Consider the following 72089-nt stretch of genomic DNA (forward strand, 5'->3'; position numbering starts at 1 on the left):
TCCGATTAACCAGGAGATCACCGTTGGAAAGAACCTTGATGGCAGAGAGGCTCTGTTTGCTATGGAAAACTGTGTCTACACGGCGAGCCCTAGGAGTTCGGGAGCAAACTCCCCTGATTGTCAACGATATATAGCCTGCAGCCAAAAGAAGGTGAGAATGACAAAGGCATCCAGATTAACTTTGATCCTTGGATGTCTCAATTACGACAGGCAGTGATGTGGTTCAAGCCTTCAGGTTGATAGGTAATTGGGCTGTTGCGTTGAAAGGGTGGAGTACTGGTGCCTCCGGATCATAGGTCGCTGAAGCGGGGCTACAAATTATGATGGTGTTGGATCATCTCTTCGAATGACTTTGTTGTCTTGCTGCTTGTTCTGGATGGGTAGTTCTTTCTTTTGTTATGCATATTCCTTGTCATTTGGTCATCCTTGTCTATGTCACTCTTACTATGTAATAGTTGGCTCTATTTAGAATGTCATTCTCGTCTGGATCACGAGAGTCTGAGCGCTGCAGATGGGTGCGTTTTGGTGGTGTAGCAAGACTTCTTATGAACTATCATGTCTTGTTGTTTATGTCAGTAGTAGTCACTAGTCAGTGTTTGAATGTTGTATATACCGTTGTTTCGAACTATTTATTGTCTCGAACTACTGGTGGGCTAAATGAGGGCATCACCATTCTCCAGTGTTCAGAGTGTATCTCCTTTTTTCAAGTTATATAATTTGAGCTCATTGTCTTTTCGATGATGTACACTTGTTTGGGCCAGTGAGGTGTCATGGAATATGGGCCGAGTAGTAACGCAATGCCAAACAAGTCAATTATGACTCTCAAGCTGGGCTCTCAAAAGATCCTCAAAAAAAGGTCGGGCTCTCCAAAAAAGAAAGAATAAGGGACTCTTAGGCCGACATGTGGGCGCCACCGGTGTTTTCATGCACTTGCGCGCCGAGAGCATATTGGCGCGTGTTCAAAATTCAAGCTACCTTTTCATCCCCAATCTCCCGCCCCTCCCCCACCTCTGGAATCTCGATTCCTACTCCAGTTCCCCCAAATCCCCCTCCTGTACTCCCTGTACTCAAGCTCACTATCATGTCGCCAGTCAACGCGGATCTCCGAGCCGGAGATCCTGAGTTCCGTCCTGCCTTCGGTCGCTGCATGCTGTCGCTCAACAGTGGCATGGCGGCGCTTGACGACCAGTTTGCCGGCAAAGTGCTGATGGTAACCATCAACGGTGACCGGCCTCCGTCTCGCCAGACGACCTTGTCAAAGCTCTTGGCATTGCGCACAGCATCCAAATAAATGACTTGCTCATCGAAGTCTGTCCGCCACCGGCTGATTTCTTCGTCAGGTTCCGGACAACTTTCGACTGCAGTCGTGTGTTCAAATCTTCCTGGCGTTTGTTCTGCGATGGCGCGCTGGTGAGCTTTGATTGGTGGCACCCAGGATGGGGCTCGGTGCCCTCTGAGCTTGAGTTTTTCAGAAAGCTTACCTTCCACGGCATGCCTCGACGTGCTTGGAACAGCGAGTCCATGAATGAGCTTATCAACGACCTTGGAGGTGAGCTCGTAAGTATGTTTGTTCCTCCAGACAGCTGGGCTCTGACGGTTATGGCATGGATGAAGAAGCCGTCCACCATACCGAAGGTGATTGGTGTTGAGATACCGGTGCAGGAACCGGGGTTGTACTATTCATCGCCACCAAGGCCGCCGCGGACCACGTTAGGGATGTACCTGTATCGAGTGTTCGTACGTGCATGTCAAAGAAGTGGTCAATCCATCAATCGAAGTCCTGCCGCCGCTGCTGGTGCCAGGGTCCGCCAACGACGTCCATTGCAGGAGTCAACGTCAGACTTTCCCCGTGTTGCTTGGAATGATGGATGGCATAGGGCCTACTCCATCGCGCGGCGAAGGCCACTGCTTCTTTGGGAGAAGAGGCAGGGCTGGCTGCCTAGATGTGGTCTAATTTGAGGTAACAACTGAATCTTGTCAGATACTAGTTAAATCCGAGCTATGGGTGTGAAGCACTGATGTGCCAGTACATTTGATTGTGACCTGTTCTAATTTTGTACCTGAACTTTTTTAGAAAGGGTTGTACGTCAACTTAATGTGCTAGCAGAACTTATTGTGGTGTCTGTCTGTTTTCTTTGCACAGCATTCAAGATATTTCCCTGTCATTGATAAAGACGATGAACCGTTATGTACGAGTTCGTTGGTTTCAACAGAGCCCTACCCGTAGCGATCCACTGCTTTGTGCCGCCTGCGTGAAATTTTTGTATGCAAGTTCAGTGTGCTATGAACTATGATGTTCTATATGATTGTGTCAACTATATATATAAGTTTTTACTGAGCATCAGCAATGCATATGTCCGAAAGATGTATTTACGAGCATCGACCGATGGGTCTATCTCTCTCTCACACACACACACGCACACACGCACAAGTGGGACCCGTTGAATTATTTCTTTGCTCGTGACAGCTTTTAATTAGGTTCCACTGTAATTTAACTTTTTTCTTAAGTTATTAATTGAGCTCAGTGACTTCAAAAAGTTGTACAGAAGCCTTGTTTGGGCCTTTCCGGCGTCGCCAAATGTGGGCTGAGTAGCCATGTTAGGTTGTACTGTACTACACAGGTCTTTTTTTTCAACATCCGCAATGCAACTGGGCCGACAGTTGTACACAATATCCGGGTCAACTTGTTATTCTCCGCCCCGCTGGGCTGCAAACTTTCCTAGGAGGTATGCATTAGGCTTAACAAGAAAATGGACTTTAAGAAATAATAAATGGGATCTAAATATAATAACTCGGCAGTAACTATAAAAAAATGCACCAAACGCGTAATTAGTTTAAAAAATATATTATTTTCGGAATTTGAAAATTTTAATTTCATTACTTCTTGCGCGCGCAATATTTCGTTGGATTTTAACGTAATACAACTTTATTTTGAAATTATATTTAATCTGACTAGAAATTTCAGATAAAATATTTCGGATCCCATAAAAATGTGGGAATTTTTTTGAATTCTGTTTTAAGCGGTTGGTTGAAATTATTAATCGTTGTCCTAGCTAGAAAATGGGTTGTACTTTTAACAAACTGTAAATGGGCTGTAGTGAATTCCATTAGAATTAAAAAATGGTATGTACATTCTTAAAAATCGCAAATGGGCTATATGTTCTCTGCCACACACTTGTGGGCCTTCTAAGTTGACGCGTCCCCTAAAAAAACTAAGTTGACGCGTATGCAAGGCTTTGTCAACAACACACTGTTCTGGCAGCTGTGGCCGTTGGATGTCCATCCAACGGATGTCGTGCTTCTTCTTCAATCTCGGATATTCTTGCTTCAGCCGCCCAAAAAATGATTCCTCCCCCTGACATCTGGGGCGCACCATTTCGGAGGCTGACCTGTGGGCCTACTAAGTTGACGTGTACAAAGGGCTTTGTCAACTTAGTCAATATAAACGATTCTAGCTGCAGTGACCGTACGATGTCCATCCAACAGCCGTAGTGCTTCTTCAACCTTTGGTCTTCTTGCCGCCCAAAGCAGCGCCGGTCGTGCCGCGTGCTCCTGCCTCCCGTGGTCGGCTGTGATGCCGCGGAGGCCTCACCGCCCCCTACTACTCCCACCGCTGGCCAGGCCATCCCTCTACTCACCCACACCCCCTGTTATTCCGCGGCGATGGCAGCCTCACACCGCAGCCGAACCAGTGAACCCTCGTACTCCTCTCCGCGCGGGCTTCCACTGCCGCGTATTCCCCGGCTCCGTGTCGTCCCCTTCCTAGGCATCACCGTCGTCCACCGCTCTGGTGCTCTCGGCGCGGCGTGGTCAAAGTGATCAAGGAACGGCTTCTATCGGATGTGGACTGTACGTGGAGAGGCTGACAGCTGGGTCCACGACGGCAGCAAGGAAGTGCCTCCTTATTACTCGGAAAATAATGATTCCTCCACCTGATAGCAGGGACCCACCGAACGAGCCACCGTATTTCGCGAAAAAACGTTTCCCCTGACTACTGGGACCCACCAGACGGGCCACCGTATTGCGCGAAAAAAACGTTCCCCCCGCTGTCAGCTCGGACCCACCGGAAGTGCCTCCTTATTACGCACAAAAAAAATGAATACTCCCCCTGTTGGTTGAGACCCACCTTGGTGGGAGGCTGACTTGTGGGCCTACTAAGTTGACGGGGACGGAGTGCTTTGTCAACTTAGTCAATATGAACGATTCTAGCTCCAGTGACCGTACGATGTCCATCCAACGGCCGTAGTGCTTCTTCAACCTCTGGTCTTGTTGCTCCAGTCGCCCAAAGCAGCGCCGGTCGTGCCGCATGCTCCTGCCTCTCGTGGCCGGCTGTGCTGCCGCGGAGGCCTCACCGCCCCCTACTATTCCCACCGCTGGCCAGGCCATCCCTCTACTCACCCACACCCCCTGTTATTCTGCGGCGACGGCAGCCTCACACCGCAGCGAACCAGTGAACCCTCGTACTCCTCTACGCGTGGGCATCCACTGCCGCGTCTTCCCCGGCTCCGCGTCATCCCCTTCCTAGGCCTCGCCGTCGTCCACCGCCCTGGTGCTCTCAGCGCGGCGTGGTCAACGTGGTCAAGGAACGGCTTCCATCGGACGTGGACTGTACGTGGAGAGGCTGACAGCTGAGTCCACGGCCGCGGCAAGGAAGTGCCTCCTTATTACGCGCAAAATAATTATTCCTCCACCTGACAGCGGGGACCCACCCGACGGGCCACCGTATTTCACGAAAAAAACGTTTCCCCCTGACTGCTGGGACCCACTAGCTACATCTTCGCACGCAAGGAAGTGCCTGGCAGTTGGGACCCACCTGGTCGAAGCATACGTAGCATTGTCATTCTGGTCGCGAACGTGTACGTACATACTAGTCGATGTAGAGGCGCGCACGTGTCATAGTAGAGGCGCGCACGTAGCACGTACGTACAGCGGCCAGGGTGCAAGAAAGTAAATACGGCCACGTACGTACATACGGGTGGGGTCTCGAACGCCTACTCGCGCGTACGTACGGCCAGGGCTCGTGTACATGGCTGGGTCGGAATGGAGAAACAGCGTCATCGTCGTGTTCATGGGGAGCCAACCGGCTGGGTCGGAACGGAATGCGGCATCGTGTTCATCGGGAGGGCTTGGACGGAACAGCCGATGGAAACGAGGCCTGGCGTACCGCAGAACGGAGGAAACGGCCTTGTGTTCGACCGGCCATGGTCGAAACGGGATCCTGTTCATCGGGAGGGGTCTGGCGTACCGCAAAACGGAGGAAACGGACCTCCTACGGTCGAAACGGGGGTCCTGTTGATCGGGAGGGGCGTGGCGTACCGCAAAACGGAGAAAACGGACTTGTGTTGGAGCGCTACGGTCGAAACGGGGGTCCTGTTCATCAGGAGGGATGTGGCGTACCGCAAAACGGGACTCCACGGGATACTGTTCATCTCCACCGTCGACCCCCTCCAGCCTCCACGGGCTACTGTTCATCCATCGTCGACCTCCTCCAGCCTCCACCTCCGACTGTTCATCCATGGGCTCCTGTTCATCCAGCCTCCACCGCGCGCTACTCCACCAGCTACTGTTCAACCAGCGCTCTCCACGGGCTCCTGTTCAACCACCCCTCCACGGGCTACTGTTCATCCAGCCCTCCACCGTCTACTGTTCATCCTGCCCCCCACGGGTGGTCCTGTTCATCCAGCCCTCCACGGGGTCCTGTTCATCCAGCCCCAACCGGCTCGATCGATCGGGGTCCTGTTCATCCAGAGGCAACACCACGGGGTCCTGTTCATCCACCCCCACCGGGAACTGTTCATCCAACCCCCCCTCCCCCAGCAACGCTCACTGTTCATCCAGAGGCAACACTACAGGGTCCTGTTCATCCACCCCCACCGGGAACTGTTCATCCAAACCCCCCAGCAACGCTCACTGTTCATCCAGAGGCAGCATCAATCGGCTTCAGTTAGCAGCAGTAGCGAAGGAATCGCTCGATCGGATTCAGTTAACAGCCATCGACCGATCGCTCGGGTTTAGTAACGCGTAGCCTGCAGTGCAATCGCCTCGAGTTCAGTTAGAGCCCAACGCCTCGCTCGGGTTCAGTTAGAGCCCAACGCCTCACACCCACGCGCGTGCGTGTACGAGAGAAACGCACATCGCTCGGCCCCGACCATCCACCGTAACCGGGAACACCCCGATATTTTCCTCGCCCCAGCTTCTACCACGGTTTTTTCCGTCATGGACGGCCCAAAGAATGTCATGCAGCTGCGAAGCCCATTTTCTGTCATGATTTTTTGTCATAGAACTAGGACCCCACCACATCTATGATGATACCGGGTTTTGTCACAATTATCGTCATAGAAGTGTCATAAGTATGACAGGAAAAAAATTCGTTCGGCCCAAAATGTCACGGATGTGTCTTTTTTTTGTAGTGTCATTGATCTTCACTTATATCTTTCGGAGTAGTTTGTCATTTGCTCTAGTGCTTCACTTATATCTTTTTAGAGCACGGCGGTGGTTTTATTTTGAAGAAATAGATGAACTCTCATGCTTCACTTATATTATTTTGAGAGTCTCTAAACAGCATGGTAATTTGCTTTGGTTATAAATTTAGTCCTAATATGATGGGCATCCAAGAGGGATATAATAAAAACTTTCATATAAAGTGCATTGAATACTATGTGAAGTTTGATTCCTTATGATTGTTTTGAGATATGAGGACGGTAATATTAGAGTCATGCTAGTGAGTAATTGTGAATTTGAGAGATACTTGTGTTAAAGTTTGTGATTCCCGTAGCATGCACGTATGGTGAACCGTTATGTGATGAAGTTGGAGCATGATTTATTTATTGATTGTCTTCCTTATGAGTGGAGGTCGGGATCGCGTGATAGTTAACTCCTACCAACCCTTCCCTAGGAGCATGCGTGTAGTACTTTGTTTTGATGACTTGTAGATTTTTGCAATAAGTATGTGAGTTCTTTATGACTAATATTGAGTATCGATTATATGCACTCTCACCCTTCTACCATTGCTAGCCTCTCTAGTACCGCGCAACTTTCGCCGGTACCATACACCCACCATATATCTTCCTCAAAACAGCCACCACACCTACCTATTATGGCATTTCCATAGCCATTCCGAGATATATTGCCATGCAACTTTCCACCGTTCCGTTTATTATGACACGCTTCATTATTGTCATATTGCTTTGCATGATCATGTAGTTGACATTGCATTCGTGGCAAGGCCACCTTTCATAATTCTTTCATACATGTCACTCTTGATTCATTGCACATCCCGGTACACCGCTGGAGGCATTCATATAGAGTCATATTTTGTTATAAGCATCGAGTTGTAATTCTTGAGTTGTAAGTAAATAAAAGTGTGATGATCTTCATTTTTAGAGCATTGTCCCAGTGAGGAAAGGATGATGGAGACTATGATTCCCCCACAAGTCGGGATGAGACTCCGGACGAAAAAAGAAAAAAAAAGAAAAAAAGAGAGGCCATAAAAAAAGAGAAAGGGCCCAAATAAAAAAATAAAAAATAAAAAAAGAGAGAAAAAGAGAGAAGGGGCAATGCTACTATCCTTTTACCACACTTGTGCTTCAAAGTAGCACGATGATCTTTATGATAGAGAGTCTCTTATTTTGTCACTTTCATATACTAGTGGAAATTTTTCATTATAGAACTTGGCTTGTATATTCCAATGATGGGATTCCTCAAAGTGCCCTAGGTCTTCGTGAGCAAGCAAGTTGGATGCACACCCACTTAGTTTCCTTTTGAGCTTTCATACACTTATAGCTCTAGTGCATCTGTTGCATGGCAATCCCTACTCACTCACATTGATATCTAATGATGGGCATCTCCATAGCCCGTTGATACGCCTAGTTGATGTGAGACTATCTTCCTCCTTTTTGTTTTCTCCACAACCACCATATTCTATTCCACCTATAGTGCTATGTCCATGGCTCATGCTCATGTATTGCGTGGAAGTTGAAAAAGTTTGAGAATACTAAAGTATGAAAAAATTGCTTGGCTGAAACCGGGGTTGTGCATGATTTAAATATTTTGTGTGATGAAGATAGAGCATAGCCAGACTATATGATTTTGTAGGGATAGCTTTCTTTGGCCATGTCATTTTGAGAAGACATAATTGCTTTGTTAGTATGCTTGAAGTATTATTATTTTTATGTCGATATTAAACTTTTGTTTTGAATCTTATGGATCTGAATATTCTTGCCACAATAAAGAAGATTACATTGATAATTATGTTAGGTAGCATTCTACATCAAAAATTCTGTTTTTATCATTTACCTACTCGAGGACGAGCAGGAATTAAGCTTGGGGATGCTTGATACGTCTCCAATGTATCTATAATTTTTTATTGTTCCATGCTATTATATTATCCATCTAGGATGTTTTATATGCATTTATATGCTATTTTATATGATTTTTGGGACTAACCTATTAACCCAGAGCCCAGTACCAGTTTTTGTTTTTCCTTGTTTTTGAGTATTGCAAAAAAGGAAAACCAAACGGAGTCCAATTGACCTAAAATTTCACGAAGATTATTTTTGGACCAGAAGAAGCCCACGGAGCATCGGAGATGGACCAGAAGAGTCCCGAGGCACCCACGAGGGTGGGGGCACGCCCTACCCCCCTAGGCACGCCCCCTACCTCGTTGCCGCCTCGGAGACCCCCCTGACTTGTTCCCGACGCTAACACCTCTTATATATACCCAAACTTCCAGAACATAACCTAGATCGGGAGTTCCACCGCTGAAAACCTCCAGAGCCACGAAAAACCAATCGGGACCCTGTTCCGGCACCCTGTCAGAGGGGGGGTCCATCACCGGTGGCCATCTTCATCATCCCGACTCTCTCCATGACGAGGATGGAGTAGTTCACCCTCGGGGTTGAGGGTATGTACCAGTAGCTATGTGTTTGATCTCTCTCTCTCTCTCGTGTTCTTGATTTGGCACGATCTTGATGTATCACGAGCTTTGCTATTATAGTTGGATCTTATGATGTTTCTCCCCCTCTACTCTCTTGTAATGGATTGAGTTTTCCCATTGAAGTTATCTTATCGGATTGAGTCTTTAAGGATTTGAGAACACTTGATGTATGTCTTGCGTGGGATGCCCGTGGTGACAATGGGGTATTCTATTTATTCACTTGATGTATGTTTTGGTGATCAACTTGCGGGTTCCGTGACCTTGGGAATCTATGCATAGGGGTTGGCACACGTTTTCGTCTTGACTCTCTGGTAGAAACTTTGGGGCACTCTTTGAAGTTCTTTGTGTTGGTTGAATAGATGAATATGAGATTGTGTGATCCATATCGTATAATCATACCCACTGATACTTGAGGTAACATTGGAGTATCTAGGTGACATTAGGGTTTTGGTTGATTTGTGTCTTAAGGTGTTATTCTAGTACGAACTCTAGGATAGATCAAATGGAAAGAATAACTTCGTGTTATTTTACTACGGACTCTTGAATAGATCGATCAGAAAGGATAACTTTGAGGTGGTTTCGTACCCTACAATAATCTCTTCGTTTGTTCTCCGCTATTAGTGACTTTGGAGTGACTCTTTGTTGCATGTTGAGGGATAGTTATATGATCCAGTTATGTTATTATTGTTGAGAGAACTTGCACTAGTGAAAGTATGAACCCTAGGCTTTGTTTCGAAGCATTGCAATACCGTTTACGCTCACTTTTACCGCTTGTTACCTTGCTGTTTTTATAATTTCAGATTACAAAAACCTATATCTACCATCCATATTGCACTTGTATCACCATCTCTTCACCGAACTAGTGCACCTATACAATTTACCATTGTATTGGGTGTGTTGGGGACACAAGAGACTCTTTGTTATTTGGTTGCAGGGTTGTTTGAGAGAGACCATCTTCATCCTACGCCTCCCACGGATTGATAAACCTTAGGTCATCCACTTGAGGGAAATTTGCTACTGTCCTACAAACCTCTGCACTTGGAGGCCCAACAACGTCTACAAGAAGAAGGTTGTGTAGTAGACATCAATGATCCATGCAGGGCTTCGCCGAAGCACTACGAGAATATGACCGAGGTGTAAACTGTGGAGGGGGCGCCGCACACGACTAACAATTGATGTTGTGTGTTCTAGCGGTGCCCCCCCACACATATATATATAGGTTGGAGGGGAGGAGAGGCAGCCAAGGGGGCACCCCAAGTAGGAGGAATCCTACTTGGGCTCCTCCCCAATTCGGCCTCCCCCCTTTCCATGTATGCATGAAGGGGAAGGAAAGAGGGGGGTGAGGGAAGGAAGTGGGAATCCTAATTCACACTTCCTTTTCCCTTCTCCCCTTTCCTTCTCCTCCTCCTATAGCCTTATAGGGCGCACTAGCCCCTTGTGGGCTGGTGTGTTCCATCACAAGGTCCATATGGCCCATAGGATTGCCGGGGGTAGCTGAAACACATTCCGGTGACCCGATAAGTACCCGATACCCTCCGGAACACTGCCGGTGTCCGAATACCATCGTCCTATATATCAATCTTTACCTCTCGACCATTTCAAGGCTCCTCGTCATGTTCGTGATCTCATCCGGGACTCTGAACAACATTCGGTCACCAAACCACATAACTCATATAATACTATATGGTCATCGAACGTTACGCGTGCGGACCCTACGGGTTCGAGAACTATGTAGACATGACCGAGACACCTCTTTGGTCAATAACCAATAGCAGAACCTGGATCCTCATATTGGCTCCTACATATTCTACGAAGATCTTTATCGGTCGAACCGTTTATGACAACATACGTTATTCCCTTTATCATCGGTATGTTACTTGCCTAAGATTCGATCGTCGGTATCTTCATACCTAGTTCAGTATCATTACCGGCAAGTCTCTTTACTCGTTCCGTAATACATCATCCTGCAACTACCTCATTAGTCACTTTGCTTGCAAGTCTTCTTATGATGTGTATTACCGAGAGGGCCCAGAGATACCTCTCCGAAACTCGGAGCAACAAATCCTAATCTCAATCTATGCCAACCCAACAAACACCTTTGGAGATACCTGTAGAGCATCTTTATAATCACCTAGTTACGTTGTGACGTTTGATAGCACACAAGGTATTCCTCCGGTATCCGGGAGTTGCATAATCTCATAGTCGAAGGAATATGTATTTGACATGAAGAAAGCAATAGCAATAAAACTGAACGATCATAATGCTAAGCTAACGGATGGGTCTTATCCACCACATAATTATCCTAATGATGTGATCCCGTTCATCAAATGACAACACATGTATATGGTTAGGAAACTTAACCATCTTTGATTAACGAGCTAGTCTAGTAGAGGCTTACTAGGGACACGGTGTTTTGTCTATGTATCCACACATGTATCAAGTTTCCGGTTAATACAATTCTAGCATGAATAATAAACATTTATCATGATTTAAGAAAATATAAAATAACAAATTTATTATTGCCTCTAGGGCATATTGCTACCTCTTGAGCACTGCGTTGGTTTTCCCTTGAAGAGGAAAGGGTGATGCAGCAAAGTAGCATAAGTATTTCCCTCAGTTTTTGAGAACCAAGGTATCAATCCAGTAGGAGGCTACACGCAAGTCCCTCGCACCTACACAAACAAATAAATCCTCGCAACCAACACGATAAGGGGTTGTCAATCCCTACACGGTCACTTACGAGATTGAGATCTGATAGATATGATAAGATAATATTTTTGGTATTTTTGTAATAAAGACGCAAAGTAAAGAAAGTAAAAATAAAAACGGCGCCAGAAATAGCTAACTGTTGGAAGATTAATATGATGGAAAATAGACCCGGGGGACATAGGTTTCACTAGTGGCTTCTCTCAGGAGCATAAGTATTTTACGGTGGGTGAACAAATTACTGTTGAGCAATTGACAGAATTGAGCATAGTTATGAGAATATCTAGGTATGATCATGTATATAGGCATCACGTCTGAGACAAGTAGACCGAATCCTGCCTGCATCTACTACTATTACTCCATACATCGACCGCTATCCAGCATGCATCTAGAGTATTAAGTTCATAAGAACAGAGTAACGCTTTAAGCAAGATGACATGATGTAGAGGGATAAATTCATGCAATATGATAAAAAAAACCCGTCTTGTTATCCTCGATGGCAACAATACTATACATGCCTTGCTACCCTACTGTCACTGGGAAAGGACACCGCAAGATTGAACCCAAAGCTAAGCACTTCTCCCATTGCAAGAAAGATCAATCTAGTAGGCCAAACCAAACTGATAATTCGAAGAGACTTGCAAAGATAACCAATCATACATAAAAGAATTCAGAAGATTCAAATATTGTTCATAGATAAACTTGATCATAAACCCACAATTCATCGGTCTCAACAAACACACCGCAAAAGAAGATTACATCGAATAGATCTCCACAAGACAGGGGGAGAACATTGTATTGAGATCCAAAAAGAGAGAAGAAGTCATCTAGCTAATAATTATGGACCCGAAGGTCTGAGGTAAACTACTCACACTTCATCGGAGAGGCTATGGTGTTGATGTAGAAGCCCTCCGTGATCGATGCCCCCTCCGGCGGAGCTCCGGAACAGGCCCCAAGATGGGATCTCGTAGGTACATAAGGTTGCGGTGGTGGAATTAGGTTTTTGGCTCCGTATCTGATTGTTTGGGGGTACGTAGGTATATATAGGAGGAAGGAGTACGTCGGTGGAGCAACGTGGGGCCCACGAGGGTGGAGGGCGCGCCCAGGGGGGTAGGCGCGCCCCTACCTCATGGCTTCCTGCTTGATTTCTTGACGTAGGTTCCAAGTCCTCTAGATCATGTTCGTTCCGAAAATCACATTCCCGAAGGTTTCATTCCGTTTGGACTCCGTTTGATATTCTTTTTCTGCGAAACTCTGAAATAGGCAAAAAACAACAATTCTGGGTTGGGCCTCCGATTAATAGGTTAGTCCCAAAAATAATATAAAAGTGAATAATAAAGCCCAATAATGTCCAAAACAGAAGATAATATAGCATGGAGCAATCAAAAATTATAGATACGTTGGAGACGTATCAAGCATCCCCCAGCTTAATTCATGCTCGTCCTCGAGTAGGTAAATGATAAAACAGAAATTTTGATGCGGAATGCTACTTGGCATAATTTCAATGTAATTTTTCTTAATTGTGGTATGAATATTCAGATCCGAAAGATTCAAGACAAAAGTTCAATATTGACATAAAAATAATAATACTTCGAGCATACTAACTAAGCAATTATGTCTTCTCAAAATAACATGGCCAAAGAAAGTTATCCCTACAAAATCATATAGTCTGGCTATGCTCTATCTTCACCACACAAAATATTTAAATCATGCACAACCCCGATGACAAGCCAAGCAATTGTTTCATACTCTTGACATTCTCAAACTTTTTCAATCTTCACGCAATACATGAGCGTGAGCCATGGACATAGCACTATATGTGGAATAGAATGGTGGTTCTGGAGAAGACAAAAAGGAGAAGATAGTCTCACATCAACTAGGCGTATCAACGGGCTATGGAGATGCCCATTAATAGATATCAATGTGAGTGAGTAGGGATTGCCATGCAACGGATGCACTAGAGCTATAAGTATATGAAAGCTCAACAAAAGAAACTAAGTGGGTGCACATCCAACTTGCTTGCTCATGAAGACCTAGGGCATTTTGAGGAAGCCCATCATTGGAATATACAAGCCAAGTTCTATAATGAAAAATTCCCACTAGTATATGAAAGTGTTATCATAGGAGACTCTCTATCATGAAGATCATGGTGCTACTTTGAAGCACAAGTGTGGTAAAAGGATAGTAACATTTTCCCTTCTTTCTTTTTCTCTCATTTTTTTGTTTGGGCCTTCTTTCTTTTTTTTATGGCCTCTTTTTTTTCGTCCAGAGTCTCATCCCGACTTGTGGGAGAATCATAGTCTCCATCATCCTTTCCTCACTTGGGACAATGCTCTAAAAATGATGTTCATCACACTTTTATTTTCTTACAACTCAACAATTACAACTCAATACTTAGAACAAAATATGACTCTATATGAATGCCTCCGGCGGTGTACCGGGATATGCAATGAATCAAGAGTGACATGTATGAAAGAATTATGGACGGTGGCTTTGCCACAAATACAATGTCAACTACATGATCATGCAAAGCAATATGACAATGATGGAGCGTGTCATAGTAAACGGAACGGTGGTATGTTGCATGGCAATATATCTCGGAATGGCTATGGAAATGCCATGATAGGTAGGTATGGTGGCTGTTTTGAGGAAGGTATATGGTGGGTGTATGATACCGGCGAAAAGTGCGCGGTATTAGAGAGGCTAGCAATGGTGGAAGGAAGAAGGGTGCGTATAATCCATGGACTCAACATTAGTCATAAAGAACTCATATACTTATTGCAAAAATCTACAAGTTATCAAAGCAAAGTATTACGCGCATGCTCCTAGGGGGATAGATTGGTAGGAAAAGACCATCGCTCGTCCCCGACCGCCACTCATAAGGAAGACAATCAATAAATAAATCATGCTCCGACTTCATCACATAACGGTTCACCATACGTGCATGCTACGGGAATCACAAACTTTAACACAAGTATTTCTCAAATTAAAAACTACTCAACTAGCATGACTCTAATATCACCATCTTCATATCTCAAAACAATTATCAAGCATCAAACTTCTCATAGTATTCAACACACTCATAAGAATTTTTCTTTTACTAATCTTGTATGCCTATTATTGTTAAAGAAAACTACCATGCTGTTTTGTAGGACTCTCAAAATAATCTAAGTGAAGCATGAGAGAACAATAGTTTCTATAAAACAAAATCACTACCGTGCTCTAAAAGATATAAGTGAAGCACTAAGAGCAAAAACTATATAACTCAAAAGATATAAGTGAAGCACATAGAGTATTCTAATAATTTTCGAATCATGTGTGTCTCTCTCAAAAGGTGTGTACAGCAAGGATGATTGTGGTAAACTAAAAAGCAAAGACTCAAATCATACAAGACGCTCCAAGCAAAACACATATCATGTGGTGAATAAAAATATAGCTCCAAGTAAAGTTACCGATGAGAGTAGACGAAAGAGGGGATGCCTTCCGGGGCATCCCCAAGCTTTGGCTTTTTGGTGTCCTTAGATTATCTTGGGGTGCAATGGGCATCCCCAATCTTAGGCTCTTGCCACTCCTTGTTCCAAAATCCATCAAATCTTTCACCCAAAACTTGAATACTTAACAACACAAAACTTAGCAGAAAATCTCGTGAGCTCCGTTAGCGGAAGAAAACAAAACACCACTTCAAGGTACTGTAATGAACTCATCCTTTATTTATATTTTTGTTAAACCTACTTTATTCCAACTTCTCTATGGTTTATAAACTCTTTTACAAGCCATAGATTCATCAAAATAAGCAAACAACACACGAAAAACAGAATCTGTCAAAAACAGAACAGTCTGTAGTAATCTGTAACTAACGCAAACTTCTGGAACTCCAAAAACTCAGACAAAATAGGACGACCTAGAAAATTTGTTTATTGATCAGCAGAAATTGGAATCAATATTTTATCACATTCTGGTGATTTTTAACAGTTATTTTCGTGAACAGAAAGTTTCTGGAATTTTCTGCAAGATCAAATAACTATCATCCAAGAAGATCCTATAGGTTTAACTTGGCACAGGCACTAATTAAAACATAAAAACACATCTAACCAGAGGCTAGAACAAATATTTATTCCTAAACAGAAGCAAAAAGCAAAAAAAAAACTAAAAAAAAAATTGGGTTGCCTCCCAACAAGCGCTATCGTTTAACGCCCCTAGTTAGGCATAAAGCAAGGATAGATCTAGGTATTGCCATCTTTGGTGGGCAATTCTTCAATAAGACATCTATCATCCTTTAGAGTTTATTTCTTTTTATTAATTATCAAGCTTTTAGGAACAAGATCGGAAAATTCATTTGTAGCAAATGGTTCCTTAATGATAGCAAAAAGATTGGGATGAATACTTATAGATTTAAGATCCGCAGTTTCCTTACTAGAGGATTCACCCTTATTTTTAGGAACATACATAAGCTTGGCAATTTTAGTTGGAGGACTTGGAGTATTCTTTACGGAAGAAAAAGCGGTTCCCAAGTTGGTAATGATACCCTCAAGTTTATCGATTCTAGTGGAATCTTGATTTATTCTTTCATTAACTATGGGTTCCTTCTCCTTAATATTTTTCAAAGTGACTCCTACCTTAGATCCATATTGGGTAATTTGGTTGTGGATCTTTTTATCCAGATTTTAAATTAACTCTACGGTAGAAACTTTATTTTCAATAATTTCAAGTCTTTGCATTACATGCTCCAAAGTTAACATAGTTCCATTAACCAAGAGAGGTGGTGAGCCAAATAAATCTATCATAGCATTATAAGAGTCAAAAGTATGGCTACCCAAGAAATTCCCTCCGGTAATGCTATCAAGAATATATCTATACCAAGGATTAGCGCCTACATAAAAATTGCGGAGAAGAACGGAAGTAGATTGCTTCCTGGTAGATCTATTTGGAGCATTGCAAATTCTATACCAAGCGTCTTTTAGATTTTCTCCCTCCCTTTGTTTAAAATTGAGAACTTCATTTTTCGGGAGACAACGGAGAGGATAAAGGACTAGCCATGACAACAAGGCAAGAAAAAGAAAAAGAGGCGAACGAAAAAGAGAGGGCGAATAAAACGGCAAGGGTGAAGTGGGGGAGAGGAAAACGAGAGGCAAATGGCAAATAATGTAATGCGGGAGATAAGGGTTTGTGATGGGTACTTGGTATGTTGACTTTTGCGTAGACCTCCCCGGCAACGGCGCCAGAAATCCTTCTTGCTACCTCTTGAGCACTGCGTTGGTTTCCCCTTGAAGAGGAAAGGGTGATGCGGCAAAGTAGTCTAAGTATTTCCCTCAGTTTTTGAGAACTAAGGTATCAATCCAGTAGAAGGCTACACGCAAGTCCCTCGCACCTACACAAACAAATAAATCCTCGCAACCAACGCGATAAGGGGTTGTCAATCCCTACACGGTCACTTACGAGATTGAGATCTGATAGATATGATAAGATAATATTTTTGGTATTTTTGTGATAAAGATGCAAAGTAAAGAAAGTAAAAATAAAAACGGCGCCAGAAATAGCTAACTGTTGGAAGATTAATATGATGGAAAATAGACCCGGGGGCCATAGGTTTCACTAGTGGCTTCTCTCAAGAGCATAAGTATTTTACGGTGGGTGAACACATTACTGTTGAGCAATTGACATAATTGAGCATAGTTATGAGAATATCTAGGTATGATCATGTATATAGGCATCACGTCCGAGACAAGTAGACCGACTCATGCCTGCATCTACTACTATTACTCCATACATCGACCGCTATCCAGCATGCATCTAGAGTGTTAAGTTCATAAGAACGGAGTAACGCTTTAAGCAAGATGACATGATGTAGAGGGATAAATTCATGCAATATGATAAAAAAAACGTCTTGTTATCCTCGATGGCAACAATACTATACATGCCTTGTTGCCCCTACTATCACTGGGAAAGGACACCGCAAGATTGAACCCAAAGCTAAGCACTTCTCCCATTTCAAGAAAGATCAATCTAGTAGGCCAAACCAAACTGATAATTCGAAGAGACTTGCAAAGATAACCAATCATACATAAAAGAATTCAGAAGATTCAAATATTGTTCATAGATAAACTTGATCATAAACCCACAATTCATCGGTCTCAACAAACACACCGCAAAAGAAGATTACATCGAATAGATCTCCACAAGACAGGGGGAGAAGATCGTATTGATATCCAAAAAGAGAGAAGAAGCCATCTAGCTAATAACTATGGACCCGAAGGTCTGAGGTAAACTACTCACACTTCATCGGAGAGGCTATGGTGTTGATGTAGAAGCCCTCCGTGATCGATGGCTCCGGAACAGGCCCCAAGATGGGATCTCGTAGGTACAGAAGGTTGCGGCGGTGGAATTAGGTTTTTGGCTCCGTATCTGATCGTTTGGGGGTACGTAGGTATATATAGGAGGAAGGAGTACGTCGGTGGAGCAACGTGGGGCCCACGAGGGTGGAGGGCGCGCCCAGGGGGGTAGGCGCGCCCCCTACCTCGTGGCTTCCTGCTTGATTTCTTGACGTAGGGTCCAAGTCCTCTAGATCATGTTCGTTCCGAAAATCACATTCCCGAAGGTTTCATTCCGTTTGGACTCCGTTTGATATTCTTTTTCTGCGAAACTCTGAAATAGGCAAAAAAACAACAATTCTGGGTTGGGCCTCCGGTTAATAGGTTAGTCCCAAAAATAATATAAAAGTGAATAATAAAGCCCAATAATGTCCAAAATAGAAGATACTATAGCATGGAGCAATCAAAAATTATAGATACGTTGGAGACGTATCACATATTTCCTTCACGCTTATGTATTTAGCTAGTGCTACGAGGCCTGACATTTCGTTTGCTGTGAGTAAACTAAGCCGGTTTGTTTCAAACCCGGGAGATGTTCATTGGCATGCACTTGAGAGAATAATGCGCTATCTGAAAGGTACTGCGAGTTATGGACTTGACTATACCGGGTATCCAAGAGTACTTCAAGGTTATAGTGATGCAAATTGGATATCTGATGCTGATGAGCTTAAAGTGACAAGTGGTTATGTGTTTACACTTGGTGGTGCTACTGTTTCCTGGAAGTCTTGCAAGCAGACCATCTTAACAAGCTCAACAATGGAAGCAGAACTCACAGCATTAGACACGGCAACAGTTGAAGAAAAATGGCTTCGAGAACTTTTGATGGACTTGACGGTGGTTGAAAAACCAATACCAGCTATTCTAATGAACTATGATAGTCAAACAATGATCATCAAGGTAAACAGTTCTAAGGATAATAAGAAGTCATCAAGACATGTGAGAAAAAGACTGAAATCTGCCAGGTTCATGAGAAACTCCGGAGTTATAGCATTGGACTATATAAACACATCAAAGAACCTGGCAGACCCCTTCACAAAGGGTTTATCACGAAATGTGATAGACAAAGCATCGAAGGAGATGGGATTGAGACCCACTACATAAGTTGTTCATGGTGGTAACCCATTCTTTGTGATCGGAGATCCCTTGAATTAGAATTGGCAAGACAAGCTATTGGATAACTAAGAGGAGAATATTTATTTGATAAAAATCCACTCTGTTATGATGCATTTCTCTCCTAATCTGTATGGTAGGCTGATACTTATCTTAATGTGTTTTGAATGGCTTGGGTAGGCAAAGATGTTGTCCTACAGAACATCTAGAAAGAACACACCTATATGAGTTAGACTGTTAAACGCCGCGGTCTGTGAGAGTTGGGTGTTCTCTAATAAACTCATGAAGAGGCCCCGGAGTACTTATATGCTCCTACCCGCGGGAAAGTTTTCAGTGGTCTAGTATCGGTCAAGGCTTTTACGTAAAACTTGTTTGCACAAAACTTGCAGTTCAAGGTGTAGTCCACTGTTCAAGTTGTGAACGAGTGTACCATGGAGTTCTAGGTGGAAGTTCAACTTAACAGTCTCCACCGAAACACCGGTATATAAACAATGTTTTGGAACTGTAGGCAAATTTTATGTGCCTCTGGGATCTGGTGGGGGATTGTTGGAATTGTTGGGCATAGCCCATATAATAATTCATATTTTCTGCCAATAATTCAAAGTAAATCCCAGAGGCTCATGTGGCCCATCCATGCATGACAAGGTTGTGTGGAAAATTGACCCATGCCACGTGTATGCACAGTTTTATCACGCGAGAAGAAAGTTGAAACAATTGACGCATAAATGGAAGAAGAAACTGAACACTTCGTGTGAGTTTTAGTGCGCTCGTTTCTTCTCTCCTTAATGGTTTTTAGTGCGTCTATTTAATGGTGTTTATTGCACCAGTTTCTCTTCTACTAATGAAGGCACAGTTTCAACTCTTCTCATGTATATAAGAGGTCGCTCCTTTGTTGTTCCAAAAGCACAAGAACTTTTCGTCTCATTCCAAAGCATTGAGCCGCCTATCTCTTTCCCATCTCTCTTCCCGGCATGCACCGAGAAGTGAGACAGCAGGCCTCCGAACCCCCGCCTCTTGTGATCCAGTACAGGAGAGGGGCGATCAGGTTTTTGGGAGCGTCCTTGCGCGACTGCTGGAGTCTTCACTAGTAGAAAAAGGGCCATTTGTCCTGGTTCGTAAGGCCCATTTGTCCCGGTTTTTGAACCGGGACTAAAGTGTCATTACTAATGCCCTAGGCCTTTAGTCCCGGTTCTTACATGAACCGGGACAGATGGGCCTCCACGTGGCCGGTGCTGCGAGCCCAGGCAGGAGGGCCTTTAGTCCCGGTTGATGGCACCAACCGGGACCAATAGGCATCCATGCGTCAGCAGCTGACAGGAGCTGAGGTTTTTGTTTTTTTTCTGAAAGGGGGTGGTTTAGGGGGTAATTTAGGGTGTGTTAGCTAGCTAACAAAGAGAAGTGTCCTCTCTTATTTCCGTGCTTGGTTTACCAACGCTACTGCTATGCCTAAGCATGGCTTAGATTAAAGTGAGGCAACATGTGGTGCATGTCGAAAGTAATACTAATCCTAACTTGATCAAGTTTGGATTAGTACTACTTTCGACATGCACCACATGCATGTTGCCTTCACTTCAATCCAATCCATGTTCATTTTACCCACTGATATATAATAAGTCTTCATGCCCGCATCATGCATCATCATAATAATAAGTCGTACTAATCATCATCATACAACTTCTACTCGTTATTAATCACAAGTCATACAATCATCATCCTCATAGTCATCGAACCAACACTACTTAATTGTTCTAGGAACATGATCATCAGTATTAGGTAGGACCTAAATACCCTCTTTAAGGTAAAATAGCATAAAACAATATAGACCCTGACTCTCCATTATGGAGAATGGAGATCATCCTGTCTCCAATTCTTGCGCTTCGCTTCCTTTTGCTTCCAAGAACCTCCTTACGACTGTCCATACATTTTTTCCATTCCTTGATTTTCATGTCTCCACTTCTTTTAGAAATCCGGTATGGACAGTTGAGATTCGTAGGATGACCTGGACGTATGTTCAAAACATCAAGGCGACCACTCTGATACATCAGATGAGGCACACAATCATTCGGGATTTCCTATTGAAAAACATATAGTAATAACTTCGTAGTTAGCAATGTAGTTAAGTTTTAAAAGAATTTATGCAAAAGATGCACGAATGTCGTAATACTAAAAAAACTTACCATGGCATCTCCGTGGATGTTACCGTAGTTCAACACATGCACTAGTGGCACGTATTGACCATAATGTGGAGGATTTTTACAATAGATATTGTAATTCTCAAGATCAGTACAAAATGCGACCAGATGATTTTTCTCCTTATAATTAACTCAGATCCATCGGTGTAGTAGGTTCTGTCTACCATGTTCCGCACATTGTTTGAACAATCAAAATAAGCTGTCAATGGAAATAAGCTGTCAACTATTTTGAAATGACAATATAAATTAGTTAATAACTATGTTTGAGAAACTCACATAGCGGTAGAATTGGAGGCGTATCAACAAGGACCCAAATGTCCATATTGTCTTGGTCGATGTCAGGATCACCAAGATCCATGGTGACAAGCATACCCTCATCAAAATCATACATCTTGCAAAATGCTTCCCATTTTTTGCAACCAAAATGGGTTACGCTTTCAGAATTATACAGATTTACTTCAAAATCCATATCATGATGGGTCCTTAGGTGAATTTTCTTTGTTTCCATACTTTCATGGTCTTCAAAACCCATCCTCTCCAAGACATAGCGTCTTGCATGGCATGGGATAAGCTAGTCGAATTGTAAAAGATGAAAATTACACGTTGAAATAGTTGAAGTCATGATTAATTACAAAAAAATAACACTTGTCGTCGTTGCGTACCGTTTCAACATCAAAGGTCTCCTCCAGCTTAATGCTGAAGCGCCGACCTTCGTCCAAGTGAGGCCTGTCGCACAGACCTCGGTCGTCGTGGCACCAGTCGCTCTCCCTCGGGAGACTTTCGTCGTCCGAGTATGATATTTCCTATGTTCATAATTCAAATATTAAACTTGTACAATTAAATATATGTACTAAAAACCTAAATTAGATCATTATTATTCAACACGGGTTGACTATCGGTCTGTCGAGTCTTTTCTTGAAAACACTCAGCTCACGTGGTGTACATATTCGACCATCGGTGATGGTAGCTCCTCCTTTCATCCCCGAGTGCATTACACCAAGCTGTCTAGCACACGGGAATGAAGGAGAAGCTACCCCCACGACAACAGCCGGGATTCTTCGTCCTCTCATATATATATATATATATATATATATATATATATGATGGAGACTCTCCCTCACTGATTCCTCTCTGACATTGCGACCGTCGGTGATGGTAGCTCCTCCTTTCGTTCCCGAGTGCATTACACCAAATTGTCTAGCACACGGGAACGAAGGAGAAGCTACCCCCACGACAACAGTAGGGATTCTTCGTCCTCTCATATATGGTGGAGACTCGACAGACTTAAAGTCAACCCAAAACATCGTTTAATTATCATTCTAAAAAAGGACATATCGTCCTCTCATATATAGGACTCATATTGACATGGAGATTTGGCTAGTCTCACCTTGAGGTCGGAGGGGGGTCGGTGACGGGGACGACGGCGGGGATGATGGAGGGGCTCCTAGACTTCTGCAAAAACATAAACCCTATAAGCTATCAACTAATCAAATGCATACGCCTTGCATAGTGCTCTGCAATTTTAGCATTCAAAGTAGGAGTACTTTTCCAATTTGAGCATTCAATAAGAAAAACCAAATCGTAAAATAAAGTAGTATTCAAATTAGCATGCATTCAATTATAAGCAAAACTACATCATCTCTTGCGTCCGTACATCGTCTAATATTATCACTAATACACCTCGAATACTATCATACATATAGCATCGCTAATACAGTTAGAACCGTAGCGCCCAACGGGTATCAGCGCGGGCGGTGGACACCTGAAGAACCTGCCAGGTATTGTCGGACCTGCCCTCCAACGCAACCATGAAGCGACGGACGTGCTCGTCCTCCTCGCTGACATGATGACGTACCACCTCCACGGTGTCCGGAAGCCTCGGCACCGTCACTGGCCCACGCGACCGCCACCAAACAAGGATCGGGTCAACGACGGGCTGGCTCCTCACCAACCTACGCCCCCCGGAAGGTAGCACCTCCCAATACTAGCCCGGCGGAGCCCAGCCCCGGACATGGCCCCTCTGATCAAGCCGGCCTCCTCCGCCGAGTCGACGACGAGGATGCGGGATAGGCATCGTCGACGTTGATGCGGGAATAATTGCTTGAACTAAAAAAATAAACTAGTTCTATTAATTTTCTTGCTAAAAATAAACTACTTATATATATAGTAAAATAAAGTAGTTTTCTTAAATCAACTAGTTCAACTACTACTAAGCACTTAATTACTATAAATAAAATAAAGTAGTACTTACTAAAAATAAACTACTTCTATATAGTAAAATAAAGTAGTTTTCTTAAATCAACTAGTTCAACTACTACTAAGCACTTAATTACTATAAATAAAATAAAGTAGTACTTACTAAAATAAACTACTTCTATATATAGTAAAATAAAGTAGTTTTATTAAGTCAACTAGTTCAACTACTAAGCACTTACTATAAATAAAATAAAGTAGTACTTACTAAAAATAAACTACTTCTATATATAGTAAAATAAAGTAGTTTTATTAAATCAACTAGTTCAACTACTAATTAAGCACTTACTATAAATAAAGTAGTTCTATTAAATCAACTAGTTCAACTACTAATTAAGCACTTACTATAAATAAACTAGTTTAACTAGTTCTATTATTTATCGACCCCCCCCCTCATGTCAAAGTTATCGGGGGGGTATATCGAGAACGACATACCCGATAAAAAATAAGAAGAGGAAGAAGAACAAAAAAAGAGGAGAAGAAGAAAGGAATAGAGGAGAAGATCGAAGAAAAAAAAAGAAAAAAAAGCGGAGAAGAAGAAAGGAATAGAGGAGAAGAAGAAAAAATAGAATATTTTCTATTTTTTCTTCTTCTCCTCTATTCCTTTCTTCTTCTCCTCTTTCTTCTTCTTCTTCTTTTTTCCTCTTCTTATTTATTTATTCTACTTTTTCTTTTTCTCCTCTATTCCTTTCTTCTTCTCCTCTTTTTTTTCTTCTTCTTTTTTCCTCTTCTTATTTATTTCTCCTCTTTTTTCCACTTCTTCCTCTCCTCTTCTTCTCCTTCTTCTTCTCCTTCTTCCTCTTCTTCTTTTTCTTCTTCTTCTTCCTTCTTTCCTTCTTCATCTTTTCTTCCTTTTCCTTATTTTACTTTTTCCTCTACACTAACCTAAAATGCACTAACCTAAAATCGATATCTACTAACAACCTAAAGAAAAAATTAATACATATATGAAAAAAACATATATAAACAAAAAAATGCTATGAACATTATATTCATACATACATAGCCACATCCATTCATCATATAGCTACCACATACATATATACATTATATATATGAAAAAATGCAATGAACAAAAAAATAATACACATTATATGAAAAAAAAACACTGAACAGAGCCGTGGCGGCGGCGGCTCACATCGGGGGCGGCCGGCGAGGGCGACGGCGGGGGCGGCGGAGGGCGACGACGACGGCGACGGGCGACGGCTCGGGGGCGGCGGAGGGCGACGGCGGCGGGGGGCGGGGGCGGAGGGCGACGGCGACGGGCGACGGCGTGGGCAGCGGACGGTGTCGGCGTGGGCTCGGGGGCACGGGCGACGGCGGCGGGGCAGCCTGGCGGCGTCGATGAGCTCGGCGTCGTCGGGCGGGGGGGCAACTGGCGATGGAGATCTGAAATTTTCCTAAGTGTTGCTTATATAGCAAAGGCTTTCGTCCCGGTTCGTGGCACCAACCGGGACCAATGCCCCCCTGAGGCCTTTGATCCCGGTTGGTGGCACCAACCGGTACTAAAGGGGGGGAATTGGTTCCGGTTGGTGCCACAAACCGGGACCAATGTGTGCATTGGTCCCGGTTCGTGGCACCAACCGGGACCAATGTCCTGCGCCTGCCAAAGCCGCGGTGCGGTGGGATGTTTAGTCCCACCTCGCTAGCCGAGGAGCGGCAGGACCGGTTTATAAGCCCTACCCCGCCACCTCCATTGAACTCCTCTGAACTGCAGGCCTCTGGGCCTAATCTCGCACTGCTATGCCTGTGGGCCTGCTGGGCCTTCTGCGGGCCTGAATCCTGGCCCATGGATGGGTTTCTAGTCGTATTCAGGCCGTGGCGGCCCAGTAGGTGGCATTTTTTATTTTTTCCCAGTTTTTTCTTTTCTCTTTTGCTTTATTTATTTTATTTTGTTTCTACTTACAACAAAATACTTACTGTTGCTATTTTAGTTATTTCAGGAAAATTCTTTTTGCTTATAATGTTTTGAATAGAAAATACTTTGGTAATTTTAGGTCCATAAATTTTATTTATGTTATGAAAGTTTATTTTATTTTATTTTGTTTTGTTTCTACTTATATATTTTATTAAATTTTATTTTATTTTATTTAGTTTCTACTTACATCATCAATTTTCAACCTTTCTGACTTCATTTTTTATTTTTCATGCATTTACTGATTATTTTGAGCTATAAGACCATGAAATTGAAAAGCATTTCACATGAACTTTGAAAAGCTTGAAAGTTGGCATGGTATCATCATTTCATCCACATAGCATGTGCAAGAAAGTTGAGAGGGTTACGGCAAAAACTAGATGCACTTCGTGTACAAAACGGACAATCTCTTTCGAAGTATCAGGATTTCATACGGAAACTCGTCTGTTACAAAGGGATTTCATTTTTTTTAAACTTATTTGAACTCCTGACTTTTTGTGTATTCAAAATGCACCATTCAAAGCCACATCATCAATTTTCAACCATTTTCGACTTCATTTGTTATTTTTCATGCATTTACTGATTATTTTTAGCTATAAGACCCTGAAATTGAAAAGCATTTCAAATGAACTCTGAAAAGGTTGAAAGTTGGCATGGTATCATCATTTCATCCACATAGCATGTGCAAGAAAGTTGAGAGGGTTACGGCAAAAACTGGATGCACTTCATGTACAAAACGGACAATCTCTTTCGAAGTATCAGGATTTCATACGGAAACTCGTCTGTTACAAAGGGATTTCATTCTTTTAGAACTTATTTGAACTCCTGACTTTTTGTGTGTTCAAATGCACCATTCAAAGCCACATCATCAATTTTCATCCCTTTCTGACTTCATTTGTTATTTTTCATGCATTTACTGATTATTTTGAGCTATAAGACCCTGAAATTGAAAAGCGTTTCAAATGAACTCTGAAAAAAAGTTGGCATGGTTTCATCATTTCACCCACATAGCAGGGTATCATCATTTCAAATGAACTCTGAAAAACGGACAATCTCTTTCGAAGTATCAGGATTTCATACGGAAACTCGTCTGTTACAACAGGCATTTCAAATGAACTACGAAAAGGTTGAAAGTTGGCATGGTATCATCATAATAGATGTGGAGAGAAAGTCTTCACTTTTTCTTCGCTTGTGTCCTTTGCTTATTGCACCATAACCATGGATAATCTTCATCGTTTATCAGGATGCTTGGGTCAGCCTTGACATTGAAGGGAGGAATTTCATGAAACTTTTCATAATCTTGAGACATGTCTGTCTTGCCCTCCACTCCCAGGATGTCCCTTTTTCCTGAAAGAATATGTGGCGCTTTGGCTCATTGTATGATGTATTCGCTTCCTTATCTTTTCTTTTTCTTGGTTTGGTAGACATGTCCTTCACATAGATAACCTGTGCCACATCATTGGCTAGGACGAACGGTTCGTCAGTGTACCCAAGATTGTTCAGATCCACTATTGGCATTCCGTACTGTGGGTCTACCTGTACCCCGCCTCCTGACAGATTGACCCATTTGCACTTAAACAAAGGGACCTTAAAATCATGTCTGTAGTCAAGTTTTCCCATATGTCCACTATGTAACCATAATATGTGTCATTTCCCCTCTTGGTCGTTGCTGCATCAAAGCGGACACCGCTGTTTTGGTTAGTGCTCTTTTAATCTTGGGCGATCGTGTAAAATGTATCCCCATTTATCTCGTATCCTTTGTAAGTCAATACAGTCGAAGATGGTCCCCTGGACAACGAGTACAGCTCATCACAAACAGTGTTGTCACCTCTGAGACGTGTTTCCAACCAACTGCTGAAAGTCCTGATGTGTTCACATGTAATCCAGTCATCGCACTGCTCCGGGTGTTTGGAGCGCAGACTGTTCTTGTGTTCATCGACATACGGGGTCACCAAGGTAGAGTTCTGTAGAACTGTGTATGTGCTTGAGACCAAGAATGCGCGTCCCTGCATATTATTGAGTCCCCTCCAAGCGTGCCTTTTCCAGTCAGCCTCCCCTCATACCGCGATTTAGGGAGACCTATCTTCTTAAGGCCAGGAATGAAGTCAACACAAAACCCAATGACATCCTCTGTTTGATGGCCCATGGAGATGCTTCCTTCTGGCCTAGCGCGGTTACGGACATATTTCTTTAGGACTCCCATGAACCTCTCAAAGGGGTACATATTGTGTAGAAATACGGGGCCCAGAATGACAATCTCGTCAACTAGATGAACTAGGACGTGCGTCATGATATTGAAGAAGGATGGTGGGAACACCAGCTCGAAACTGACAAGACATTGCGCCACATCACTCCTTAGCCTTGGTATGATTTCTGGATCGACCGCCTTCTGAGAGATTGCATTGAGGAATGCACATAGCTTCACAATGGCTAATCGGACGTTTTCCGGTAGAAGCCCCCTCAATGCAACCGGAAGCAGTTGCATCATAATCACGTGGCAGTCATGAGACTTTAGGTTCTGGAACTTTTTCTCTGGCATATTTATTATTCCCTTTATATTCGACGAGAAGCTAGTCGGGACCTTCATACTAAGCACGCATTCAAAGAAGATTTCCTTCTCTTCTTTGGTAAGAGCATAGCTGGCAGGACCTTCATACTGCTTTGGAGGCATGCCGTCTTTTTCGTGCAAACATTGCAGGTCCTCCCGTGCCTCAGCTGTATCTTTTGTCTTCCCATACACGCCCAAGAAGCCTAGCAGGTTCACGCAAAGGTTCTTCGTCACGTGCATCACGTCGATCGAAGAGCGGACCTCTAGGTCTTTCCAATAGGGTAGGTCCCAAAATATAGATTTCTTCTTCCACATGGGTGCGCGTCCCTCAGCGTCATTCGGAACAGCTAGTCCGCCGGGACCCTTTCCAAAGATTACGTGTAAATCATTGACCATAGCAAGTACGTGATCACCGGTACGCATGGCGGTCTTCTTCCGGTGATCTGCCTCGCCTTTGAAATGCTTGCCATTCTTTCGACATTGATGGTTGGTTGGAAGAAATCGACGATGGCCCAGGTACACATTCTTCCTGCATTTGTCCAGGTATATACTTTCTGTGTCAGCTAAACAGTGTGTGCATGCGTGGTATCCCTTATTTGTCTGTCCTAAAAGGTTACTGAGAGCGGGCCAATCGTTGATGGTTACAAACAGCAACACGTGCAGGTTAAATTCCTCCTGTCTGTGCTCATCCCACGCACGTACACCGTTTCCATTCCACGACTGTAAAAGTTCTTCAACTAATGGCCTTAGGTACACATCAATATCATTGCCGGGTTGCTTAGGGCCATGGATGAGAACTGGCATCATAATGAACATCCGCTTCATGCACATCCAAGGAGGAAGGTTATACATACATAGAGTCACGGGCCATGTGCTGTGATTGGTGCTCTGCTCCCCGAAAGGATTAATGCCATCCGCGCTTAAAGCAAACCATACGTTCCTTGGGTCACCTGCAAACTCAGCCCAGTACTTTCTCTCAATTTTTCTCCACTGCGACCCGTCAGCGGGTGCTCTCAACTTCCCGTCTTTCTTACGGTCCTCACTGTGCCATCGCATCAACTTGGCATGCTCTTTGTTTCTGAACAGTCGTTTCAACCGTGGTATTATAGGAGCATACCACATCACCTTTGCAGGAACCCTCTTCCTGCGGGGCTCGCCGTCAACATCACCAGGGTCATCTCATCTAATCTTATACCGCAATACACCGCATACCGGGCATGCGTTCAAATCCTTGTACGCACCGCGGTAGAGGATGCAGTCATTAGGGCATGCATGTATCTTCTGCACCTCCAATCCTAGAGGGCATACGACCTTCTTTGCTGCGTACGTACTGTCGGACAATTCGTTATCCTTTGGAAGCTTCTTCTTCAATATTTTCAGTAGCTTCTCAAATCCTTTGTCAGGCACAGCATTCTCTGCCTTCCACTGCAGCAATTCCAGTACAGTACCGAGCTTTGTGTTGCCATCTTCGCAATTGGGGTACAACCCTTTTTTGTGATCCTCTAACATGCGATCGAACTTCAGCTTCTCCTTTTGACTTTCGCATTGCGTCCTTGCATCGACAATGACCCGGCGGAGATCATCATCATCGGGCACATCGTCTGGTTCCTCTTGATCTTCAGCAGCTTCCCCCGTTGCAGCATCGCCGTATTCAGAGGGCACATAGTTGTCATCGTCCTCTTCTTCTTCGCCGTCTTCCATCATAACCCCTATTTCTCCGTGCCTCGTCCAAACATTATAGTGTGGCATGAAACCCTTGTAAAGCAGGTGGGTGTGAAGGATTTTCCGGTCAGAGTAAGACTTCGTATTCCCACATTTAGGGCATGGACAACACATAAAACCATTCTGCTTGTTTGCCTCAGCCACTTCGAGAAAATCATGCACGCCCTTAATGTACTCGAAGGTGTGTCTGTCACCGTACATCCATTGTCGGTTCATCTGCGTGCATTATATATAATTATGTGTGTCAAAAGTAAGAAAATTAGACAAGTATCTATGTAAAGTAAGAATTTTTTCTTTCAGAAAGAAGATAAGAACAAGAGGCTCACCACGGTGGTGTCGGCGACGAGATCGGCGCGGGCGATCGACGGCGGTGAAGACGGGGACGGGGCGTGACGGACCGCTAATATAAACCTAGACAAATCTCGGGGAAAATGGAGCTCGGAGGTCGAGCTTCGAGAGGAGAAAGCTTAACTAGTGTGGCTCGGGCATTTCATCGAACACCTCATGTGCATAGGAGGTGAGCTAGAGCACCCAATGCCCTCCCCCTCGCCGGCCAGCAAAAAACAGAGCACTGTGGAGTGCTCTGCTGCGGCGATGGGGTATATATAGGCAACTCATTTGTCCCGGTTCGAGCCACGAACCGGGACCAATGGCTGTGGGCCAGGAGTGAGGCCCATTGGTCCCGGTTCGTGCCTAGAACCGGGACAAATGGGTCCACACGAACCAGGACCAATGCCCACGAGATCCCAGCCGGCCCCCGGGCTCACGAACCGGGACTAATGCCCCCCATGGGTCCCGGTTCGTGCAGAACCGGGACTAATGGGCTGGCTAGGCTCGAACGAAAGCCCTGTTTTCTACTAGTGCTTGTTCATCGTGGTTGCGAACGGCGACATCACCGACGACGAGTTCCCCAACGACGAGTTCCCCGACGACGACTTCTTCCCCGACATCAACGACCTCTTCAGCGACATGACGATCGGGACATCCGCACCTTCTACTACTGCGTCGTATGCCATCTTATCCTCACTGTTAGGGCTAGCATTTGGTTTGTTGCTAGTAGCGATTGACATGGATATGATGCATTTTGCTTATGATTTTGATTGCATGACTAGTCTCAACGAATTGTTGCTAGTTTCTAGTTTCACCAATATATTTGTTTTATCCACTATTTTTCTGGATTAAACTAAACGGGAAAATGCCTAATTATTCAACATAATAAGCAAAGACCTGCCGGTCCCTTGCTTCTTTCGTTTCCTGCTATAGATGAGCCTTTGGACGAAATTGATATTACAGAGGCGATCTTCTCCCTTGCATCCATTAATGCCTCAAGGTTGGATGGCTCTAATGGTGCTTTTCTAAAGGCGTGATTGGTAACAATCAAAGTGGACGTAGTCACAACCTTTTTTCAATTGGTAACAGAAAAGCGGGAGTACGCAAACCGGACAAACTGCAATGAAGTGGCGTACATGTGGTAACCGACATACACCAACAAGGAGCTAGTGATTTTTGGAAGTAATAATCCACATGCCGCGGCGGGGTTTCTTCTCTTCTTCGGATAGAAAAGCCAACGTTTTAGACAGTTTTCTTAAAAAATGTGGTTGCTATTATTGGTTGCTCTTGGTAGCTTGTCTCTTCTTTAGTCATGGAACACTGAACATTGCCCGCTGGGTGCACGTAACTGGTTGAAGGCTTCACGCTAGGTTTTGTATCGTGTGTGAGAGCATCTCTCCCATCCCCAGAAAAAACTGCCCATATAAGGAGAGTTGGACTTGGACCCAATGAAACGTGCTCCAGCATATCCCTTTCCCATCCCCTCTTATCGATGATCACCACAAAACACCCTAACTCCCACATATAGAGGGGTAGTTGCAAGTTGCAATTCTCATACTATGTTCCCAAGCTGCGGCGGGAAGCAACCGTGCCTTCTCGCATGCTCCCCGACGCCACCTCCCGCCCATTCAACCGTCATCTCGGGAGTGCCTGATCGAGGATGAGGATCATCATGGGCACTCGTTCATCACCTCGGTCCTCGGGGCAGCACCTCCAGCGAGAAAAGCTCCGATGGCGCGTAGGGATCTCACCCCGCTCGCCATCCCTCCCGCACCTTCTCCTCCGACGCGACCTGCCGCTCTCGCTCTAACCTGCCTCGCGCCTCGCGACCTCCTTCTCGCCAGGAACAACTAACATCAGTGGCGCCATGAGCATTACCAGCAAAGATGAGTGCCGACCTCGATCACGCTCCATGCAGATTGTCCCTTATAAATTTTCAAATTTCCCTGATTATCTTTATTTTTTATTATACTGGAAAAACGGACGACAGGTAATTTGCTTTAGAGACCATGCCCAAGTAGCTTTAGTGATATAAACAGCGAAAATGTTAGTACATTATACGACTGCTAGGAATAGAATGTGTTCCTGGGAGACTTCTTGCATGCGAACAAAATGTCTGGAGGTGTGGATGCTTAATTCAGTAGGTTTTTTACTTGGTCCGTGATGGCCCGTTATGACTGTTTTGGATTGTAGAAAGTCTCTGGTCTTTTTCCCAAGGAGTGACCCTGGTATTGAACCTATGAGAGGATGTGTTCTATGAAAAAGATTCAAACAAGTTATTGTGCTCGACAGTTGTTCCAGTTCCCTGGACCTTTTAAACAACCTTTTAGGTGTAAACAATAATATGGAAATAGGCATGAATATGAGGACTTACAGTCACAACCGTATACTTATGCGTGTGATCTCGTCTTGATCTACAACATTGTTCTGATAACCACCCGTTACGATGTGCTCACAACGCGATGAAGTGCAGGATGTGTCCAAAGTATGTCATGGCCGACCACGGCTTGCATCGAGAGTCAGTTGTCCAACCGCTAGTCCTTACCGTCGCATTGGGTTACCTCAGTTATTAAGGATTTCTTCAGACAAGAGCCTGATGCGTTTAATGACTACACCTCATTTATCCCCGAGGAAGGAATTGCTTTGCCGTACTAATCACTTATGTCATTGGTTTTCAGAATAGTGTTCCATGTGTCCTCACTTGTTACCTACTAATCGATATACGGGATCCCAGATACCTGCGGGGCCTTAGAACGAGAAGAAGACAAATGAAAACTAAGTTGTGAACCACACATACAAATAACGTCAATCAAGCAAAGTCGTCCAACGATCCCATGCACAAATACATAGGATTGCAAAGCCTTGCCCTCAATACACCGCGTTAGTGAATTACACACACATCACGGTCGGATCGCAAGAAGAAATCGTTGAAGACGGCATAAAGATGAATGATTGATTGATGAATAGTCTTACAATATTTTCCAATTGCGATGCAGCGATTACAAGTATACAAGTATGTCCAACTCGAGAGAGGGTGACTACAGTGGTAATGGAGGTGATGACTATGGTGATGAGATGGGAAATGGCGGCAGCTAGGGTTTGTGAATGGCTTTTGGGGGTGTTCTCGCTCTTTGCGATGTTTTCCGGCACCTCCTTCGTGAATTAGGCCTGCCCCCTTTATAAAGTGTGTTCCGTTGGACGTCTTGGATCTCCTGGCATGCGGTACGAGAAGGCGTGCTCTTACCGAGCGCTCTCTTTTGCTTTGTTGCCTATGTGGCGCCTCCATTTGAATTGGCTTGGTTCCCACACTTGGTGTTTCCTTGTATATGATGGTTTTCTTCCATCTTTGGGTCCATTTCCCATGGAAACACACTAAACAAAGAATTTCGCAGTTTCTCGCATTCATTATTCATTAGTGACAATATCAAAGTGATTCTCTCAGATATTTTGGGATTATCCGGTTTAAACAATGATGGAATGAGTGCAAAAATATCACTCATCAGTCTGACAAAGCATCATTTATTGGTATGCCCCAGACATGAAGTTTGTGACAATATTGATGTTAATCTACGAAGTCAAGATTAGTACATTCAACTCAAGTGAACACGGTGACTAATTTATGTACAGAAGACATCATCCAGTAGTCACAAAAGATTCCAAAATGCACTATTACTTGTTTAGGAGACTGAAAATGTCCAGGACATCCCATCTAAAATCTATAGGAGAAACTAACTTCGAATTTAGAATGGAAAATATAATACCGAGGCATCTCTAGGAGACTAAATATGCCGCAAAAGATTTGTTATGTGCCCTACGAAAGTCTTTAGCACAGTCTATTACTTTGGTTCCATCCGACTATCATGCAGACACTTTCAGATGACTAATTGTTTTTCAGGGTGAACATCATCATAGATCTTTGAGCAAAGGATAGTGATTCTCTAGCGGCAATGATGGTACTCATTATCACATGGTATGTCATTATTTCCTACCTACTTGAATTTCCCTCTTCCTAGTTAATGACGTTTTGATTTTTTGAAATCATGAACAATTTTTGAAATCATGTACTTTTTTTAAAACTCGTGCACATATTTCAAATCGTGAGCATTTTTCAAATTCACGAACACTTTTACAAATTTTCGAATGTTTTCTAAAATCACGAACATTTTTTGTATTCATGAACATTTTATACTATTTAAAAAAATAAAAAATTGAACATTTTTATAAACAATTTTCTTGAATCGGCGAACATTTCTAGAATGGACGAACCTTTTGTTGGAAATTGGTGGAACAATTTTTGAAACTCACAAACATTGTCTTGATTTAAAAAAATTATTTAATGAGCATTTTTTGAAATGCATGTTCATTTTTTGAATCGGTGAACATTTTATGAATGAATAAACTATTTTATAAGTCATGAACAGTTTTTGAATTTTTATGATATTTTTCCCTTCGTGAACATTTTTTGAATTGAAGAAATATTGATCAATTTCATTAATATTTTTTAGTACACAAACATTTTAAAAATCATGAATATTTTTTTCCAAAATTTCGAACATTTTAATTAAGCAAAAAAAATAATCCACAAACATTTTATGATTTATTAAACATTTTAATTTAATAAACAGGCCGACCGGACATGGGCGGACCCAAACGGGCGCACTGCATCTTCTCCCAATGCGCAGAGAGCAGTATAGGAGGTCCGAACAACATGGGCCGGGCGGGGATTCCCCTGTGTGAAACGTCTTATTATTATTTATATGTGGCATCGGTGGGTAATATTTTGTAAATTTTGGGGCAATTTTCATGACGTACCGCCAGAAGCAATAACCCCTTTATTATTACTAGCAAACTAGCAAATATGCACATGCATTGCAACGGAAGAAAAACAATCGTATTATGCATGTGTGGTAGAGAAAATTAAGATTGAATATGTCAGGATGAGATCAGGACTTTAAAAATGTGATTTCAGAAACTATGTCTAAATCATGTCATGATGAGATAAGAAACTTCTAAGAAGTCATCAAAAGCTAAAAATGTGATGGTCTCATCATGACTTCATTTCCTAAGGCGTTACAACAAAAAAAAATTGACTGAGCAAACTGCATTAATGGACCCTGCCTAAGCGAGACTAATGAATGATGTGTCTCGCCTTGATGTGTATGGAGGCAGATGTGATGGTCACACTCTTTACCCTAATCAGTAAAACTATGATACCAGAACAAACATAGATGTGTATGGAGGCAAATTAGATATTTAGTCATTTTCATATAGCTTACAAAAACTAATTTGTAGGAAGTTGTGTGAATTGTTTTGGGCTCAACACTGTACAGAACATGGAAACCTTTTTTTTACATGACTCGCATGTACTAAATGAAATCATAAAACAACCTCTACATATCCCAAAAAACCTCTATGTAAGCAGGTTAGTTTTGTTCATTATTTACATATTTGTTTGAATTTTTGTGAACATTTTTTCAAAATTTTCAATATGTCTTGAATACATGATCATTTTTTCTGAAATAATGAGTATGTTTTTGCGAACAGTTTTTAAAAATCATGATTTTTTATAATATGCTAACATTTTTTTTAAATACTGGACATTTATGATTTTCCAAACAGTTTTTGATTTCTTGAAAATTTTATGATTTCTTATAAACAATGCAAACAATTTTAAAAATACTGGACATTTTATGATTTTCCAAACTTTTTGGAATTCATGAAAATTTAATTATTTTTAAATAAAATTCAAAATTCAGAACTTTTGAAAATCACGAATTAATTTGAAGAAGGAAAAACAGAAACGGAAATAAGAAAAGAAAAAAAGGGGGTGTCATGGCCCGACACATGAACACGTGCGGGGTGGAGGAGGCATGCTCGCTGTTAAGCGAGAAAAGTAGAGGAAAAGGGGGTAGTACCTGGGATCGAACCCTGGTCCCCCAAGTGGAAGACAGCGGCTCTTGCCACTATGGTAGGTGTGTGTCCTAATGTATGTGAGGGTATCATCTTATAAGAGCCGAACCCGACGACTTTGAAAAAATGAATCATTTTCTTCACTTATTGATGGCATTGTGGGTAATTTACAGCAACTTCGAGGGCAATTTCGATGACATACTGCTAGAAGCAATAGCCACTTTTGGCTGAGCAAACTACATTGACGGACCCTGCCTGAGCTAGACTAATGAATGATGTGTCTCACCTTGACCTAGAGTTACGGTGTTTACCCTGACCAGTAAAACTATAGTACCAGAATAAACATAGATGTGTATGGAGGCAATTTAGATATTTAGTCATTTCATATAGCTTGCAAAAACTAATTCATAGAAAGTTGTCTCAATTTTGTTGGGCTCAACGCTGTACAGAATATGCAAACCTTTTTTTATGCGACTCACATGTACTACATAAAATCATAAAACAACCTTTACATATCCAAAAAAAAACCTCGATGTAAACAGGTTAGTTTTGTCATTTGCCGACCTGTTTGAATTTTGTGAACATTTTCTAAAATTTCCATTTTTTTTAATTTCCGAATATGTGTTGAATACATGATCATTTTTTCTAAAATCGCGGGTATTTTTTTGCGAACATTTTTCAAAATCGTGATTTTTTATAATATGCAAACATTTTTTTAAATACTGGACATTTTATGATTTTCCAAACATCTTTTGGTTGCATGAAAATTTTATGATTTCTTAAAAACAATGCGAACAGTTTTACAATACTGGACATTTTATGATTTTCCAAACATTTTTTGAATTCATGAATATTTTATTATTTATCAAATAAAATTCAAAATTCAGAACTTTTGAAAATCTCGAATTAATTTGAAGAAGGAAAAACAGAAACGAGAATAAGAAAAGAAAAAAAGGGGGCGTCGCCTGGCCCATGAACGTGTGTGGGGTGGAGGAGGCACGCTCGCTGTTAAGAGAGAAAAGTAGAGGAAAAAATGGTAGTTCCTAGGATCAAACCCGGGTGCGCTCTAGCCGCTACAGTATGTGTGTCCTTCTGATATATGTAAGGGTATCATCTTATAAGAGCCGAACCCGACGAGACGACTTTGAAAAAAAAATGAATCGTTTACTTCACTTATTGATGACATTGTGGGTAATTTACAACAACTTCGGAGGCAATTTCGATGACGCATCGGCAGAAGCAATAGCCGCTTTATTATTAGGTAAAAAAGTATAGATATAGATTTTGAATGGAGGTGGAACTGCTGGGACTGCACATTAGTGCATCATAACAAAGGACAAAAGGAGAGGTGATGTAGCGGGCAAATTTAATCATTAGGGCCAAAAACCAGTGGGTGGGGTGAGGTATTTGTTTGTAAAAAAAAGTTTGGTGGGAATTGGGAATCGACCAAGGAAAAAGCTCGAGGTGTATGGGAGGGGTACCAAGTGACGACATACAAATTCTCTTTAATAATAGAGATATGTGAGAGATGAGTGCGTAATTCTGATCTAGTTGGATGCATACCACCCACACAATTCTTTTTCTGGCGGGAAACCTTTCAATCTATTTATCAATAGTCGTGGAAGTACAAAGAACATTAGAAGTAATAAAAATTACATCCAACTCGGTAGACCATCTAGCGATGACTACAAGCACTGGAAAGAGCCAAAGGTGCACAACCATCATCGCCATTCCCTTACCAAAGCCGGACAAACCTTGTTGTAGTCAACAGTCGTGAAATTGTCGTGTTAAGGCCTCATAGAACCAACACACCAGGACGACAACTGTTACCATTGAATAGGCGTGTAAATCGAAAGTATCAACATGTAGACACATGAACACAGACGGATGAAGACCGGGTCCAAGTAGATTCAACGAAGACAAACGCCGATCGAAAATGGCGGAATCCTGGAGACACACCTCCACACACCCTCCGACGACACTAGACGCACCGTCAAGACGGAGGCTAAGAGGGGGAACCTTATTCCATCTTCCGGGAGCCGTCACCATCTGACTTTCCTGAACAGAACAGAAACCCTAAACGAACACGAAAGGACACCAAAAAATGGAGCAGGAGCTCTCCCTCGGCAAGGGCCGAGAACCACCGCGCCTCCATGGTCTAAGGAGGCAGACCTGCGGCATTGTCGGCAGGAGGCGAGAAACCCTAATTGTCGGGGCGCGCGAATCTGAACATACATCTGATAGACATACACACATCAATGAAACCCTCAAAACTTCTGTTAAGGTTCATGGACCACAGTCCCTTCCACGACAGATGCAAGAAAAAAGGCCCATCAGCCCCGGGCACGAATATTAAAGCACAATCCAACGGCTGAGACCCATGGCAGCAGTCCTTTAAAAATCCCTACCCCATAAACCCTAGAAACGAGCAGCCATCCTCCCAAACCGCACGAAAACCCCTCCCGTCTTTCCTCCCCTCCCGCCCCCACCCCACACCCCTCCCCATGGCGTCTCCCCCCAACGGCGCCGCCGCCGCCTCCTCGGCCGCCGGGGGCGCGCCCCCCGTCGACAAGGAGGTCGACTTTGCCAACTACTTCTGCACCTACGCCTACCTCTACCACCAGAAGGAGATGCTCTGCGACCGCGTCCGCATGGACGCCTACCACTCCGCCGTCTTCCGCAACCCCCACCACTTCCGCGGCAAGGTGAGAACAAACGGCCCCTCCCCGCTCCCCCGTCCCCGCGAATCGCCGGAGGTCCGAGGTTTGCTGTAATTTGGGGCCCCGGTTCGACTGATTCGGCGGATCTGTCAGGTGGTTCTTGATGTCGGCACCGGGAGCGGCATCCTCGCCATCTGGAGCGCTCAGGCCGGCGCCAGGAAGGTGTACGCCGTCGAGGCCACCAACGTGGCGGAGCACGCCCGCGAACTCGTCCGCGCCAACGGGGTCGCCGACATCGTTGAGGTCATACAGGGCACCATGGAGGACATTGTGCTGCCGGAGAAAGGCGAGTCTTTTCGTTTCTTGACTCCATCTTACATTTGTTCGTCCCTGAATCGATGGTAACATTTGGAAGTACCGGCGTTGGCTGGTGGAGTGATATCCCAGCAATATTGTTGACAACAAAAAGGCCAAGTCTTTCATCTTGAAAGGGGATTTTTTTAGTCTTATCAGAATATGAAAGATATGATGTATATTGAGTATTGATCAGTTTGTTGTGTGTGTGTTTTTGGAACTGCAGTTGATGTCATTATCTCTGAGTGGATGGGCTACTATCTCTTGAGAGAGTCCATGTTTGATTCCGTCATATGCGCACGTGACCGCTGGTTGAATCCAGGTGGTGTAATGTAAGTAAAGAGAAGCATTCTTGAATTCTAAGTTTGCGAACTTGTATTGGTATTGAATTTTCTTACCAGAACTATGATTGTTATATGCAGCCTGATCAAATAATCTGTAAATCAAGTTAAATTAACAAACACATGATCTTAAATTTTTTTTGTCTGAAAGATGACAATCAACACCCTTCTGATTTTGTTGTTTGCACAAATAAAACACAGATGTACCTAATGCGGGATCAATCTGTTGCAGGTATCCTAGTCATGCTCGGATGTGGTTAGCACCAATAAGAAGTGGTTTGGGTGACAAAAAGATGGAAGATTTCGAGATTGCTATGAATGACTGGAATCATTTTGTTGAGGACACCCAGGCTTATTATGGGGTCAACATGAATGCCTTGACAAAGGCATATCGTGCAGAACACGAGAAGTTCTATCTCAAGGTATCTCTTAGCACAAAGGCATCATATTTTTGTCTTTTTGTTGGATTGGCATGCTTTTGGTCTGAAAAAATGTGATTCATCTATACAAACATAAGTCTTAGTATAATGATATTTTTTGAAGTAGCTCCTACGAATTTATATTCATCAAAAAGGACAAGGCCATGCCAAATGTTTGTGTAGTTCTTTGTTTCTCAAATAACTCCAGTCTTGGGATGTAAAGTTTAGTTTTTTTTTTTGAAGCTTATAAATGACTTGCACCTAATAGGCCTGTAATATACCGTATTTCACAATTAATCACTACATACTTCAAGTAAGGACCCTCAGTTCTTTTTACAAGACATTTCTCACTTCCATAACCATTCTTTGTATTCTTCTGCAGTCTTCAATTTGGAACAATCTTCATCCGAACCAACTTATTGGGCAACCTGCTGTCGTCAAGGAGATGGATTGCTTGACAGCAACCGTTGAAGAGATTCGAGAAGTTAGAGCACAAGTTACATTGCCAATCAACCAGGATAGAACAAGGCTAGCTGCATTGGCTGGGTGGTTTGATGTTCACTTTAGAGTATGTCTAGCTGAATTATTTCACAGATCTCTCATGTTTTACTCAATGGAAGACACTCACTATTTTCCACTTACAGGGTAGCAAGCAAAACCCTGCAGTTGAGGAAGTTGAATTGAATACAGCCCCAGATGAGAATGGTGGGACACACTGGGGTCAGCAGGTTGGTTTTCTAGAATATATATCAGTATCCTTTTCTGTTGTTGCTGAATTTTCTAACGGCAATTATATCAAGTTGCCTGGCAGTCTGTCTGACAGCCATTTGTTTCTTCTCCAAGGTATTCTTGATGACTCCAGCTCCGAGAGTAAATGAAGGGGACAGTATCAATGTTTCTTTCTCGATGGTTCGCTCGAAAGAGAATCACCGGCTTATGGATATGGATATCACCTATGAACTGCACGAGGCATCTGGAAGGAAGCTACCAGCAGTCGCAACCAAGATTTTCTTAGAGTAGAGCAAGGTCTGGTTCACAGAACTGCAATACGCTTTTGAATTATACCCATTCAGTTTTTAGCGTGAAGGTGCACAATACATTTGGGATGAAGCACTTTGGTTAATGGTTCAACACCAGGATTTAACCTAATCTTTTTTTTTCTGTTTTAACAGATCACTGACTGGATCTGACTCGGTTGATGGGATGTCAGGGCATTGTGTGCTATCATGTGTCGTGCTGTGCCGTATCAAAAACCTTGCCCACAGTTCAGAGAAACATTGGTCCCCGGTGTGTTTGTTTTTCATAGTATGGCATAATGGCCAACCTTTGTGTAATACATACTATGCGGGGTGTGTAACAGTGATACCATGAGGCATGATCAAGTGCCAGAGATTTTGTTTGTTGTATCGGTAATTTATTATTGTCATTTGATTGGTTGAATGATTCGAGCTGTTGCCTCTAGATTAGAAGTTGGTTTTCGATGCCTGTCACTTAGTTCAACTTGGGTTCACTGAATTTTAAAGCGAAGATGCAACCAATCTGAGCTGTTATTCAGTGAGATCCATCTGACTATACCTAGATTGCTTTGACTTTTGATAGTAATTCACATCGACAGAAGTTGAGGTATTTCTGGATGAACTCTTTGCACTGACAGCAAACTAAGGTGTTTAGAGACAAACTAAAACAGATGAAAACTGCTTGGCAATTTTATCTGATGTTCTGAAAGTTTTTTTTTAATCTTTGCCTTTTGACATTTAAGTTTTGAAAATTCCGAAGTGATAGCATTACCATTGTGAGTGCATTTTGTATTTTTGTCAGAGATTTTGCTTGCTGTATCAGTAATTTTGTTGGTTTTCCTTCCAATGCCTGTGATGTAACTTTCGTTCAACTGATGTGTTTGTGCTCACTACATTTTAAAGGGAAAGATAGACTGAACTGTTTTTGCAGTTTGTTTTAGCTGGTCGGCAATCTAGTTCCATTTTGACTAGAACTAGATTGGTTTGAATTTCCATAAAAAAGGTTGATTTGAATCTCCCTAAAAATGTTTGGTTTGAATTTCCCTAAAAAAGAGATTTGGTGTGGCTAGATCTCAGTCGATTGAGATTTAACCAAGTCTATCATGTGATAGAACATATATAAGAAAAAAGAAAGAAAACATAAAATAATTCTTTTTGCACGGATCTTCATGTAAGATCCAACGACTGAGACTTGGTTAAGTCTTAATCGACTGAGATAAGCAATCCCGAACAAGATTTGGTTTGAATTTTGTTGACAGTTTTTGAAAACTCCCCAAGTGATGGCATCACCATTCTGAGCGCATTTGTCAGTTCACTTGCTCATACCCAGCTCAGTCAGTAGCAGCTAGGCAGGCACTGTGAAAACGATAAGGTTCGGACCAGCCAAGCCGGCAGCCACAGCCTCTCCCTCTCCCTCCCCAGCGCCGGAGCTCGTCTCCTCTCCTCGCCGGCGCCACCGCCCCCATGCTCCTCCCAGTGCGCGGCCTCCCGGCCGCCCCTCATCGCCCGCTCACCCACCCACACAGCTCCCCCGCGCCGCCGCCCTCCCTCCTCGGTGCCCGGCGCCGCCGTCCGTCCCGGAGGCTCTCCAAGGTCGTGTCCTACTACGGCCTCACCACTCCGCCGTACAAAACCGTAAGCACGGCCATCTTATCTCGCCCGGATCCGCGCGCCGCCGCGCCATTAAAGAAGATGCCGCCTTGACCTTAAGCTTCGCGTGGCTGGTTGCAGGACGCCCTGGAGCCGTACATGAGCAGGCGGGCGGTGGAGCTGCACTGGGGCAAGCACCAGCAGGAGTACGTGGACGGGCTCAACAGGCAGCTCGCCATCAGCCCGCTCTACGGCCACACCCTCGAGGACCTCATCAAGGAGGCCTACAACAACGGCAACCCGCTGCCCGAGTACAACGACGCGGCCGAGGTGATGCCGCACACTCATATTTCACCTTCCTGGTAGTAGCTTTCAGCTTGATTGACTGTCGCAGACAGATAGCTGAAACAGAGGGGATGCTGCTGTACTGTATTTGGTTGCTGCAATTCTGAACCTGTATGTTATATTGTGATGTGTAGGTCTGGAACCATCACTTCTTCTGGGAATCGATGCAGCCGGAAGGCGGCGGCTCGCCCGAGGCGGGCGTGCTGCAGCAGATCGAGAAGGATTTCGGCTCCTTTTTTAATTTCAGGGAGGAGTTCATGCGCTCGGCGTTGTCATTGTTGGGGTCTGGTTGGGTTTGGCTTGTCTGTAAGTATCCCTTTACTACCATTTCTTTCTAGTACAGACAGGCAATATCTGTCTGAAAGTCTGGTTAACAGCTGAATGTTTTGCGTATTTCAGTGAAGAGAAGCGAGAGGAAGCTCGAGGTGGTTCACACCCGAAATGCTATCAACCCACTTGCTTTTGGGGATATTGTATGTTTGCTCAACCCTTTATGTTTGCTCAACCAATTTCCAGTTTTAATCTTTGCAATGACATTCCGTGTCTTCTTCTCTTTCAGCCAATCATCAGCCTAGACTTGTGGGAGGTAAGGGAATTGAAGAACCTCTGTTTAGATCCCACCATGCGCCATGTACTGACATTTCTCTTTATCCCTTTCAGCATGCTTACTACTTAGATTACAAGGTACCCTACTAGATCCCATTTTTCTGCTTGCTATCAAAACTTTAAAAGTTAAGTACTAATATACCTGAAAACCGCTCTGGTGCTTTTTAATGATGTAGGATGACAGGCGAACATATGTGTCAAACTTTCTGGATCACCTTGTGTCTTGGCATACTGTCACTCTACGCATGATGCGCGCGGAGGCTTTTGTTAACCTTGGTGAACCAACTATCCCAGTGGCATGAGATGATACGGATATGACCTGGAGTTGTCTCTGAATATGTCGATCTCATGAGGTAATTCATTTTGCAGCATCATACATGGCATATGTGCAGCTTAATTATGCCGTTTGATGCCCTGAGCACGAGGTGGTATATAAATAATCAATCCAGGGTTTAAGGCATCAGTTCCCTATTATGTTTCTTTTTCTAGCTATGTGGTAGAGTAAGTAGTAGCATTATACCTGCCATATTTGCAGCTTAATCAAGTAATATACCATTCGATTCCCTGCGTGCGAGGTGGTATATAATATAAATAATAAAGCAGGGTTCAAAGTATCGGTGCCCTATTATGTCTCTTTTTCTAGCTATGAGTTAAGTAGTAGCATAGAACTCCGCCTATGTCTTTTAGGCATAGCCGGTCCCAAGCCCGGGTAAAGGAGGAGGGTTGTGATAGGTTTGGCGAGCCAACGTAAAAACTAGCCAGTCCTTTGGGTATGAAACCCATTTGGGCGAGAGTAGTACTAGGATGGGTGACCTCCTGGGAAGTCCTCGTGAAAGGGTTTCATATCTAGGCTACCCCAACTTGTTTGGGACAAAAGGCTTAGAAGAAGAAGAAGAAGTTAACTAGTAGCATAGCAGTGCCAGAAATTCTGCTGCATTGATACAAGGGATGTTGATATATCATGTAATGTTTCTACTTTCTGCACAAGTAACAATAAAGCTTCTCTTGAAAAGCTAGCGTGTAAGGCAATCGAATATTGGGTTTCAGACTTAGACATGTGCAGCTGGAAATATCAAGGTAGAATTGACTCGACGCTGTTTCTTTGGCTGAGGTAGTAGTAGGAAGCATGCAGCTTGGAGGCCAGAGCAGAAAGATGTAGTGAAATCTGGTTAGTATTATTAATGCCCAGGGGTATATGTAGCAGTTGGATTGTGTTGTTTCATTTCTTTTCTTTTTGGGTTTGTGCAGTTGCTTAGGTGGCTGACTGGAGGGAGTTTGGTTAAATTTCACAGTTAATGGTCGGAGAAGAGACGTTTTGCCAAATCACCTTATTTCATTCTGATGAAAACTAGCACCACCAATATGGATATATATCGTTGAAGGTTACTAGTGATATAATATTTATTTTAGATAAACAGGGAGAGCTCCCTGGTTCCATTTCATAGAAAGAAGCCTGACAAACCAGGTCCGAAACATAAAGGTCTTACAAAAGCTCAAAATAATATCAACTTAGAACTCAAAGGGGAAACTACTCTCCAACACTGTTTCCCACCAATCACATAAGAGAACCGCAAACCACCTTTTACACAGCACATAAGCCCCAGTAACAGAGGATTCAGGCCGTTTGCTGCGAAGCAAAGCAGGCAGGTTCCAGCGTGGAGGTGGGGTTTCATATCTTCTTAAAAATTATCTGTGTCCACTACTTCGTAACTTCTTAAATTGGTAGGCACAAGTGCCTTTTGTCAGTATTAGCAAGTTGAACATGTAGAAAAAGATAATTTTTGTGCCGGGCCTTAAGTTTTGCCTCTGAACTTGGTTAATCTTCCACGCAGTAGTAAGAACTCACGTTGAGGTTCCCTTTTCTTTTTTAAAGTAATACGGGAGGTTATACGAAGTAAGATGGATGTTTTATGCAAGGTTCCCTGTAACAAGGACTCTGAACCTGCCACATTCTGAGTCTTTCAGCCATAATTACACATCATAAGGATCACACTATGCTATATTCTGACAACAAAATAATTAAACATCACACTATGCTACATTCTGAAAACAAAAGATAGATCATATCATTGAAGAATCCACTAGACCTATTGCTTTCAGGCTTTCCATGTCCTGCACTGAGCTATTTGATGCAATGTTCTTGCACCCCATTATATATCCATCGCAATCCCCAAGGCCCACGATTGTTTTAAACACGCCAAGTGGTCTGCTCGTCTTCCTTCCGTAGCGATAGCCAAAATGTCCAGGCCTTCAAAAATATCTTGATCCCTTCTTTTTCGTTCATTTGTCAGGGATGCCAAGGAAAATCCTGAACCACATCCTACTGGATGAGACGGAGAGTTTGCGGGGGGTAGCGTGATGTAACCACGTCACGCGATGCACGGTGAACAAGGAAGCTCTGCCCGAAGATAAGACAGCTGGGGTTTCGTCGTTGTCCTCGTCCGTCGCTATGGGGAAGTGACCTCACATTTCAAGTTATTATGCAGTAAAAGCAGGCATGGACGCTTCAGAGCAAGGGGACTTGACTTCAGAGTACGCGCTATCGATCTAGCTTGTGCTTAAAGCCACGGAACTTTATGTCTTCAGAACAATATCCCATAGTGCTGTTAGAACAGCCCCTGGTTTTCCACGATCGTAGGCATAGCTTCATCATTTGTTGTAACAGAATTCAGCCATTGTGGACCGAGGCACATGCCCCCATGAATGTTTGCCTTGCTCAAACATATTCTTCTTTTTCATCAATAGTTGCCTGGGCATATTATCCTCTTTTTTCTCCGCCCGATTCTTCGGAGCATATCGAATGGTCCCTGAGGAGCCACGGATGACTGACTTTTTAAAACTTTACAGATCCTCTCGATGCTCGTATCTTATTGACGGTTGAACCAATGCAAAAATATTATGAAAAAGTTGTACTGTGTTGACGGTTTGCAAAAAGAAAACCAGCGTGCAGTTTGCTGGACCGTCTACCTAAGCTACTGGTTGGTATGGCAGGTTAATCTGCTCAACCAACATATATCGTCCACAACAGTATGGGGAATCATTAGTAGGTTGCACATGTTTATTTCAGTCTTTAGATAATTTCAGGGACGAAAGGAAAACAAATAGGAAAAAGACGCGGCCGGTGATTTGGTGAGAACCATAATCTGATGCTAATTAAATTAAAATGGTAGAGCAGCAGCAACAACACAAACCATGATGGATGATTACAAGGACAGATAGTATTATAGCAAAGTTGTGATACAGTTCTCATCGAGCTAAGACACTAGACACATATGCTTATTATGAAAGGCGGCGGAGGCCGGTGGATCTCCTCTGCGCCTTGCGGCCTCCGTCCATGGCGGCCATGTCCGGTTTAGTTGCAGCAGCAGCAGAGGCAGTCGAGGCAGCACTCGCATGTCTCGTAGCAGCAGAAGCAGCACAGCGCTGTGAACACGCTGCAGACCCGAATAAAATCCAATCAGCCAGACACAGAAAAACAAATCTACAAAGTGAACAACGATCAAAACAAAATGAATTAACAGGAACTAGTACTAGGGGAATCAGTTCCAAGATATTCCTGGCCTGCCTCTATGGTTTCTCCGAGGATTTTTCAGATGGCAGAAAAGTTAATCTCTCTCTCGGTCTCTGCATCGACAGATGCACACGGCCGAGAGATTTCTCAATTGACAGGACCAGCAGAGCAAAACCCAGAGAGAGGGGGAGTGAGCGAGTGGATGAACAAACTGTGAGTGTGTGTGTGTGTGTGTCTCACCATGCGTAGATGCAGCCCTTCTCCTCGTGGCGCTTCTGCACGTGCTCCGTGTAGGACATCTCCTGCCCCGACGGAGCGTTATACATCTTCGCAAAGGGTGGGTTGGGTTACTATGGAAGAAGAAGAAGAGGTGTCCAAGGGTTGTGCTCTGCTCTGCTCTCCTCTCCTGTGGCTTTGGGAAGATGTAGGATTGGAACGGGAAGGAGTGGGTGGGGTTTTATAGGCCGGGAAGGCAGCTAGCCGCACCTGTGCCACAGTTTTTTTTACTCACCACAGCCACCTAAGCACAAGTGGCAACACTGTTTTGTACTAACACAGCTCGATGGGCCCACACATCGGCCATGGTGGTTGCTGTTTGTCATCGACAAGTTTGTCTTTTGTAGGTGTGGAACACACGGCTTGGTGCTAGTCGACCTCTAGAAATCATAGACAAAAATCTCTCAGAACTCCCAAATGGACCAGTTTAGTTGCTACTACATGAGTCGGGGAAGTTAAATATCGGTTTTTGTAGTACTCCCTCCGTTCCTAAATATTTGTCTTTCTAGAGATTTCAAATGGTCACCACATACGGATGTATATAGACATATTTTAGAGTGTAGATTCACTCATTTTGTTCCGTATGTAGTCACCATTTGAAACCTTTAAAAAGACAAATATTTAGGAACGAAGGGAGTATATATGAAAATAAAGAAAGGGTTCAACATGGTCTGTCCTTGTTTTCTCCATTTTGCGCCAACCCGGACCCGGACCGGAGTCTCTTGTGCCTCTCTCGGTGGTTTGATTGTGAATCCTGACTTTCTTTTTGAATGAAGAGAGGATTCCTAGCTAGTCTAGGTGAGTGGTCAGTTGTGATTTTTTCGAAAAGGAGTGGTCAGTTGTGATGGGCTGGAATAAATCCACCACCTATCGATGAGGACTATGAGGTCACGGGCCCATGACCATGATGGGTGTATGTATGGTGGGAAGGAAGAAGACCAATTTGCCTCGGTCGCCACTAATTATTAATTAGCTTGCAAAGTTAGCTACTACGGCCTCACTATCTGCATATCTGTTCTTAGTGCAAGCATCACATCATGCTTCAGAAAAAGGTTCCATATATACGATGGCTGCAGATCATATCTTACCATGCATAGAGGCAGCCCTTCTCCTCGTGCCGCTTCTGCGCGTGCTCGTAGTAGGACATGCCTTGCGGCGGCGGAGGGTTGTTATACATCTCGCCGCCGGCCGGCTGGGCTCCTATCCTCTCTCCGGCTAGTTTTAGATCTCTTCTACCTTGTCTAGTTCTTGTGTGTATGTAAGTAAGGTTATTATTGCATATTGCATTCGGATGGGTGTAGTGTATTTATATGTCAGGGGAGGTCCAACACTTGTCAAATCCCAGCTGCCAAGTGTACATTCACATCCGAATGTATCTTCTAACATAAATTAGAGAGGAAGTATCCTAATGAAGACAAAAGACAGACCTCATTAGTTTCCTTCGACCCTAAGGTTTCAAATATGTCAGCTACCTAGTGTGATTCCCATTGAATTGATTCACTACACTGCTATATTTGACCAGAAAGGGTCCAAAATAAGACGTCCAACATTTGTCGATGCCCAACATTAATAGGGCAGGGGGTGTCCAACGACAAGTGTACATCACATCTGAATGTGCTATCTTCTAACATAAATTAGAAGTATAATTGGGGAGAAACAAACAGGACTTGATTGGTTTCCTTCGACCCGAAGATTTCTAAATTACCATCTACCCACTGTAATTCCCATTGAATTGAGTTACCACACTGCCATATTTGACTGTCAAAAGTCCAAATTAAGAAACAGACCATGCAGGGGATGGGGTCCCTTTTCCAGCTGATGATATTTTTCTTAGCAGCTAGGAGTGTACCAATATTGACAGTAGAATGGAGGACAAGTGGATGCCTCTTACGTTGTGTTCTTGGTTTTATCTTGGCGTGGATTTTCTTCGTCCGCTGGCAAGCTCGCTGATTACCGACTAGTCGACGTTGTATTCTAGAAGGAAAATCCATCAGCGTCGACGGGGACATCAAGGAGGATTTGTTTCATCTGGCCTCTGCTGGTCTGTCTTGGTGTACATTCATTTGCAAGAATTGACCACGAATGTATAAGTGACCACGAAAGTATATCGCTCGTGCTTGAGAACCGTCACAAAAGAGATTAGACTATAATATGTATGTTATCATGATATGATTGGAAAGTTCCAATCCATTTAATATATTTAGGCTCACTTTAAATTCCCATCGCAGATATCCTTGTAAAGTTTTTTCTAGCAGTAATGCACGATCAATATAAAGATTTAGGGAACTGCGCTGTACTTTTTCAATCAAAAAATGAACCTGAACTGCTGCCTTAAGTATGTATTCTGCATAGTAATAACATAGGAGTCCAAATTCAAACTTGGAACGGAATCCAGAGGTGGGTGTACGCCATCATAACACTAACGTATTATTTTTGACCTCATCATAACACCAACACCTCCAATAACTTGCACAGAATGATACATGTACGCTATCACGCTAGTACTCGTCTGTCCACTAGATGCAGTGCACATGCTTGCTATGTGTATAGTCATATCAAAGGCCCGTGAGCATATGACACGGTGAGGATATGGTTCTATCATAAAAGGAAACAATAGCAAATAAAATTGACTATAGTAGAAGTAGTGCATGGAGACACCCACTGCTGCATAAGCAGATAAATGCAGTGCAGTGAGCTACCGAAGCGCCATCAAATTAGCAATTCCTAACAGATAAATATAGTTGCATTCCAAGTCTCCCAGATCCAGTTCCTCTAGTAATGATGATGAGAACACCTATATATTCATTAAGAGTGATCACCATCTTACTTAAATGAGTTACATAGGTGTGAGAGGCATTAGGGATTATTCTATGGCAGGGGAGTAGATGAAAGTGAGACATTTGGAACTATACGGTACTTTTATTTCTTTGATAGGTGACAATTGGGAAATGCCTCGTAAATGTCATTTGATACCATGTAATGTTAACAGTCCCATGCGGGATGTAATCCTCCGACGTTTAGGATAGAGCTGTCTGCAGGCACAAGGTTTTCTGCATCTACATGTATCTTGTAATATAAAATTAGAAGTATCCTTACGGATATGAAAACACAACTAAATTAGTTTCCTTCGATCCAAAGATTTCTATACTGTCGCACCTCCACTTACTGCATCCTGTATGTTGGCCCCCTTATGTTTTGTGTCCAATTTTGACCATATATTTAAATAGAAAAATATAAATTATATTCCACAAAAATTAAATTGATTATGAAAGGAGGTTTAGAGGTCGAGGCAAAATGCCAAAATACAAAACATTACTCTCGCTGCATTACATCACGCAAATGCTTAACCCCCGCAAGACACCACAACAAAGTCTCTTCTTTGATTCTAGCAACAATAACTCCAACCGGCACCGCGATGTTACAGAAGACACATGCATTCCACTCCTTCCAGATTTCCCACGAGATAATCAACATTAGGAAAACAAGCGCCCTTCGCGATTGAGTCCTCTTGGGCACATTGAGACTCTACCACTCCTTCACGGAATCCATGCCACCCCAATCTGGAAGATGTACATCATGAGGACCAAGCCAAGTTTAATCATGCCCCAAACTCTGACGGTGTAGCCGTGTAGCAACAATGGAAAAGAAGACGAGCCGCCGATTCTTGAGCCTGTTTGCAAAGGGGGCATAAGTTTTAGTTAGACCATCCCGGCGTTGGAGTTTGTCAGCCATCCAAATCCTATTTTGATAATTAGCCATGCGGAGAATTTGCATTTGGGGGCCGGGGCGGGGGGGATCCCTCCACATGTTCTGGAGCATGTCCGTGTCACTGTCAACCAAACCAAGGAATTGTGCGCTAGCTATAGGCCGCCGCCGCTGAGTAATGTCAACCAAACCAATGCATTCGTGAATTGTGCGCCCTAGTTGGTGTATTATGTGGACGGTTTGTAAAAACAAAATCAGCGCGCGGTTTGCTGAACCGTCTTCCTAAACTACTGTTTTTTTTGAAAAGGAGGTTAAAACCCGCGGCCTCTGCATCAATCGGTGCATACGGCCATCTTTATTTATTATTCAACATAGGTCTAACAAGAACATAATCAAGCCACCCGAAGCCACCACTCACACCTATACAACTCGATAATGTGGAGTGCTCTCACTCCTCATATCTAAAACAAACTGGTGCCGTCGCTGATCCATCCACATAACGTATCGAAACCCATAACCGGTGCAGCTAGCAGACTTAAAGCGTACACCACATGCACATGTTTTAGAAGCCGCCATCATCATCGAACCGCTGATCCATCTTCAGGTGAGAGATCTGCATCATCCTTACCAGACCATCCATCCGTCGACGCCACCACGGCGCCCAACGGAGCCACCGCCCCGCGCTCGTCCGTCCAGACACGAAGATTCTGGAAGATCTGTCATGCGTAGCACCTGCCGACCAGGCATGACACAGCGTAGCACCTGTCGGCCAGGCATGAATTGACATCTTCACCGAAAGCTCCGTGCAAGACGAAGCCGCTCCACCTCTTGCCTCTGTCTTCTAGCTTTGCTCCACAAACGATGCTTCCAAGAGAGAAAACGACACCGCAGTACCACCATCGTCCGATCTGGAAGACCAGATCCTGGGGTTTCCCCCGGAGCAACACGAGTGGGTCGACAGTAGTTACACGACGATGCCTTCATCAAGGTAACGATGCAGAACGCCGCCATCGCCTACCATCGGCTCGGTTTCATCGGCAACTATATGTCTTCCCGACTTGCAGCCGGAACTAGATGTCGGATCTCGAGATCTGACCATCCAGTCTCACGCTGACCACCTCCGACAGACGAGATGGCCACCACCGCCAGCGGCACCGGCCAGATCAAATCTGACCGGAGGCTCCGCCGACCAGTCAACCATGGCCACATCCCCTCCTGATCCATCCTTCCCACGAAGCCGCCGGAGCAGCGCCGAACCGCCGGGAAAGACGAAGACCGAAGGGCGATCTCGCGCCGCCGGTCCCTCCAGACCTCGGGCCTGCAGCCTAGATCCCCTCCATCACCGGCGGCGCCCGGGCTTAGCCGGCGCACGTCTCTGGAGACGACGAGGTGGAGGAGAGGGGGGGGCGGGGGCAGCCGCCGAGGTGCTGGGGTTGGCCCCCTGATCGCCCTGGAGGGAGCGATACAAGGGGGGAGGGAGCGATACGAGGGGGGAGGGGGTGATACAAGGGGGGAGGGGGCGTTACGAGGCCCTCAACTACTGGTTGGTATGGCAGGTTAATCTGCTCAACCAACATATATCAGGCACAACAGTTGCACACGTTCATTTCAGTCACAGAGAAAATAATAATGAAATGTTCATTTCAGTCACAGAGAAAATAATAATGAAATGTTCATTTCAGTCTTCAGATAATTACAGGGAGACAAAGCAAAGTGTCAAAGGAAAAGCGCAGTGGGCAGGTGAGGACCAGAATGATGCTAATTAAAAAAAGATGCAACACAAACCATGATGGATGGTGATTATAGTGATAGTCTTGTCTGGTAAAGATAATATTATGCGGTACCTGATAGAGTTCTCATCGAGCTAAGCTGCTAGCTAGCTTATTACGAAATTGTAATTTTTTTTGGGGGATAATTAACAGTAGTGGAGGCCGGTCGATCTCGCGCTGCACCTTTGTCCGTCCGTCCGCCCGTCCATGGTGACCATGGCTGGTTTAGTTGCAGCAGCAGCAGAGGCAGTCGAGGCAGCACTCGCACGTCTCGTAGCAGCAGAAGCAGCACAGCGCCGTGAACGCGCTGCAAACCAACCAAATACTCAATCAAGCACACAAACACGGAGAAACAAAATCACAAAAAGGCGAATAACGAACAGAACACAAAGGAATTAACAGGAACTAGGGGAAAGATCAGTTCCAGTAATATCCCAGCGCCTGTCTTTCTGATTTCTCCCAAGATTTTTCAGAGTTTTATAGCCCCTGGCGGCCTCTGCATTGGCTGGTGCACATGGCGGAGAGATTTCTCGGAGAGAGATAAGAGGAGCAAAACCCAGAGGGGGAGAGGGAGTGGATGAACAAAGTGTGTGTGTGTGTGTGTGTGTCTCACCATGCGTAGAGGCAGCCCTTCTCCTCGTGGCGCCTCTGCACATGGTCCGTGTAAGACATCTCCTGCCCCGACGGAGCGACGTACATCTTGCCCGGCTTTGCAAAGGGTGGTTGGGTTACTGTGGAAGAAGCGTCTCCAAGGGTTGTGCTCTGCTCTCCTGTGGCTTTGGGAAGATGTAGGATTGGAACAGGAAGCAGGAGTGGGTGGGGTTTATAGGCTGGGAAGGCAGCTGCACCTGTGACACAGTTTTTTTTTCTTACTCATCACCACTACCACCTAAGCACAAGTGGCAACACTGTTTTGTACTACTAACTAAGATAGCTCGATGGGCCCACGCGTCAGCCATGTTGGTTGCTGTTTGTCTTGACAAGTTTTTGCAAGCGTGGAACACGTTTGTGCTAATTGACCTCTAGAAATCATAGAGAAAAATCTCTCAGAGCTCCGAAATGGAGTGAGTTTAGTTGCTACTCCTACATGAGTCAGGGAAATTAAAGTTTGGTTCTGTATATATAAATGAAAAATATAGATAGGGTTAAACTTGGTCTGTTCTTGTTTTCTCCATATGGCGCCAACCTGGACCCGGAGTCTTTTGTTCTTCTCTTGGAAGTCTGATTGTGAATCCTGACTTTCTTTTTGAACGAACCGAGGATTCCTAGCCTAGTTGGGTGGTCAGTTCTGACGGGCTAGAATGAATCCACCACCTATGGATGAGGACCATGAGGTACGATGATCCCATGACCATGATGGGTGTGTGTGTGCATGCGCTGGGTAATGGTGGGAAGGAACAAGACCAATTAGCCTCGGTCGCCACTGATTAATTAGTCTACAAAGTTCGCTATGGCCTCACTGTTCTTAGTGCAAGCATCACATCACATCATTCTTCAGAAAAAGTTCTATATACACGATGGCTGCAGATATCTTGCCTTGCTTCAGAAAATTGTGAGAAGCTGAATTAGTTACCATGCGTAGAGGCAGCCCTTCTCCTGGTGGCGCTTCTGCGCGTGCTCATAGTAGGACATGCCCTCTGGCGGCGGAGGGTTGTTATACATCTCGCCTCCGGCAGGCTGGGCTCCTCTCCTCTCCGGCTAGCTTTAGATGTCTCCTACCTTGTGTGTGCAAGTAAGCAAGGTATTGCACATTGCATTTGGATGGATGTATTTATTAGTCAGGGGAGGTCCAACACTTGTCAAAGCCCAGCTGCTAAGTGTACATTCACATCCGAATGTATCTTCTAACATAAATTGGAAGCATCCTCGCGCAGATCAGAACGTATTAGGAGGGCAGGGGATGTCCAACATTTGTCGATGCCCAACGACAAGTGTACATCACAACTGAATGTACTATCTTGTAAGAAAAAAATAGGAGTATCCATTGGGGAGACGAAAACGGGACCTGATTGGTTTCCTTCGACCCGAAGATTTCTAAATTACCGTCTACCCACTGTAATTCCCATCGAGTTGAGTTACCACACTGACATATTTGACTGTCAAAAGTCCAAATTAAGAAACAGAGCATGCAGGGGATGGGGTCCCTCGTCAGCCTCATATGCCTCCAGCTGATGGTATTTTTCTTAGCAGCTAAGGAGTGTAGCAATATTGGCAGTACTAGTGCAGCACGGTAGCACCAGAATGGATGACAAGTGGATGCCTCTTACGTCATGTTCTTGGTTTTATGTTGGCATGGGATTTTCGTGCACTGGCCAGGTCGCATTCTAGAAGGAAAATCTGCCAATGCCGACGGGGACATTAAGGAGGATTTGTTTCATCCGTCCTGTGCCTGGTCTTACTTGGCGTCCATTCATTTGCAAGGAAAAGTGACCAAGAATGTCGCTTGACAACCACCACAAAAGAGATTAGACTATAGCATGTTATCACGGCCTGATTGGGAAGTTCGAATCCATTTCAGATATTTAGGCTCACTTTAAATCCCCATCGCAGATCTCCTTGTAATATTTTTTCTAGCAGTAACAACGATCAATATAAATAATTAGGGAATTGTGTTGTAGTTTTTTCATTAAAAATGGACCTGTACGTCCGCCTCAAGTATGTATTCTGCGTAGTACTCCTTCCGTTTTTATTTACTTTGCATATTAGCATTGTCTCAAGTCAAACTTCGTAAACTTTGATCAAGTTTATACAAAAAATATTTAACATCCACAATACAAAATCAATGCAATTATAATCATTATTCAATATATTTTCATACCATATATATCTGTTATTGTGGAAGTTTTGATTGTTTACGATAAACTTTGTCAAACTTTATAAAGTTTGACTTAGGTCAAAACTAATATGCGGAGTAAATAAAAACGGAGGGAGTAATAATATATAGGAGTTCAAATTCAAACTAGGACCTGAACCTAGAGGTATATTTGACTTGATAACACCAACATCTCCAATAACTCAGCACATCATGCTACCACGCTTTTACTCGTCTGTCCATTAGATTTTTTTTAGGCAACCTCGCAAAGCTTTATTACGTTGTCACAATGTTTACATGGACGAAAGAAATGCCTTCGCGCTGGCCTAACCAAACATGGCGGCCAACGTTCAAAGTTAAAGCATGCTTTGCTAAGTTGTGAGCATCAAAATTTGAGCTCCTAGATTGGTAAACTACGTTACATGAAATAAAAGAAGATGCTTGTATCTCAATCTCCCTAATCACTGGGCCGTACGCCGCAGTACTTTTTCTGCCGATCTCATTTGCCACCCCCTTGCAATCTGTAGCTGCATGTACCCTTGGCGTATGTAAGTCTGCTGCAAGATCAAGGCCCTCCCTTATCGCCAAAGCTTCTAAAGTAGCAGGATCTTTGATATGCTTGAAAATAAAAGCCGATGCCCCAAGGAAACCTCCTTCCTGGTCCCTTCATATCGCCACCACAGCTCCATAACGGCTTCTGCAGCCCACAGCCGCATCCACGTCCAGCTTTGCGTAGCCGTCGGGAGGAGCGATCCAGGTCGGATGTTGCATGGTTCCACCCCCTGATGCTTCTATATTTGGGGCAATGATCTGAAAATCAGTTATATAAGAATTTATGAAACCATATGTCGTCTGGGGTGACTTGAACAGGCCTTCATACAAAACTTTTCTCCTTGCTCCCCACATGGCCCAAAGTGAAACTGAAAACCTAACAAAATCATCAGGCTTTAGCGCTCTCATCATAGCAAATAACCACCTTTTGGGGCACTCCTGCTGCTGAGAGCTCAGTTGATCCAAAATGGCCTTCGAAGAAGAATACATTAGATGTAGTGTACATACTTGCTATGTGTACAGTCATATCAAAGGCCCGTGAGCATATGACACAGGCGAGGATATGGTTCTATCATAAAAGGAAGGATAGAAATCAAATTGACTATAGTACAAGTAGTACATGTGCTGAAATTGGAGACACCCTGTTGAGGATATAGACCTTAGAGTCACCCGCCAGAAGGGGCCGGGTTACTCATAATGGTCATCGCCAGAAGTCCAGCGACAAGCTTGGAGACGGTGGGCCAAAGATGGGCTTAAGACCCGGATATGGTTTAAAGCCCGTAGTTATAATCATCATTATGGTAGAACTTGTAGTGTAAGGCAAGAATAGTTGAGAGTCCGAGCCGGACACTCTTATGAGCCGGCCGGGACTCTGAGAGCTGCTGGGCGTCAGCCTCCCTATATAAAGGGACGACCCGGCAGCAGTTTAGGGACGAGAAAGATTTCATCGAGAGCCGGGCATAGCAGTTAAGCTCCCTGGTCATCGAAACCCTAATCAATACCACCTCAACTGGACGTAGGCTTTTACCATCACTGTAAGGGGCCGAACCAGTATAAACCTTCGTGTTCCTTGTCCCGTTAACCCCTTGGAGCTTCCTAGCAGCGATGGGTCCACGACTAAGTCCTAGCTTGAGGACATCTGCCGTGACAATTCCACGACAGTTGGCGCCCACCGTGGGGCCAGCGCACGGTGGATTTGAGTTCTTGAAGGGCAGCTTCAAAGGGCTCAAGGGATACGCTGTGGGCCAGATGACCAAGAGTCGTCGCGGCAAGCTCTACATCGACGATGCAAGCTGGGGCCCCGACGCCGGCTCAATTGAGTATGGGTACCGGGTCCCCTTCGGCGGAATTCATGTTTTCATTGGCAAGATTGGTGAGCCGGGCCCTGAGCCGGGTCTCTGCGCCGATCTCATCGAGACGGCTCAGCGCGCACGACCCGCCCGGGCCCTGCCTGCCCCGAAGCATGTTTTTGTGGGATGTGTCCATGGAGGGCACTCTGATAGATCTGGATCTGGTGATGAGACGGCCGCCGGCTCTGACGGCGAATCGTCCACAGATGAGTCAAACTCGTTGTATCAGCTTCAAGATGGTAGGCTCATGGGTTGTTCCGATGGTGACAGTATTCCAGACCCGTTTGAGCCGCCGAGCCGGGTCGGAATCTTCATGGACGGTGCACAGCCTGTTCAGAACCCTGCTGCTGGGGCAGGAAACCCGGTGCCCTCGCCGGCTCAGGTGCTGATGGATCTCACGGATAAGATGACGGCCCTGTTGACCGCCGCGGTTGACCCGGCGGATCAAGCTCAGCATGACATAGAGGTAGCGCAGTTAAAGTTAGATCTCGTGAAAGCCAAAGAGGATCTGGCAGCGGAAGGGATCAGGATGGCTGCGGAGAGGGCGGCTCTCGACGCCCAAACTCAGTTGATTCAGGCGCAGTCCTTCCGGCTCACGATGGATCAGAACGCGTCCAATGAGGTCATGAGAAGGAGGCATCAAAAATCCCAATCTTGACTCCCTCCGGTTTACGATCCTCGAAACCTCTTCAACACGCCAGGTGCAGAGTCCAGTAACCCGCCAGGGATCATAGTGCCCGGGTCTGGGACCCCTGTTCAGCCACAAGTGATGGGGCCTCCCCGGGTGAACCCTGCCCCGCCTCAGTATGTGCCAATACCACCGGGTCATTACGCTAACCCGCTGGAGAACATGGTAGCCGCAGCAGCGCGGCTGGCGGCCCTCCCAATTGACGGCGACTCTCCGACGGCTATTGAAACCCGCCGGGTCAGGGAACTCCTTCAGACAGCACTGGCGCAACAAGAGGCGTACTCCTACAGCCGGGACAGGATCCACTCGACCCCTCGTCCAGGCCGGAGCCCGAGCTACAGCAGACACATGGTCTCAGCGACCGGCTCAAGTAACGTCCGACGCCATGACCCGCCCCCTGGCCATGGCCCGGCTCATAACGGAGCCTTTCACACAGCAGACCAAGACAGAGCGCGGCAAGAGGCGGAGCAGGTGCCTCAGTTGACGGCTTACCAGACTCCCCCGGCTTATCCGACGACTTCTGTCGACGTGGGTATCCCTACCAGGACTGGAGGTGTCCCTTGTTTAGTGCCAGCTCTCCGCAATGAACGTCTACCCAAGGACTTCAAAGGCCCTAGGAAGGTGCCTAATTACACGGCTGACTTACAACCTGCAGCCTGGATCGAGAGTTATGAGATGGCCATGGAACTACTGGAAGTCAGTGAAGCGGCAATGGCCAAGTACTTCACCATGATGTTAGATGGGACTGCCCGCACTTGGTTGAAAGGGCTACCACCGAATTCCATCGGGTCTTGGGCTGAGCTGAAAGCCCGGTTCATCCAAAACTTCAAGGATACCTGTAGGCAGTCTATGTCAATTGTGGATTTGACTAACTGTAAGCAGCAGGAGGGTGAGTCTACGACACATTGGGTTCGCCGGGTTAAGGAGATAATACATTCCTCTGATAAGATGGATGCCGGCTCTGCAGTCTTAATGTTGGAACAGAATTATCGTTTCGTGCCCCTGAAGATGAAACTCGGGCGGCTTAAGCGCGACTGCAATGATATGGGTACGCTGATGGCGGCTCTCGTCAAGTACGCCGATTCTGATGGTACCAAGGACCCCGCTTCAGATGATGAAAGGACAGGGAAGGGAAAGAAGAACGACAATGGCAAGGGTCATCAGCATAACCCGGGGAACCAAGGAGGTGGCAAGCGCAAGGCCGATGGCAGCCTAGAATTCGTAGCCAACGCCAGCTCATAGGGTAATAACCAGCGACGCAAGGGGAGGCCCCCTCCCCGAGCCGGCGGGTTAGGCCCGACGCTGGAGCAGCTGTTGAATGAGCCTTGTCCAAGGCATGGCTCTAGAGAGAAGCCAGCTACTCATCTATGGAAGGATTGTGCAATCATGAAGGCCTTTAAGAATTCCAACACCTTTAACGGCAACAATGGCCCGGGCGGTGGTTCAGGCGCCGGCGGCTTTCATGGCCCGGGCGGCGGCTCAAATTCTAATCCTCAAAACGGTCAAGGGGCTTTAATCAGCAGTCTGGCCAGGGTCATCAACAGCAGCAGGGGGGTTATCAGACCAATCCAAAGCAGCTTAGCGGTGGACAGTATCATGTGTTTACCATCAGTCTGTGTAAGCGAGATCAGAAGCTTCATAAGAGGGCCGTGAATGCTGTTGAGCCGGCAGTTCCACGCTACTTGCGGTGGTCTGAGCAGCCTATAGTGTGGTAGGGAGGATCACCCTCCCCGGGTGGATAATCCGGGTCACTTGGCCTTGGTGGTGGCTCCTCAGGTGGGAGGATATAAGTTCACTAAGGTGCTCATGGATGGAGGCAGCAGCATCAACATCCTCTATTATGAGACGTTCCGTCGTATGGGGTTGATTGATAAGAACCTCAGCCAGTCAAACACTATTTTCCATGGTGTGGTACCTGGTAAGTCGGCTTATCCAGTCGGCAAGATCGAGTTGGAAGTGGCCTTTGGAGATGAGCACAACTACAGGGTGGAAAAATTGACCTTTGAGGTGGTCAAGATAAGAAGTCCGTACCATGCCATATTTGGGCGGCCGGCTTACGCCAAGTTCATGGCACGGCCGTGTTACGTATATTTACAGCTCAAGATGCCGGGTCATAATGGGACCATTACGGTTCACGGCAGCCAGAAGGTGGCCTTGGAGTGTGAGGAAGGCGATGCGGCTTATGCAGAATCTGTTTGCGCAACAGAGGAGTTGAAGTTTTACAAAGACAATGTTGACCCAACAGATATGACCTCTCTGAAAAAGCCGACTACGGAGCATGAGCCGGCAATGAAATTTAAGTCGGCTGATGAGACTAAACTTGTTGATTTCGTTCCAGGAGATTCATCTCAGCAGTTTAGCATCAGTGCCAATCTGGATCCAAAATAGGAAAGCGCGCTCATCGAGTTCATCCGTGAGAATAGGGACATTTTTGCATGGAAGCCGTCTGACATGCCAGGTGTACCTAGAGAACTCGCTGAGCACACTCTTAATGTTGATCCGAAATTTAAGCCGGTTAGGCAGTTCCTTCGGCGGTTTAATGAGGAGAGGCGGAAAGCTATTGGTGAAGAGGTGGCCCGGCTCTTGGCGGCCGGTTTTATCGTTGAAGTTTTTCACCCAGAATGGTTAGCTAACCCGGTGCTCGTACTCAAGAAGAACGGCACCTGGCGGATGTGTGTGGACTACACGGACTTGAACAAGGCGTGTCCGGCTGATCCTTTCGCCCTTCCCCGTATTGATCAAATTATTGATGCTACGGCGGGTTGTGAGCGCCTAAGTTTCTTGGATGCTTATTCTGGATATCATCAGATTAAAATGGCAGTTAAGGACCAGGAGAAGACGGCGTTTATCACTCCCTTTGGAGCCTTCTGCTATGTATCTATGCCCTTTGGACTCAAGAGTGCACAAGCGACTTATCAGCGTTGCGTGCAGAACTGTCTTCATAACCAGATTGGGCGCAATGTTCATGCTTATGTGGATGATATTGTGGTTAAGTCCAGGAAGGAGGAAACCTTGATAGATGATCTGAGGGAAACCTTTGATAATCTCCGGGTCTACAAGATGATGCTTAACCCGGCCAAATGTGTTTTTGGTGTTCCTGCAGGCAAGCTCTTGGGTTTCTTGGTTTCTAACAGAGGCATTGAAGCTAACCCGGAGAAGATCAAGGCCATCACCTCCCTGGCTAAGCCGGCGTGTATAAACGACGTCCAGCGCTTGGCGGGTCGTATCGCTGCTTTAAGCCGGTTCATAAGCTGTTTGGGTGAGAAGGCTATGCCATTATATCAGTTGATGAAGAAAACTGATGACTTTGTCTGGAATGATGCGGCTAATACTGCTTTTGAGGATTTGAAGAGGCAGCTGGCCGAGCCCCCAGTCCTTGCTGCTCCGGTTGACAAGGAGCCTTTATTGCTGTATGTGGCTGCTAACACCCGAGCCGTCAGTGTGGCCGTGGTGGTGGAGCGCAAGGAAGAGGGTAAGGAGCATCCGGTTCAGAGGCCGGTTTACTATGTCAGCAAAGTACTCATTGAGTCCAAGCAGCGGTATCCGCATTGGCAGAAGCTTGTTTATGGTGTGTTCATGGCAAGCCGGAAGCGTAATCATTATTTCCAGGGTCACCCCATCACTGTGGTCAGTTCTGCCCCCCTTGGAGATATCATTCAAAACAGAGAGGCCACAGGGAGAGTGGCTAAGTGGGCTATAGAGCTCGGACCTCATGGTCTGAAGTATGTGCCACGCACTGCTGTTAAATCTCAGGCTTTGGTGGATTTCATCAATGATTGGACAGAGCTACAAGTGCCCGAGCAAAAGCCGGATAACACATATTGGACTATTCACTTTGATGGGTCCAGGCAGTTGGAGGGCTCGGGGGCTGGAGTTGTATTAGCTTCCCCTAAGGGTGATAAGTTCCATTATGTGCTACAATTGATGTTTCCTTGTACCAACAACGCAGCTGAGTACGAGGCCTTGCTCCACGGTCTTCGGATGGCTAAGGAGATGAGCCGGGTAAGGTGCTTCGGCGGCTCAGACTTGGTGGCTCAGCAAGTATCAGGAAAGTGGGACTCCAAGGACCCTCTCATGGCGTCTTATCGCCGCGAAGTTGATGCCATTGCTGGGCACTTTCAGGGTTACCAAGTAGAGCACATCGATCGCAGGAAGAACGAGGCGGCTGATGCTTTAAGCCGGCTGGGCTCTCAGCGAAAACCGGTGCCGCCTAATACTTTCCTGGATGTCCTGTATAACCCTTCTGTTAAGTTGCCTACAGAGGAAGACTTGGCTGTCCCTGACCCGGAGGCACGACTGGTGGCGGCTCTCCACATCATACCGGACTGGACAATGCCCTATCTGGCTTACATGACCCGGGGAGATTTGCCTGAGGATGAAACTTTGGCCAGACAAATAACCCGGCGGTCTAAGTCAATGATTGTTATCAATGGTGAGTTACATCGCCACAGTGTTACGGGAGCGTTCCAGCGTTGTGTCTCCCCTGAGGAAGGTCAAGAGATCTTGCGTGAGATTCATGAAGGGGATTGTGGCCATCACGCCGGCTCAAAGTCTCTTGTGGCCAAGGCTTTTCGTCATGGTTTTTATTGGCTGATGGCTCATGCTGATGCGGAGGACTTGGTCAGTAAATGTGATGGTTGCCAAAGGTTCTCGCGACGGGCTCATGTGCCGGCTCAGGAGCTGAGGATGATCCCAATTACTTGGCCCTTTGCGGTCTGGGGGCTTGATATGGTTGGGCCTTTTAAAAGGTCCAAGGATAAGAAGACCCACCTCTTGGTGGCAGTTGACAAATTTACCAAGTGGGTTGAAGCGGAGCCAGTTAGCAAGTGTGATGCAGCCACGGCAGTTCAATTTATGAAAAAGGTGATCTTTCGCTTTGGCTTTCCACATAGCATTATAACTGACAATGGTACCAATTTATCCAAAGGCGCCATGGAGGAGTTTTGTCAACGAGAGCATATTAGACTTGATGTTTCATCAGTGGCTCACCCTCAGTCCAATGGTCAAGCTGAGAGGGCTAATCAGGAGATTCTGAAAGGCATCAAACCCCGGCTTTTGGTCCCTTTACAATGGACGCCGGGTTGTTGGGTGGAGGAGTTACCCTCCGTGTTGTGGAGCATCAACACTACTCCTAATAGGTCTACAGGTTTCACGCCTTTCTTCATGGTTTATGGAGCGGAAGCAGTCCTCCCCAGTGAGTGGCGGCTTATGTTGAGGTGGATAATGAGCAGGCGCGCCAAGATGCTCTTGACTTGTTGGACGAACAGCGTGATGTGGCAGTAGCTCGCTCAGCGATTTACCAACAGGACCTGCGCCGTTATCATAGTCGCCGGGTTAAATCCCGGGTCTTCCAGGAAGGTGATCTGGTGCTCCGGCTCATCCAAGATCAAACAGATGCGCACAAGCTATCCCCGCCTTGGGAAGGGCCCTTTGTGGTCAGCAAGAATTTGCACAACGGGTCATATTACCTCATTGACATTCGGGAGCACAAAGATTCACGTAAGTCGGAGGAAGAGACCCGTCGGCCGTGGAACATAGCTCAGCTTCGGCCTTATTACACTTGAGCCACTGGCTCTCATAATGTACATATTTTTCTAAGCCATGTATATATTATGATAAGCAATAAAGCAGGACCTTTGTCCTTTTTTCTCCTCCAAAGATGAATGTGTTGTTTTCATTACAAGATCATGTGATAACTTGAAGGAGGATCCGGCTTATGATCGTATTCGAATCTAGCCATACACAATATAGTCATTTGGGGGCATCCTGTTCAAACATAGGTCGTATTCGAACCAAAGAGAACATAGCTGTCGATACCGACGTGGATCGTATTCGAATCAGCGTCGTTAAAAAATTCTTAAGGTCATTTGGGGGCTTCCTGTTCAAACATGGGTCGTATTCGAACCAAAGAGAACATAGCTGTCGGTACCCTCTTGATTGGCATCGCCACACCCACTGGGGGCTATATGATCGTACTCGAATCCTAGCATAACCCCTTTGGGACGGGTCTCTGGTCGTATTCAAACCGGAAGCCCCTAAGTTCTTCGGATTTATAGTGAGTTCTTCTGATTATTTCAGGTGTGCCCGGCGGGTCTCACTTTGCCGGCTTAACTTTGATTTACAGTGCTAGTCGAATACAACCGGCGTCATTAAGACTGGTAAACCGGAAGTGTGCTTGCAGGCTGGTAAGTGTGTTGTTACGGTTATATCAAGGACATAATTGAGGACCAGTCTTTGGTGAATCATATTCCGGGTTATATGCATAAGACTATGATTCTCCGTGCGGTAAGCCGCCTCGAGACTTGTGATTTGTCTTTCTATGCAGGATAGTTAAAGACAACTATTTAAGCTTAAGGAACATGACTGATCAACTATAACCCGGAGACATATAAGGAAGCAACTTTCATAAGAATTCAGCATTCAGCACGTGCACGATGGCACGACACAGTTAAAGTGTTGATCCTATTCTATTACAAGACTCATTGAGTCCAAAAGGGTGAAGCATTGTTTCACATAAACCATCTACAGAGTTACGACGCTTGCTGGGTTGAAGTCTCCGGCTCATCCCTCTCCTCTCCTCCGGCTGTTCCCAAGACCTGGAAAGTTGACGACTTCCAGTCAATGCCGCTCAAAGCTTCAAATTGAGCTTCCTCGTCAATTAACCCGGCCGGGTCAATCTCCGGGGCGAAGGTGTGCTTACGAGCTGGCGGGACTAAGCTGATAGCTTCATAACGCGGAGTGGGGATCCTCTGATTTTCTGCATTGTAACCCGGCTGGTACTTGGTCAGATCTGTGTCGTTTCCAATGAGGGTGGCCACCGGGCGCACAATCTTCACGCAGGCTGCAAAGTCCCTTTGGTCGAAGGGTGTGCCGTCTTCCTTCAAACTGGGATAGCCGAGGGCAATGTCCGCTGGGTCTAACTCTGGAAGGAACGCCTTGGCCCGGCTCAGAGCGGCGATAGCTCCGGCTCTTGCAGAGGCCCGCCGCAGCTCTTGGACACGTTGGGGAAGAACGGCAAGCCGGCGAAGAACTTCCGCCAGATGAGTCGGCACCTCATTGGATAGGGCCACCACAGCCAAAGCACGCTGTGACCCGGTGTAGAGCTGCTCCACCAGGGTGTACACGGCCTTCAGCTTGGTTACCACACTTTGGTTGAGGTTGGCGCTTTTGGGACCTGTTTAACAGAATAAGATAAGCCGCCGACAAGGATGAGTTATGAGATATAAAGATTATAAACTTGATGAAAGCTGGTGAAATGACTTACCGAAGATTGCGGCAACCATCTAGGACACTTGGCGCTTTAAGCCGGAGAGTTCGGCGGTCTTCTCTGTCAGAGCCTTCTCCGCCTGTTTAGCCCGGTTCACCAGAGTAGCCTTTTCTTCGGCCCAAGCCTTCCGTTCAGCGTCAAAGTCCGTCTTCAGCTTTTTTTGCGCAGCAATACTGGACACAAATTTGGCATTTGCTTTCCGGGTCTCAGTTTCTTGCGTCTTCAGACGGGTCTTGAGATCGGAGATGTCAGCTTCAAACTTCTTGCCAGCAGCCTTTATAATTTCCGGGTCATAGGATGAACAGTTACTATGCAATTTTAAAAGTCCCAAGCACTTTCCAAGCAAAGACACTTGGCACTTGGGGGCTAATGCATATCGAACGTTTCTATTTACAAGTTACCGGTTCAAACGAGTAAGCCGGAACTTAAGTCTACAACATATTCTCTCATAAGTAGTAGACTTGGGGGCTAGAGCATGGTAAGAATAACAAGATAACTATGCAGTAAGTAAGAAGAAAGAAGAGTGATACCTCAGACTTCTGCTGAATCTGGTTCACCATGGCAATCTCTAAGTCCCGGCTCTTGTGCACCTGGCTGATATAGCCGGAGATGATCTCTCCGATGCTCAGATTGCCATAGTCGGTGAGGTCCAGATTGGCCCGGTGGCGCCCTAACAACTCCTCCTTAGCGGAGCACTTGGCCAGCGCAGTAGGTCTCCCCGGCTCAACAAATTCCGTCCAGGTGATTACCACATCCGGGTCATCTGCTGGTTGAGCCGAGCTAGAGGCCTCCGGGTTAGCAGAAGCTTCTGCTATTGGCTTGTCAGTTGGAGCAGTGGCTTCAGTTGCAGAGGCAGCTGGCGGTTCTTGAGCGGCTACCTCCGGTTCAGGCAAGTCCGGCTCTTCGACCGGCTTGTTCTTCTTCGCCCTTTTGCTGAGTTTTGCCTGGGCACTGAAAAGACAGAAAGGTTAAGCACAAAAGTGTAAGTAAAGACAAAGTACAACATGAGATGATCATCATTACCCGGGCACGGTCTTGAAAGCCGGCAGGTTCGACTGCATAGAGTCGCCAGAAGAGGGGGAAGTTTCCTGATAATTTGAGTCAGAAGAATTGAGCGGTTGACGTATAACACCCGCCAAAGGATGAAAAGGGTACAAGTTGGAGATAACCTCAGTTCGGCGTTTCCTCGATGCGTCAGGTAACCCGGAGGAGAGGTCAGCGTCCTTGTTGGTCCGGGTGTGACGCCGGCTCTCATGAACCTGTCGCTTCAAAATAAATTGAGGATCTTGATAAGCTAAAGTATGTGAAAAGTTTACTTTCCGGGTTACCCTTCGGATTTTCAGCCTTGGCAAGGGCTCCGAGTCGGAGGAAAGTATCATTACCTCTTCAACCACCGGGTTACTTGCTCCGGTGTCGTCCTATTGATGAACAAGTATTGATAAGGTGGACAGAAATAAGCAACAAATACAACAAGAGCTTACAGGCTCAGGGGTTACCTTTGACTCGGAGCTGTCGCTTAGTTGCATCAGCTCTGAAGCAGTAGGCCTACTTCCCTTCTTGCGAGGGGCGGCTCTCTTGGCGGCTTTCTTAGCCTTCCTGGCCTTCTTGGCCGCCTCATGGTCATATTTGACCTTCCAGAATTTGTCATCAGCCTGAAAAATACAATGATGATTTCTTAAAGATTCAGATGAAGGTTATCTACAGAAGAAGATAAGATGTTCAGGTTAGCGGCTTACTGCTGGGGCTGGGTTGGTCTTGCAGAAGGGGGCTAACCCGGTCCTCCCGCAGTCTGCCAAGCTCTCGTTCAAGAGAGCCTTGGTCATGTCCTCGGCAACGTCTTCAAGGAGGTCGTTGCGGCTGTGTCGCAGGGGGTCATCTTTCCGGCCTGTTTATTCACACATTAAGCCGGGGCGGCGGCTTAGGGGGATCACCCGCCACGAGATCCAGACCCGGACCAGATCAATTCCGTTGAGACCATTGCCCAGGAGAGCCTTGATCTTGTTGATGGTGGGGAGAAGAGGTTGGCGTTCCGCCTGAGTTAACTTGTCAGACAGAGGGTGAGTCGGTTCCAGTCGAGAAGGGCGGAAGCCGGGCAGCGGGCTCTTGTCAGCCGGCGACGTGTCTTGGCAATAGAACCACGTCTGGTTCCAGTCCTTTGGGTGGCTTGGCGGCTCGGCGTAAGGGAAAAGGCAGTCCCTCCGTCGCTGGATGGAGATGCCACCAAGTTCCAAGCTTGGCCCGTTGGCGCACTCGTTCTGACGGTTCAGGTAGAAGAGCTCTCTGAAGAGCAGCAGGCTGGGTTCTTCTCCAAGGTAGACCTCACAGAACACTTGGAAATTGCATATATTTGACACCGAGTTGGGTCCTATGTCTTGAGGCCGCAGGTCGAAGAAATTCAGCACATCTCTGAAGAACTTTGAGCCGGGCGGTGCGAAGCCCCGGCTCATATGATCCGCAAAAACTACCACTTCCCCGTCCCTCGGCTGTGGTCTCTCCTCTGATGGGTCGGGGGCACGGTAGGACATGACGTCCTTTTTGGGCAGGTAACCTGACTTCATGAAATCCGTTAAGGTCTCGTCGGTGACGTTGGACCTCATCCAATTGCAAGTGATGGGTGCTTTAGGAGCTTTGGGAGGCATGGTGAAAGTCGGAAGCCTATGATAAAAGGAAACATGCCCGGTTTAATTATAAGCCGGAGGAAACTTACAGTTCAGTGTTAAAGTGGCGGCTTATGGAGGGGCCTAATGACATATATCTAATTGCATTGGGTTATCTAAGCCGCTAGAGGTATTAAGAAGTAATTCGATTGTCTACGACCTTGTCACAGATAAGCCGGAAAATTTTATGGCGCATGGCCTCCTTTGAGCCGGAAGGTCCTACGGCGCGTGGTTTCTTTGAGCCGGAAATGTAAGCTGCCATAGCTCAGCAGAAGCAGTTTTTTACTAAGTATGGTGAAAACAAGTTTCACAGATCGCAGTGAAAATTTCAGATCAAAATGGTCGACTAAAGGGAAAAATTTCTAGACCTAAAGCAGACGCAGGAGAAGTTCGCAGGCTCAAACAGGAACTCTATGCAGTAAAAAGAGATCTATTTGCATTTGAAATGGGTGCCAAACAGCTACTGCAGCAGGTCTATACAGGTCTAAGATCAAGAAGGGCAGTAAAAATGAAAACTACCAAGAGCTCGTGGGCGACGGCGAAGAATACGGACGAACAGGACGAACCCTACTGCAGATCTGTTCTACGGGGTAGCCAGGACTTACAGGTGCTGGTGAGTCGCGGAGGTCGCCGCCGTTTTCTCTGGACACAACAGGTTGATGCAGCGGCCGGAGTTGGTGAGGAGGAGGAGACCCGCGGCGGCGACAGCAACAGAGCTCGAGCGGAGGAACAGTGGCGCGAGGAGGAAGACGAGTGGCTGAAGGCCCGTCGGGCCGGGCTATTTATAAGGGCGAGCTCTTAAGTGGGCGCGAGAAACGAGGAGGCCGCGGCGCGGTTATCTCACCATAAAAACGCCTCGATTTTCGGGATGGCAGTAAAGATAAGATCCGTTGCGGATATGGTGGAGTAAAAATGGACTTAATGGAAGATGACGTCACGGCGGATTACCCGGAGTCCAGAGGATGACGTCACGCCGGGTTATGACCTTCCCGCAATTGTAAGCCGGAGATTTTCTATCGAAAGAATGGAAGATTGATATGAGCCGGTTCAAATCAATCTAGGGCCTAATGTTGAGGATATAGACCTTAGAGTCACCCGCCAGAAGGGGCCGGGTTACTCATAATGGTCATCGCCAGAAGTCCAGCGACAAGCTTGGAGACGGTGGGCCAAAGATGGGCTTAAGACCCGGATATGGTTTAAAGCCCGTAGTTATAATCATCATTATGGTAGAACTTGTAGTGTAAGGCAAGAATAGTTGAGAGTCCGAGCCGGACACTCTTATGAGCCGGCCGGGACTCTGAGAGCTGCTGGGCGTCAGCCTCCCTATATAAAGGGACGACCCGGCAGCAGTTTAGGGACGAGAAAGATTTCATCGAGAGCCGGGCATAGCAGTTAAGCTCCCTGGTCATCGAAACCCTAATCAATACCACCTCAACTGGACGTAGGCTTTTACCTTCACTATAAGGGGCCAAACCAGTATAAACCTTCGTTTTCCTTGTCCCGTTAACCCCTTCAAGCTTCCTAGCAGCGATGGCTCCACGACTAAGTCCTAGCTTGAGGACATCTGCCGTGACAATTCCACGACACACCCGCTGCTGCATAAGCAGATAATTTTTTTTGGAAATGGAGGCAAGCCCCCGGCCTCTGCATCATGAAGATGCATGCAGCCATTTTATTAACAATCCACAAAGTAGCATCATAAAGATCTTACAGCTTGCAAACGGAGCAAAACAAAGTAAAAATAAGAAGATTACATGCTGACACAAGCAACCGATGCGGTAATATTGAGGATAAGCTCCCTAGACTCCTATCCTGTTATGCGAGCGCCATCCGAACCGGTTGAATATAACCCAAGCTACCATCTCCCATTGGTTGCACCCAGTAACCAAAGGCTCCCTGGAGTCCATAGGAGTGAGTAAGGACCACGTACGGATCCAAGCTGTAGCTCTGAAGATGACTTGCAAGAAAGTTAAAGAGTGTTGTCTGTTAAAAATCATATCATTCCTGCAGTTCCATATAGCCCATAACAGCGCACATATTCCAATCCAAATACGAGCCGCAGTAATCCGGTCAACCCCAGCTAACCACGTCCCAAACAATGACGCAATATCTACGGGAGGATTAATGTTGAAAGCTATATGAATCGTTCTCCAAAGTAGTTTGGCAAGTGGGCATTCAAGAAATAAGTGTTGTATTGTTTCATCATGATCATAAAAACAGCACCGTGAACTTCCTACCCATCGCCTTTTAATTAAGTTGTCCTTTGTGAGTATCACTTGCTTGTGGACAAACCACATAAAGATTTTAATCCGCAAAGGAACCTTAACTCTCCAGATGTGCAGTGACTTTGAGATTGGGCCAGAATTAATCAAATCCAAATAGAAAGAGCTCGCCGTAAAAATCCCATTCTTAGCTAACTTCCATTGTATCGAATCCGGCTGATCGGAGATTTGAACTTCTATCAATGTCTGAACCAAATGCATCCAGGCATTCCATCGCTCACCAACTAACGCACGTCAGAACTGGATGTTCAGGGGAATAGTTTGAAGGATTGTGCCTACGTAATCCTCCTTACGTTGCACAATATTATAAAGGTGGGATATTGGACAGCCAGAGGTGTCTCTCCTAACCACGTATCCTCCCAAAATCTTGTTGACATCCCATTGCCAACCAAGAATTTGACCCTGCGAAAGAACAAGTCCTTCGTTCTCATAAGTCCCTTCCAGAATGGCGAGTAAGTCGGTCTCATGGTAACCTAGGCTAATGTTTTAGATTGTAGATACTTATGCGCAGGATTTGTGACCACATACCCTCCAGCTCTGTCTCTAGCCTGTAAAGCCATTTGCTCATAAGGCATTTATTCTTAATTTCTAAGTTCTCAAAACCGAGACCCCCTTGATCTTTAGGTCGGCAAAGAATATTCCATCGCGCAAGACGGTATTTCCTCTTGGCCTCATCAGACTGCCAAAAGAAACGAGATCTAAAGAAATCAAGTCGCTTCCGAACCCCTTTGGAATTTCGAAGTACGAAAGTAGAAACATCGGCATACTAGTCAATACCGAGTTAATCAGGACTAGCCGACCTCCATATGACATAAGCTTGCCCTTCCGGCAGCTGAGTTTTTTTTTCAATTCATTCTTCAATACACTTCCATTCTTTATTGGATAGTTTACGGTGATGTATCGGTATGCCCAAGTAATTGAATGGTAAAGCACCTAATTCACATCCAAACAATTGTCTATAAGTGTGTTCCTCGTCCTTGGCCTTCCAAAAACAGAACAACTCGCTCATATGAAAATTAATTTTTAATCCAGACAATTGTTCGAAGAGACATAAGATAAGTTTCATATTACGTGCTTTAGCCATGTCATGTGATACGTCCATTTTGCATCATGCTTTTATATCGATATTTATTGCATTATGGGCTGTTATTACACATTATGTCACAATACTCATGCCTTTTCTCTCTTATTTTACAAGGTTTACATGAAGAGGGAGAATGCCGGCAGCTGGAATTCTGGGCTGGGGAAGGAGCAAATATTAGAGACCTATTCTGCACAGCTCCAAAAGTCCTGAAACTCCACGGAGGCAGTTTTTGGAATTAATAAAAAATACTGGCGAAAGAATCCACCAGAGGGGGCCCACACCCTGGCGACGAGGGTGGGGGCGCGCCCTACCCCCCGGGCGCGCCCCCTGCCTCGTGGGCCCCCTGGCTGCCCTCCGGTGCCCATCTTTTGCTATATGAAGTCTTTTACCCTGGAAAAAATCATAAGCAAGCTTTCGGGAAGAAACACCGCCGCCACGAGGCGGAACCTTGGCGGAACCAATCTAGGGCTCCGGCGGAGCTGTTCTGCCGGGGAAACATCCCTCCGGGAGGGGGAAATCATCGCCATTGTCATCACGAACAATCCTCTCATCGGGAGGGGGTCAATCTCCATCAACATCTTCACCAGCACCATCTCCTCTAAAACCCTAGTTCATCTCTTGTATCCAATCTTTGTCCCAAAACCTCAGATTGGTACTTGTGAGTTGCTAGTAGTGTTGATTACTCCTTGTAGTTGATGCTAGTTGGTTTATTTGGTGGAAGATCATAAGTTCAGATCCTTTATGCATATTAATATACCTCTGATTATGAATATGAATATGATTTGTGAGTAGTTACGTTTGTTCCTGAGGACATGGG

The 72089-nt window shown here is 45.2% G+C and overlaps 2 protein-coding genes and 2 long non-coding RNA genes across 4 annotated transcripts; 2 read left to right on the top strand and 2 right to left on the bottom strand.

Moving 5' to 3' along the window:
- Nucleotides 1–38421: 38421 nt before the first annotated feature.
- Nucleotides 38422–41203, top strand: LOC109748022 (protein arginine N-methyltransferase PRMT10). Its single transcript, XM_020307081.4, has 8 exons — nucleotides 38422–38694; nucleotides 38803–38995; nucleotides 39230–39335; nucleotides 39577–39766; nucleotides 40146–40331; nucleotides 40408–40491; nucleotides 40607–40789; nucleotides 40936–41203. Exons 1-7 carry the CDS (start codon nucleotides 38494–38496, stop codon nucleotides 40781–40783), a joined length of 1137 nt encoding a protein of 378 aa, XP_020162670.1. The 5' UTR covers nucleotides 38422–38493; the 3' UTR covers nucleotides 40784–40789; nucleotides 40936–41203.
- Nucleotides 41204–42075: 872 nt separating this feature from the next.
- Nucleotides 42076–46041, top strand: LOC109748016 (superoxide dismutase [Fe] 2, chloroplastic). The gene is made up of 8 exons (XM_020307074.4): nucleotides 42076–42414; nucleotides 42511–42699; nucleotides 42849–43020; nucleotides 43114–43187; nucleotides 43274–43300; nucleotides 43375–43398; nucleotides 43497–43673; nucleotides 45612–46041. Exons 1-7 carry the CDS (start codon nucleotides 42244–42246, stop codon nucleotides 43620–43622), a joined length of 783 nt encoding a protein of 260 aa, XP_020162663.1. The 5' UTR covers nucleotides 42076–42243; the 3' UTR covers nucleotides 43623–43673; nucleotides 45612–46041.
- Nucleotides 46042–46445: 404 nt separating this feature from the next.
- Nucleotides 46446–47336, bottom strand: LOC109748017 (uncharacterized). Its single transcript, XR_002229273.4, has 2 exons — nucleotides 47072–47336; nucleotides 46446–46754 (listed from the first exon to the last, which is right to left on the bottom strand). It is a non-coding gene; the product is annotated as an uncharacterized lncRNA (long non-coding RNA).
- A 5082-nt stretch (nucleotides 47337–52418) lies between these two features.
- Nucleotides 52419–54313, bottom strand: LOC141027913 (uncharacterized). The gene is made up of 2 exons (XR_012189908.1): nucleotides 54155–54313; nucleotides 52419–52888 (listed from the first exon to the last, which is right to left on the bottom strand). It is a non-coding gene; the product is annotated as an uncharacterized lncRNA (long non-coding RNA).
- Between the last annotated feature and the right edge of the window lie 17776 nt (nucleotides 54314–72089).

Source organism: Aegilops tauschii, chromosome 7 (genome assembly GCF_002575655.3).
Source record: "Aegilops tauschii subsp. strangulata cultivar AL8/78 chromosome 7, Aet v6.0, whole genome shotgun sequence".
NCBI classification, from domain to species: Eukaryota; Viridiplantae; Streptophyta; class Magnoliopsida; order Poales; family Poaceae; genus Aegilops; species Aegilops tauschii.

What these genes read in the sequence shown, in the direction of transcription:
- LOC109748022 (XM_020307081.4), top strand. Translation starts at nt 38,494, where the DNA reads ATGGCGTCTCCCCCCAACGGCGCCGCCGCCGCCTCCTCGGCCGCCGGG. An exon ending in CCCACCACTTCCGCGGCAAG is followed by an intron (nt 38,695 to 38,802) that starts GTGAGAACAAAC and finishes CGGATCTGTCAG; the next exon opens with GTGGTTCTTGATGTCGGCAC. An exon ending in GGACACACTGGGGTCAGCAG is followed by an intron (nt 40,492 to 40,606) that starts GTTGGTTTTCTA and finishes TTCTTCTCCAAG; the next exon opens with GTATTCTTGATGACTCCAGC.
- LOC109748016 (XM_020307074.4), top strand. Translation starts at nt 42,244, where the DNA reads ATGCTCCTCCCAGTGCGCGGCCTCCCGGCCGCCCCTCATCGCCCGCTC. An exon ending in AGTACAACGACGCGGCCGAG is followed by an intron (nt 42,700 to 42,848) that starts GTGATGCCGCAC and finishes TGTGATGTGTAG; the next exon opens with GTCTGGAACCATCACTTCTT. An exon ending in CACTTGCTTTTGGGGATATT is followed by an intron (nt 43,188 to 43,273) that starts GTATGTTTGCTC and finishes CTTCTCTTTCAG; the next exon opens with CCAATCATCAGCCTAGACTT.